Source organism: Leptosomus discolor, chromosome 3 (genome assembly GCF_034619465.1).
Source record: "Leptosomus discolor isolate bLepDis1 chromosome 3, bLepDis1.hap2, whole genome shotgun sequence".
Taxonomy (NCBI): domain Eukaryota; kingdom Metazoa; phylum Chordata; class Aves; order Leptosomiformes; family Leptosomidae; genus Leptosomus; species Leptosomus discolor.
The window spans coordinates 53,106,614-53,178,048 of NC_141393.1; the positions used below are offsets into that span (position 1 = coordinate 53,106,614).

The window sequence follows — 71,435 nt, forward strand, 5'->3', positions numbered from 1 at the left end:
GGCCACGGCCACCAAACTGCTGAGGTGGACTTAACTTGGCTTAACTCAGAGTCTTTGTTGTGCTTGTGACCTATTAATTGACTCCATAAGAAAGAAATAATGGGAAAATTAGCATAAATATTGCACTTAGGATTTAACTGTGCTTGGAGCTGCCTTTGCAGCAAAGGGTGGTGTAAAGTTCATTGTGCAAAAATGGTAGCTCCAAAATCAATCTGGGAATAATAGCAAGTGCCTCACCTGAGCTTCCTGATGGTGGTGTGACCCCATGGGCCAACCCATGGGCATCTTTTAATATGGAAGAGCTCCAGTCAGATCCCATCACGATGTCCAATACCATATAACTTTTAGCCTCCCAATGTCTTGTGGAATGGCGTTCCCCCAGCTAGCAATGCACTCTGTAAACAGGACCTCCTTAGTTTGCTTTACAGATGACGGAGTGACCTTGGGTTTGTTCATTCAGTGCCCGGGTTCTCCCCGGAGCAACAGGAACAACAACGTGGTTTGGGGGGCTTTGCAAACTGCGTGTGAGCTGTGCTGGGAGCTGTGTGGTCACAGTGGAGTGGAAAACGGTGTTGTGCAGACAATATCACCAATGCAGAGCACTTTACATCAGTTTATATTGTTTTATGCTGGCTGTTATAAACCTACCCAGATTTCTCAGTCATGTCCTAGAGTGAACCAGTCATTCTGTGATGAGTTTTTCCACTATGATTCCTATAAAAAAATATAAGGAGGAAATTTGATCTCCAAGGAGATGAAAAATCCTACCAACGACATCTTTTGTTGGACTTTTCACTATGTTCATTGAAATAACCTCACACCCCTGTTTATCAGTTCACCCACGTGTTTTCTTGTGGATACGGTGCAATCCAACACTGATATTTTGCTATACTAGTGCAGAGAGAATGTGTTTGAAAGAAAGCCAAGCTGAAGGAAATCCATACTTTGCTGGTGGACTGGATATGCTTTTTGCCTCTGTGTGTGAATTAACTTTGCTTTAGGTCCCTGCATTCCTTGCTCAGCACTTGTTGGGAAGGTGATTTGCAAAACCCTGGAGAGTGGGTGCTGCTGAAAGCTTGAAGGTCTGCAAGCAGGGCCTCTAGTCTGGTGGCTTCCAGGAAAAGCAAAATTGAGAAATGGACTTGGCTTGTCTGAATGCTGCCATGCTCCTGGGAGGAAAACAACTTGGGGTGCAGGTCTGTGAAAGAGAAACGCTATTAGGACCGCAAGGGTGCAATACAGACACCCTGCTTCTAGTCCTGCAACATGGAGGTGAGTTTAGGACTCACAGCAGGTCTTGACTGAACTGTCTGGATGAGTCCTTGGTGAATTAGGGCTTGGAGAGAACTATTTCACTGACATCTGTTGGTTTCTGTGGAAGTCAGACAGATAAACACCCTCCAGGCTCTGGGTCTAGTCTGGTAAGCCTTGTGTACATGAGATGCAGTCCTACCTCTTCTGCATTGGGACACTATCCTGCCAGTACAGGAATGAAAATATTTTCCTCCATCAGCTGCAAAAGGCAAAGGATTGGCTGCAGTCTGACACCAGGGAGGCTGGACTACATCCCACTGGGCAGCCGTGCTTTCTTGGGGATGCTGGACTGACGGTACCTGGCAGTGGGAGAGACCAGAGGAATGGAGCTGAATAATTTCCCAGGGCTGAGCAAAAATCCAGTCTTCATCCAAAAAGGGGCTACAAATCTTGAAGACACTAAGTCAAATGTAAGCAAAAGCCTCAAGTGATATACGGACAAAAGTTGCAGGTATTTAAGTCACTTAAACATTATCAATATTTGCTTTGTCAAAAGCAAGATAGGCTTCTCTGACATGCGCCTTGAAGCAGCTTAAAATAAAAGACCAGCATGGTCCCTTCTGGACTTGCAGCTCCTGAAAACAGAGCCAGCCCCAGTGTGTAATAGGATCTTCACTGCTGTTCCAGGGCTTGAATAACATTACGGTGACTTTGCATAGATTTTTGCCCTTAATGCAAATAGGGAAATGATTTTCTAATCAGGTAAGATAAGGCTGAAACATGATAGATAGAGTTGGGCTTGTTCATGAAATACAAAGAAGTAGCCTGTAGCTCCATAAACTATTCTTAAACATAATGCAATATTAAAAAAAAAGTAGTTTCTTTGGCTAACAGTGATGTGAGAGAGCCTTGATGCAAATCTTTGTAATGAGTGCATTTCGATGAGCACTTGAAAAATATATATGTGTTTATTTGCATTGATATGTTTATATGGCTTTACATATCAACTTAGTCAGGAAAAATTGAATAAAATGTCTCAGGTCTGGGAAATGAGAAGAGATTATGAAAAGCAGATTTAATATAGCACCATTTTTTGATGTTTGTGGCACATTTCATCATATTGCCAGAGACACCCAATTACACAGCTTGCAGAGTAATCAGCAAATGGGGGATCCGAAGGAAAATATTAACTGTGGTCTTTTTTTCCCCATTCCTCCTCCTCCTTCTTTAGCAAATATTATGTTATGCTTTATGGAAATGGATCAAAATGCCACATGTGCATTTAATATTGAGCTCTGGAGCTCTTTCAAATCTTATTTTTCCCTTCACATTGTATTTTTCTGGAACAAACCTCCTGATAACTTTAGGACATGGTCTTTAAGGCCAAAACATCACCTTAAACTTCCTGCAAGTTTGGGTTCCAGTTTTAGCAGGGGGTTGACTTTACCTCATCGACCTGTGTGAGGGGAAAAATCAGGTCTTATTGTTAATTGCAGGTAACCATGTGCAAGGACGTGATCGTAGCTCATCTGTTCATCTCTCTCTTGGTGGAGGCAGGAATTGACTTAGCTATTTGGTAGCCTTAAAGGTCACAGGCACTCCTTACCCACAGGCTTTTTAATATTCAAACCAAAACTGTAACTGCAGTGAAAAAGGAGATCTAGTGATTAATATTCCCCTTATTGTGGAAAAAACTAGCAATGGTTGCAGTCTAGGACAATTGTGGCTGACTGATAGTTTGGGTGCATGTAATCAAACGGTACTCAAAGACACTGATGGAACACGGTCAAAAAAATTAGAACTAAAAGTGTTGCAGGCAGGGGTGTTCCCAGGCTCTGCTGATATTCCCACTGTTCCTGGCTCTCTGCCTTGCTTTAAGAGAAAGTCACTTTTCTTGAGAATGTCAGAAAAGTTATTAATCGTTATTACAAATGTACTTGATTTTCCTCCCCAATGACTTTTTCTCTACTATGTTTTTTCCTCTGCAATGTTTCTACAGTTGGGAAAAGAAACTAGGAAGTCACGTTGGTGGGGGATGACATTCTGAAATTGAGTAATTTAATTCTTTTTCAAGAGCTTTGTTATCAGATGACTTCAGGAAAATCTCAATAAATTTATAATTTTTTTTTTCCATCAGCTTCACTAGGCATCAAATTAGGCCTGTAGCCAAGATGAAAAGGCCATGACATCACTAGCAATATCTTGCCTAAACAGAAGTTTCACCATCTAAGTGATGTTCAAGCTAACACCAAGGGAGCAGCATGGTAGAGGAACAAGCTTTGTAAGAGCTTCTCTGCCATCTTCTTGAGCACAGCCTATCATGGCTAGACCTAGGAAAGGGGACAGGTCTTTCGTCAAAAGAACAGAAGCATCCCCAAAATTGCATGAAAGTCCCAATCATTTGAGAATGGTCAAATTTATCCTGCACTGCTGCCTTTAAAGACAAGCTTTCTGGTCAAGTCTTTCCCATCATCACCTCATCAGGCATGAATTTGTCTCATGGCTTGTGCTGGAAGATGACGAGAGAGCAGACCCCCTATGCTTGCCTTGCACAAGGTGCTGCAGCAATGGTTTCAGCATCTTGCAGCCAAAGGGGACTTTTCACCTGCCACCCCAGCTGGAGATAGTGACCCCAAAAGCAAGAAGCTGATATTCTACACCTTTTTGTGCAGACCTTTCTGCACGGTCACAGCCTCCCCGGCTGACAGGCAATGGCACTCACCACCATCAGCTGGTGTGTGGTGGTGCCATGGGGCCAGGCAGGGGAGCATGGGTTTCAGTGTGGGCACTCTTACTTGAACCACACTCTGTGCTGAGGTTTTCTGCACTAGAAAATACCTTGCAGCCCATCAGTAACACAACTCAGGTACAAACAGTTCGGCCTGCTTGCATTAACACCCTTGCAAATTGGCTCAGGTAGCTGCTAAGGAAGGATTCGCAAAATAAATTTTCCTTGATTTTTTTTTTTCTTTTTTATTAGCAGAATATGAAAACAGGCAATAATTTTACAGAAAGCAGGACTGGCACAACTGGTACATAGCATCATGCTGCAGCTTTTCGGAAATGAATATAAACTCTTCTTTTTTATTTCTTTTATCTACCAGAATAAATAAATATGATACACATTTGAGTTCCTTGATAGTGAGTTCTAAAGCACAAGGTCTTACACTACAGCTCAATTTGACGGTGATCTGTACAGCATATTAGTTTGATCTCCTTTTTGTTCTCCTTTAAAAGCCTTTGTTCCTTTGCAAGATAGGTTTTGACACACAAACACAGTTACACTTTGGAGTTAACAGTACACCTTGGATCAAAAGCTGGGAAAAAAAAATAAAATTGATTGCCTCCTGGCATGAGAAAATAAACCAAAAAGTCATTTTCCATTGCACAGACACATCTAAAGTTCCGCTGTATGAGATGACCCCGCTCAATTGCTAGAGCAGTTAGAAAAGGCTTTGGCCATTCGTAGGGCTATGTAACTTGCTACGGGTTTAATGTGTGTCTGTTTTAGAGAGCTTTTGCAGAGGTCCAGACTATTAAAAAAAAAAAAAAAAAAAAAAAAGTATGTTTTTGTTAGTATATGACAAATATTTTTTACAATTTAATTTGGGGGCTAAATTTTGTCCTTAGCTGTGGTATTGCTCCACTGAAATTGGTGCAATTATTCCACTACAGCATTACAGCAGTGATGAGGGTCTTACTTTTCTGTCTGGGTCTTACTTTACAAGTCCCAGCAGGTTCTTCTGGAACCAGTGAGATTGCATGAACTGGGACGTGTCCTGAACTTTGCACAAGGTCCTGATACCATGCTCATCAGCGGCATTAATGAGAGCCTTCATTAATAAGAGGCCCCTACATACAGCAGAGGTGACATTATCATCTCAGCTTTTGCATCTCTTCCCCAGGCAGCTGAGGAAGCAGGGGACAACGTGGACACTGCTATCTGTGCAGCTGGGAATGAAACAGAGTGTCTGTAAAGTCCATGGAAAACAGAGGACGTTAATCATTATTGGGCTGTTTTGTAACATGGTGGGAAAGTTGCACACACACATCAGAGCAGGGGACTTTTTTAGTTTGTTTGATCTTGCTTTGCTGGAAATTTGTTTGTTTGTTTGTTTGTTTGTTTATTGCATCAACTTTTTCTTATCCCAAAGCTACGGATTTGGACTGAGAGCAGACCTACTCAGAGAAACAGGTTTTTTTTCACTCAATAGGAAAAACAGGAGTTGTATTATGTTGTTCTAGAACAGATCATAAAAAATCAGCAAGGGGCACATGGAGGGGGTAAGGAGGGAGGAAAAGAAAAATCAACACAGCTTGTAAAAAACAGCAGGAAAGTTCTGTAATTGACTTTTTTCAAGCTTAATTGAGTTATGTTTCATAGCTACTGTAATTAAACTAATAGAATATGGTGAATTTGAATTTGCATTTCCTTCCTACAGAGTTTGTTTAATCCTTTACATATGAACTCTTCAGAAGTGTCTTGAAAATGCTCAAAATTTTCGTGTCGATGGAAGTACTACATGTGGCACACAGGGACAGAAATAGCTTCAGTTCCTTCCTGTGTCCACCCACTTTGCTATTTCAGCAGCAAAGACGAGTATCTCTTTGGCTGGCTGTGGTGGCAGCAGAAACCTAGAGCTGGTTGAAATTCTTCACACAGTGAAATACCTAATGAGAAATACCTAAATGAGAAATGACATGTTGGGGGAATCTTCTTGTTGAAGATTATTTTCATGTTTGGGAGAATTTTTGTGTTTCCTACACAGCAAATTATGATTTTTGGTGGGGAAATACAGGCAAAACCTCTCCCTTTCTTTATTCCCATATTCCCCATCAAGGATATTTCCACTTGTTAGCCAAAAAATAAAAAAGAAGAAAAAATGGAAAAAAGAGGTTCCCTTTCTGCCTCCCAGCATCATTACTGAATCTTTTCTCACTGGTAGTATTTAGTATTTCTCCTGCACTGTTTAAATACCTTCTTTATTTTATTAATACCTATCAGACTTCTCTTGCAAAGTAGAAGAAATTTAACTGCAAACTCTTACCCTGAATATGGTGACCTGTTTTCTCCTGGGCCCTGATCCTGCAAGGACTGTAGCTAAAACCTTTAAAAATTCGGTAAGTAGGGTTTGGAGCCATAGCTGGTTCACCAAGGAGAAGCAATGTAAGCAAAGCCATAGGAAGAGGAAAAGACTGGCAGAGGAAATCTCCAGATACATAACCTATTTCAAAATAGGGATTAGTGAGATTTTTTTTCCAGTCTCTCCATCACTATTTTTAAAGGTCTTGTGTATATTTTTCCCAGCCTCTGTGCCATGCTGTGCATTTTTTGGTATTCCTTTCATGCATTAAAAAACTTGATCATCTGAATTACAAAACACAAAATATTGCTTCTCTTTTTTCATTGATCTCCCTGTGGCTGAAACTGTACCAGTGATGCCCTGCCCTGGCACCAGGTTGGTGCAGGATCCAGAAAAGGCAGATAGCTTTTTTTTTCCCCTGTAATAGTTCATCTATCGGACAAGGTAGGATCTCTGGGTTACACTCCAGGCATTTTATGCTTGTGATGGAAGAAACTGCGTTACATCCAACTGCAGAGTTTGTTAAAACGCATCAGATCTCTGCCTGCACAGTGAAGGGAGGGGAACCTCATTCCATTTTGTTTCAGAGACTCCATCAACAACCTCATTTTCCTGAATAGCTGGAGCTGGTGGAAGGAAAGGGAATGAGCAGACCTCACATCGCAAATCAGGGGAGATTTGCAGGAGGTTTTCCTACCTCAAAAAATGTTCAGGTTTATAAAGTTCAAAGAGGAGTGATGCAGAATTGCTGTCTTTGGTCTTTCCACTACATACACAGGCTTGAATTGGATGGGGAGTTTCTCCCTGTGTTTTTTTTTTTTTTTTTTTTAATTTTTTTGGTCACAAAAAGCCCCAAAACCTAAAGGCATTAAAACAATGTGTAGAAGAGAGTCAGTTTTGACAGATAATTTATAATTAAACTTTTGCAAGCCAGGAGCCTGAATTCTTGCTTTTTTGCGTTTCCAAATCAATTTTGGCTTTACGTGTCAGCTTACTGCCATTGTGGATATTTAATTTTGACCATAAGAAGATAAAACCCAAACTTGGCATAAAATACTTCAGGGGCTTATATATTTAAGACAATTTTTTTTTTTTTTTTTTTTTTTTAATTTTAGATAATTTCATCCTGATTCAGAATGGAGAAATATTCTCCACATCATAAGAAATATTCACATGCCCTGGTCGAGGACCAGCTGCACCTTGGTCAGCTGCTGCACCATGCAGAGGCAGATGAGGGTGGAACAGACATCCCTAGGGACTGATGGGGATCTAGATGTCTCCTCTACCTGCTTTCTGAGCTGTGCTGGCCTCATCCTGATGTCTGTGGCTTTAATGGCATGCCAGATGCTCCATCTGGGAACTTCCCAGTAGCTGCTCCAAGCCTGCTGTGAGGCTGTCAGCAATACTAAGGGGGATGAAGGGGGTCAGGCACCAGGGTTGGCCCAGATGTGTGAAGATGGTAAATGTTAAAATTAATTTTTGCACCGAGGCACAGGGAAGAGTTTCCCTCTGTGGCTCAGTGGGGAAGGTCTTGTCTCCCTACAGAGGATCATGACAAATGTAGTGCTGGATCAAGCGAGCTTATCTCCTGCACTCCCTGTCCCTGCCTTGCAGAAGTAGGGCATAGATCCACATGTTTTGAACTTCCTGTGGAGGATGCTGTGATATCATCATGACCTATGGTATAGCTGTATCTGCCCTAATCTGAGCTGATGTCACGCTTTCCAGCCCTGTGGTGCCCAGGCTGCCCCGGGCAGAGATGCCCGTCTTACCTGAGGTGTTACAAGAATGACTAAGACCCTCTGTTCTCTGCCTGAAATATTCACTGACACGAGTTGCAGTTTCATTGGCACCTTTTATTATCTAAAGAAGAGCTGAAGTTCAGATCTGATCTCCCTGTCAATTACCACCCTTGTTTACTTCATCAGCTCAGTCTAGACCGGCACTAGGGAACAACATCAGAAGAGGCATTAACTAAATTTGCAGTTGCTATGCTCTGGCAAATCAACTCCACAATCTACAAATGTACATAATCTCTAAATGAGATTAGCAACAGACAGAAAAAATAAAGGTGAATATAGCTTTTTGAGGAAGGAAGAGAAGAAAAATTAAAGCTTTGTTCTGGTGTCCCTCATTTGGGTGACAGACTACAAAAAATGAACGTTGGAACCTTCAAATAATCTTTTTGGAGACAGTAAATGTACTTTGGTGGTTTAAATTTAATCAGGCTCCTTTGAAATTGGCAGCCAAAAATCTACTTCCTATGAATACATTCGGTTTTGGCAAAGTGGAGAATTCTGCCGGTCATGGGGACTGATTTGACAAAGTGAGGAAAACTAAAAAAGGAGAGAACCCCCCAAAACTGAAGTATTTGGCACAAGAGAAATATTTAGGGAAGATGCTCCATTTTCCTTGGAAGATGGTGCAGTTGATGAGCTGCCCCATCTGGAGATCTGCTTTTGCTACAACTTTGTGAGGGATAAAACACTATTTCCCATCAAACTTGGCTATTCTTACATCTCTATTTGCAGGTGTTAGATGCTTTTTCAAGAAGCACTAGCAGAGCACTAGAGAAAACACTCCTTCCCCCCATGTTTAAAGAGGAAATCTGACCCCTGGTTTCTGCCCTGGTATGATCCAAGGTGGGAGCAAGGAGGGCCATAGGCTATGGGTCTACACTTCACAGTTAAATCAAGTATGGACCAGCTGATCATCTGCAGTGAATTAGCACAGTTCTACCCAGTGTGTTAGTGGCAGGCCTGACTAACACCCTTGGGATTCAAACCTAGCACCTGCCACAGAGTCAGTCTGGGTTTTTTGGTCCTAGGTGATATTAGAGATTAGATCTGGATATCATCCCTTCCTAATGCTCAGGATAACAGTAGTGGGTTCAAAGGATTTATTTGGTTTGGCAAAAAAAATGTGATTTGAGTTGGCAGAAACATTGCTTCTCAACAAAGAAAACCACCCTAGGTTGAATGGTGGGTCATTCCAATGAAACAAAGCTGAAGCTGTTCACTGAAATAATTTTGAACCTGGTGAATTTTGGTTACTTGCAAACCCTGCATTTTTGGCAAGTTTATGTATTCCCCCTTAGCTCCAGTGAATACAAAGAGAATACAAAGCCCCTGCTTATCACCTTCTTTGCCTCCAGCATTTCAGCATTTTTCACTTCTTAGATTTTCACTTCCTAACCAGTTTCTGAAGCTGCAGGGCTTGAGGGTAGAATTTGGCAATCAGAGCTTTTTTCTAGACACAGCTTGCATTAATCAAGTTTTTGTCAAAGAACCATATAATTCATGGTGTATGAACATACCAGGAGTTCATACAAAGTTTTTATTATTCTCTATTGTCAAAGTTAGACTAAAATGCTCTCCAAAAAGAAAACCTTGTAATTTGTAAATAGAGGAGTTTACACTTCACTGAAGATCAAAGAGGAAACAGTCTACATCAAAAATAATCCTGCGAATTTGGCTTTCCTTTTTCTCCCCAGCCAGTGGCGTTTGGCCAATATTTTGTCCTCTGTCTTGAAACAAGTGCTATTAAAAGTAAATGAAAAATGTTTGCCTTATAGGAAGTGCTTAAACAGGAAATTCACCTTCATATAGTTTCCCAGCTGTTACAAAATTAGCTTTAATAGAGAAGGGAGAAGTGGAGCGGTGAAGTGCACAATTGTTTCTCTTTTCATAAATTCCTGTAGGATGCCAACCCAAAAAGAGCAACTAGCTACGAGCTGAGGTCAGGAGGATGGCTGATTTGTAACTTTGATACTAGCTACTAAAATTGAGAAGGAAGAGGGAATAAAAGCAAAAGAGGTCACAGTTCTGTAACACTGACAGTAACACACAGGTGATGGGTGCTGTCAACATTATAAACTATATACAAGACAAAGCAGGACTCTTTCTTTTCCCAAAGAACGCAACAACAACAAAAAAGGGTGCATGTAACACAGTCGGCACATTATCGCAGGGATAAGGAAAGGGGGCCTCTCCTAAACATTACAGACTTAACTCATGGCAGTCCAGGGTACAGTTCATCTGTCTAAACACACATCCTCTCCCCCTTCCTCCTTAAATATTTAGCGAAGACCAGGCCAGTAGCAACATCTGATGTGATCGCAGTGCTAACAAGATGTTAATAAATGCAAAGATTTCCCTGAAAGGGAGCACCTTACTCCAGGAAGAGATGAGGGCGGGTGGAGGTTCAAGGAGTAACATGTCTAGTGCCAACATCTGGTGCATCTTCTCATGGTCAATGGTATCTCATATGGCAGTCAGTTGGGTAGGGTGTCAAGCCCAAGGGACGCCGCGTGCTGCTTTGCCCGGAGCCTTAGATTCTCAATACTCGTTGTTTTACTGTTCAGACTTGGAAGTGAGCTGGAGGCCTGCAGGATGGGTGAGGACCAGACCTGCTGAGCATGGGAGAGTGACTGGTAATATGACTGACAGTGCAGAGAGCTCAGTGGCGCCATGTTGACGTTCATGCCCAAGTAGGGCATGGCAGACGGTGTCCCCATTTCGAAGGAGGAGTAATGGACCAAGTTGTTAGTGGCTGCCATGTGCTGGCGGAATTGCTCCTGCAGGCGAAAGAGGCTCAGGGGCGAAGAGGAGTAGGAGTGAGTCTGAGCCAGGCCACTGCTGGATGAAGGTGTCACAGTCGCGCTGATAGGGGACTCTGTAGGACACAGAGGGGATGGGGGTTATTTCTACAGGCTAGATGCAGGTAGAACCAGCAGGGTTTGGATTGCAGCATGGGCTTCTATCTTGCATCAGAAGGGCAAACGAGAGGGGTTGTTTTAGCTCAGGAGAGCTGTGTCTGTTCCATACTTAGCATCTTACAGCACAGAAATGAGGCTGACTTCTTTGCTATAGCTTTTCTGCTGCCGGTGGGCACTGTTATCCCAAGCTCTAACCTGAGCAGAAGTTCTTTGCTCTTTCTGTGCTCCTGCTACAACAAACATCATGCCCTCTGTGGGTCCCGTTTAATGGTAGGGACAAGAAGACAAATCTCGGCAGCTTACCTGCAAGCACCCATGCTGTAGGGAATAGGGGACCCTACCCAACCACCAGCATCTGCCTTAGAAATGCCAGGTCGTGACATCAACCCCCACCAAGATGCTGCCCCTCACCTGCTTTTGGGCTCGCTCTCTTGCAGTTCAAAGCCTTGCTATCCACACCAGGGCTCTTGTCCACTTTAGCTTCATCCAAGGTGCTCTTAAACTCCTCCTCTCTGTCGGTCTGGTCCTCAGGTGCTGACTCACTGGCTGACTGCTCTGACAGGGTTAGGTTGAGGTCCGCGCCTACCTCACTTGGGAGGCTCTGGACCTTCTCGGTGTCCGGGGTGGTAGCCTGGGTCTCCAGCATGGGCTGCTCCGTCTTTCCCTCACTGTGGCTCCCTTCACAGTCCTTCTGCTTCTGCAGCTGCTCCTTCTGCAGGCTGCGCTGCTTCTTCCGGAATTTGGCTCTCCGGTTCTTGAACCAAACCTTTAATGCCACAAACAGCAAGAGAAAAAAAATGGTGAGAATCCTGCTTAGTGCCAAATTCAACATCATTCAGCCTGGGAGCTTCAGGGAAACCCCAAGTAATGAAGTACTGCAAGCCCGCTGTGCCCAAATGTCATTCCACTTTGTTGGGTCTTAGAGCTCTACCTGTTTTCAGTGCTTCTACAAATAGCACAACAAATATATTTTTAAAAAATATACAGCCTTTATGTTGAACTTTAAGGCACTCCACTGGTGCTGGTTTTTTGGGGGTTTTTGGTGTTTTGTTTTCTAAATTAGTTGGGCAGTTTCATCCAACCAGAATGTCTTATAGCTGAATCTGGTGACATTACATTGGCTTACAGTACAGTGCTCTGTTAGTTTCTAAAACCATTCAGTTATAAGTTTACCAAAACTATGGTGGGAACACTCAAAATAAGTCATCACAGGCATACGCTGTTATCTGGGAACAGAATGTAGGGAAGGAAGACAGAATCCATATTTTTTTAAACCTGAATCAGTAGACATGGATTAGAAGAAATATATTTGCAAATCTTGTTAGTGCTGTTTGGTTAGTTGGATGAGGAAACAAAAATCTGGACATTGGAATGTCTTGACATTTATGTAACAGAATTATTTTTTCCTATTACTTATCCACTTGACACTGAAGAGCTTGGTATTTAGTCTTTTAAAGCCCAGCAATGCAAGAACCTCCCCATCAGCAGGTTATGAAGCATGTTGCGCTAGTTGAAAGTAAAAAAAACAAAACAAAGCAAAACAAAAACCAACAAAAAACCTCAACCTTGGCCTGAGATGTTACAAATACTGACACTGGTGGAAAAGAGCAGCTGGAATTACTTCAGTTTCTGCTCTTCTAAGAAACTCAGAAAAGCCTTGCAAATAAATAAATAAGTAGACTTCTGTTGATGTTTCTAACATTTCCCCCAAAGAAATGTGAAAGAATAAATGAAAACCAGTGTACACTTCAGACAATCCTAAATTTAAAAAATATGTGTGTGGATTAAGAATTTCTTTAGCAGATGTGTGACTTTGGATGATTTTATTTTGCTCCCCTCCCCACCCCCACCTTTGACAACTTTATTGCCCCAAAATATTTGGTTACATTGGAAGCATCTTGAAAGATCAATATAGCTGTCAACCCTCTGGGAACCCCACTATACTCTTTTAAACATCCCCACTCACAAACTCACGAAATATCAGTACCTGGACTCTGGCTTCAGGTAGGTTTGTGCACATAGCCAGCCGCTCTCTCATCACCACATCTGGGTAATGAGTCTTCTGGAAGGTCTTCTCCAGTGCCTCCAGCTGTTGGGCAGTGAAGGCTGTGCGACTTCGCCTTTGTTTGCGGTGCTGGGATCCATAACGTGCCTCCAAAATGATGTCTTGAAATGTACAGCCGTTGGAAGACAAGAAAAGTGGCCAATTTAACTATGGGAATTTGTCACATAAAGCACTTGCTAACACCAGACAAACCTATAAAACTTTTTTTCATGGCTCTAGATCTAATAAAATACATACACGCATTTTGCTGGTTAATTGAGGTGTCCAAGGAGATAAAACCGCTGACTAGAAAGCCTGTTCTGGAGAGAGCAGCTGCATTAGAAGACGTGCATCTTCCCAGAAACTGGGCTGAGCTCGCTCTTCTTTAGTGTCTCATATGCAGCTCGCTGCAGTCTTCAAGGCATGATACTGGAGAGCTGTTCTGGGCTCTAGTTCAGGAAAGCACTTAAGCTCACGTGCTTATGTGTATTTAGCTTGAAAGCACGTGCTTTACTGAGTATGGACACTCTCCAGCATCTGGGGTGGAAATGCCAGCCAGGACCAAGTCCGGCCCCACTGATTGCAAGGCCAGAGCTCATGTGCTGAACTCTTCTCAGTAAAGGAGCTACTGACAAGGTCTGACTTGCCAAACTGTGCTTGCAAAATTGAGGGCAGAGAAGAAACTCAGACTGGGGAAAATCTGAGGCAAACAGCAAAGGGCTTATTATTTTACCAGAGGCGTTATTATTGCACAACAATTAGTGGGAGTAGAAAGATCTTAAATCAATGAAAAGAATTAATTTTAAAATTTAAAAAAAACCCTTATTATGCAAAGGAACATGCTGTGCTACAGAGTTGGAATGAAATAGTTTGGTGAGAGGTTTGCTCTCAAAGAGGAAATGCAGAAAGAGCAGTGTCTGGTATCATTTTTAATTCAATTAAGAATGCGACTTTCGTAGAAGGGAAGAATGAATACACTGGAAAACAACCCAACAGGGAGAAAAGTGGGCATTATCAGTGTGCAGAGGCAGATGAAGGCTCTTGTTGCTGTTTATTGGTGCTTTTGTCACGAGCACCATGGCATGAATCTAAATAATAAAACAAAACCTGCTGTCAGGCCAGCCCCAGAACCACGCAGCCAGGTTCCAAATACATTGGCTAATGAGCGTAGCAAATCAGCTTTGCACCACTCAAACATTCCTCTTCCAAACTTCCAGCTGTTTCATTCTAGTTCAGCATTTGCAGTGACTTTCTGGGTGATTGCCAAAGCCTTGTGGTTTCAGCAACCTGGAAAAGAAATGATCAGGCTAAAGGTCTTCAGCCAAATACAATATCATGTTGGTTGCATTCAAGGAAGTTTTGTGTTTGAGGTATTGGAGCTCCTCAGGGAGTTAAAATGGTGGTAATAGTTGCCACTTTGAAGGCAGAGACTGTCCTCGATGCGTTCAGACACAGCTACAGTGCAGCCAGACAAGGAGAAGGGATGTACCAGGACAAGAAATTGAAGCTACCACAAAATGTTTTACAAAGCTAACATTTGTGTTTCAAGTATAAGAAATCAGGAGAAAGGACACTGGTTAAACACCCTACCTGCAGGCTGGAATATTCCTAAATTTCTAGAGTAGACGTTAGACCTACTAGCTCCCTGGAGGCAGCAGCTCATGCATTAAGTTTGGCCACTCCAACAAAAGGCAACCAGCAATTATTTTAATGTTTTAACTATGTTTTCAGGCTTTGTGCAAGAAGGAGAATATAAATTGCAGGTGAGGCTTTGCAGTTACAATCAGAAACTGATTTCTGTTTTCTGACTTAAGGTCATTTGCTTTTGTGCTGCTTTATTCTAACTGTCCCTGGAAGGCAAATGAGATCTATAACCTGCACTGAAAGATATTCAGAAGTAACAGAATGTGAAGCAAGTGCAAAGGAATCCGCTTATAGGTATATAATGCCTACCCTGCCAATGATAAGCAGACAAGGGGACTGTGGGATTTAATTTGGAAAGTCTTCCAGGTGGGTTATTAATTTTAAAGATAAGAGGTCAGAAAACCAATTGAATCTCCTGGTCAAGAATGTAAGAATAGCTCTTTTATTTTATTTTTTTTTAATCTCCCTCTGCTTTTACCCTAGTTAGGGTCAAAGACTTTAAGTCCTCCATGCTCTTTTGTAAAAGACACAGGTGATCACAAAAATCTTTCAAGAGATCCTTGCATCTGGGAACTGGCCACCTTGAGACCCAAGGTCTGCAAGGCACATTGCAGAGTTCAGGACTATCTGCTCCCATCTGACCACCTACATGCTGAAAGGGTGAGGGAAAGAGGGGATGGACGACCAGGACAAGGAAAGTGCCCACCTGTCATCACTCTCAGCCCAGCAGTAGGTCTCCTTAATCCCACTTTAGTTCTTATTCAATGAGGACAGTGACTCCCAGCTCTGCCCTACGGCTCCCCAGACATCCCACAGGCCACAGTGAGTGGTCTGAGGAACAATGTTAAGGACGTCACTACTAGTAACTGGCTAAGGGAACATTGCTGGCATGAAGATTTGAGAGTCAACTGTGGTTCATTGATCCAAAGAGTCCGACACCTTTAGCACCATGTCTTCATGGACTACCCACCTGGGAGGACCAGCCTGAAACTTCTGCATCCTTATTTTGGCTTAAGCCCATGTCTCTTAAATTTAGCACACTGAAGTTTTCTGGGTAGATAATTTTTTCCACTTACTCTAGGCTGGAAGGAGTCACGCCACATTATTTTTTCCTTTAATATCAGACAACTATCAGAAAGCTATCTTAGAGCAGATGTGTAATTTTCAGACAGTCAGGGAAGACCGTTCCACTCTGGGAAGGTCTCTAGAATCACATCTATGTAACTTTTTGCTTTAACTTCAGTATACTAGTTGTCAGGTCCGCTCTACGACACTGCATCCAAGCCCTGACCAGAACGGCGATGTTGCAGCTGTTGACCATTTGCATTGTTGTAGTCTTTGATTATCTCAGCCAGATCTGGGTGTTTTGTGGTAGGCTGAAATGTAAAGCAGATACATGTGCCTTACCATACCAAATATTCTCAGGTCTCCATCAATTATTTTTGAACAATTCCCCCTACCAAATCATGAAATACTATCTGTGGATTTTGCACTTCCTTCTAATGACAGTATTGTTGTAGTGCTGTTATACTCACGGCTGAACACAGAAAAACAGATCAGCCGCTCTGGAGCAGCAACTCCTGTCCACTGTCCCACCATCAGCAATGCTGTGTAAATAACATTCTCTGGGTAAAGTCACATGTGACTTCCTTTGAGCCTAAAAAAGCTCTTTTATGGAATGCAAAAGCAACAGAGAGGGAGCCAGCAGGACCTTCAAGAAAGCATCACCCAAGCCAACGTCTAGGATCCCTAGAAAGAAATTGGTCAAAGTGAGACCCAAAGAAGATCCAAATGAAGATTGTTTTCCAGAAAGAAAGTGTTTGGTAGGACAAGAAATGGAAAATTGTTGCAAGAAGGGGCAACATGGAAGAACAAGCTATGGTCTGGGATGGCAGGAGACAGCTGTCAGGGGATACGAGTCCTGGGCCCCTTGGTGGGGGAATCCAGTTCACTGCGTGCTCATATTCATTGTGCTATTATTTCCTAACAAGAAAGTAAAATTTTATGCTATTTTTTGTTCTCTTGTTAGAACATATTTCAGTGTCTTTTTAATTCTCTCTTTTCAATCCCATATAGTGGGGCTGTGCCCCTTCTCACCCCTGGCTCCCCGGCTGTCAAAGGCCAGTTTGCAGCAATGTGCAGTGGTCCACTGGCAGCGAACACTGGAGGGCATTTGTCACCTGCAGAGCTTGGCCACATGGCCAGTAGTCTGGAGCACACCATGCCAGTTGGCTATGTCCCGCGCCAACTCCCGAAGAAGAGTGTCACTTAGTGCAAGCAACAATGTATTTTTTCCAGGGAACAGCAAAAGCCATGAGTTGTTCTTACCAGCCAGTCTCTCTGCCAGGGTGAGGGCATGCACCGAGGGCCTGTAGTCAGGGGCATGTTGGGCTTGCTGAGCTGCCTGCTGATGGAGATTGTACATGGCGCTCAGCGAATTCATGGCGTGGAGGGAGTAACCGTTCACTCCATAGTGCTGCATGGTGACATAAACCTGAAAAACAGCAGCCGGAGGAGAGAGGTGCTTAGGAACGTGCTATTCCAGTGTCCTGGTGTCTCAGCAGAGCTTTAGAAATGCTGAGCTCAAACTTAAACTCCTGCATGCAAGGCTCACTTTCAATCTCCCAACTCCAACAGATTCTGGGACAGGAATCGAAATACCTCCTGTAGACCTAAAGCACCAGTGACACCAGTCTGGCTTCCAAGTTTTGAGACCAGTGTCTGACTATATCCCACTCATGATATTCTGAACAAAAAGATGGGACAGGATATTTTTTCCATACCATAATAAAATTTATCGTATTATTACGACTTCTGATGAACCGACCTAGCTCTATCGCAGGACTAGCTGAGATTTTGTCCCTATCATTGCCTACAGTGGGCTGTTTCGTAATCCCATTGATATAATGTCAAATAATCTTTCTTTTCTGAACCCACTCATGAATAATTTGTTTCCAGTCATTTTTCTTAAGGTTTTTCTTTAAAAACATAAATGATATAGAAAACAAAAAAACAAATCAAACCATATGGTGTAAAAGAAAATAAACCTACAGCATAATAGGACCAAAAATGTTATGGCTAAATAGGGAATTAAGGTTTGCAATAAATATTGGCATTTTATAGCTCAATAGCAAGGAAATTATTTCAAAAAGATAGTGGCTTTTTTTCTACTGTGTGCTCTGCATGAAACTTTAAGCTATTTTTCCTTACAGATCATCTGTAAAACTGAGCTAATATTGATCTCAAAATCTGAGAGATGCTTCATTCATCCCTGTTATAAATGACTGAGGGCCTCCAGGATGCCGTTTCTGTAGTTTGCAAGACATCAGAAAGGAAGTTGTGAAACATTTGCCACAAAAGAAAATTTTTAAAACACTGTTTACATCAGCAAGTTGTTGTCTGGAAAGTCAGTGCAATGAATGAACATTCAGAGAAAGAGGTCCAGCTGGACTAACTTAAAGAAAGCAGACAGGTTATCTAGGCAACCTCTTAGAAAACAGTTTGATCACTGGAGGGTGGTGGTTCAACTCCCATGATTTTAGGAGAAACCTGATGCATTGAACAGCAAAAATTTGGATGAACAACTATCTGTTGTTCTTTCTGTACTGAGGAAAGACCTTCATTTTTGCCTGTGGAGGAGTTATACCATGGAGAACAGACTTACAGTGAAGAGGAAGGAATAGAAATTAGTTGGTCTCACTATCCCTCCTGTTCTGAATTCCCATTCTCTCCCAAACCACCTTGATGTAGGAATCACAAACATGGAGTGACCTTGTCTAACATCCAGGGACGAAGCTATAGTTCTCGGGAAAAGCAGCTGAATTTTGTACTATAGGGTCTGGCAACACCTGGGCAAGCATCTGTCACCCTCACAAGCATCTGTCCATCACGGTACCCAGGAATAGAAGAGGGAAGCCATGCAGCTGGAGATTGGTCAAACAATCTGCCAGCTCAGTAATGGTCTTCATTGCTCTGGGAAGGTTTATTTTGACTGAGGGTTTTTGTGTCGTGAGTGTGAGTGTTGCCTTTAGTATTTTCTTCTCAAAGAGGCCACAGTAATTATAAACCAATAATCGGAGAATCTAGCACTCAGCCTCATTCCTGTTTCCCCCAGTCCCTTCTGCTCTGCCACCATATTATTTCAATGCCAAGAGTACTGGTGGAGGGCGGCAGATCCAGGCATGGTTACACTACAAATGTCTGATACACACCTTGATGCCACCTTCATCTGCTTTGTGTCTCCTTGTTCACCTACTCTGGATTCACGCCTCAATTCTTCAGTTTTGGACTCAAAAAAAGATCAATGGCTGTCCAGTACCTACACAGAATCATAGAATACCTCAACTTGGAAGGGACCCACATGCCACCTTGCTCTGTGCAATGCCAGCCACAACCTTACGGCCCAGAGAATGTTACCGGTCACGTCCTTTCCTACCACATCCTATATAAGCGTATAAGAAAAAAAAACCCTACCTCCTACTTCTAAGCACAGACAGTTGATTTTTATATGAATAGCTTATTTATTGAAAAACACCTTCAAGGGTGATTGAGACATATTTTGTAGCTAGTTCTGGAAAGCAGGGGAAAATCAGATCTGCTTTGTTTTATGGTAACCAGGCAATTACTTTTGAATTCATTTTCAAAATGTTTCATTTCAAAATTTACCCTAGTTTTTAGAAAAGCAAAGTCAACCCCAAAACAAAGTAATAACCTTCAACTATACCCTACTAAGGTTTTGTTCACTCTAACAGGAGAGAAAGCCAATGTTATTCTAAGCTGAACCACTGTGAAAACAGGTTTTTTTGGTTGAGATGCTAACCTAAACACAAGAATGCCATAGCTCTGCTGTAACCAAGCTTAGAGAAGACCTAAGCAACGCCAAAATTGTTTGCTGGTTCTCTGATCAAGGTGAGGGACTTCACATGCCAACACATTATTGGCATTTGTATTTTCCCCATAATGGCTTCACAGTGAAATTACAGCAGAGACGTTGCTTTGCTGGACTGCACAGCTTTGCTGCTTGTGGCACATGCTAAGGGACAGGAGTATGTCCCAGTGACATGTTCCATTGACGCGGCCACAGAGGACATCTCCTGTCACCTGGGGAAGATCTGCAGGTCCCAGATCCAGGCACTACCCTGGATGGTTCTGGTGGCATCTGTGGTGCAGCCTTCCCCCATCCTTGGCATTCTTCATTTCCAAAGCACTTCATCCCACCCCAGTCAGCGGCAGAGCAGCACTTGGTGTGCATCAAGCTGGCTCTATGGGCAGCAGTGCTCAGCTGGTCTGCATTGTCAGCAAGACTGCTGCAGCATCCAGAGAGTCGTTCACTGCTTTGCTTTCACAGTCCAAGAGCAGGACTGACTTTTCTGGCCAACACAAGCAGTGAAACAGAGGTTTGCAACTTCATTTTGCCTCCTTCCTTCCCACCCCCTAACTTGTGAGCTGGTTGGTGTCCTGGTTTCAGCTGGGATAGAGCTGGCCAGTACCACCAGCTTTGGCCAGCAGGGTGGAGGTCTCAAAGCTTATTAAGTTCCCGCGTGTTTCATGAAAACCATTTGAGGACACAGAACCTATTAACTGCCCTCGGCTGCTGCCGGACCTCCATCCTTAATAGACGCTGGGGAATCCACACAGGGGCTCAACCTTGCCAGGAGATATGTGGGAGGCCAAGTATCTTTGACTCCCAACTCAGAGAATTGCCTGTTTCTTTTCTAATCCCCCTTGCATGACGTTGGTTGTGTACCAAGCTGGCACATTAAGGGAAAAATGAAGAGGGACAGAAGAGGAGTTTTCCCGTACTATACAGTCTTCTCATGATGCTGTCAAGGATGTTGTGTCTGGAGCCCAGTGTTACTGCTGAAACACTTGTTCCAGGAAGATTTCAGTTTATTTGATTGTTTAAAGATGCTTTTGTGTCTACACACGTGTCTCAACAAACTCTTCTGGGTGGCCTAGAAGAAAGTGCATCAAATAAAGAAAATAAAAAGCAGGGCACTTAATAATGATGGGCTCAGAATGGGAGTCGATACCCATCACAGCTTTTGTGATAACTGCCTGGTGCGCTGCGGTGCAGAAGATAGGCAGAACTTCCTACTCACTTGTGCAGCAAATGTATCGTCCCAGATTCAGTATAAAAAAATGAGGGAATTTACTGAGCGAGACTGTTTAGCCTAGTAAGCAAAGTTAACTGAGACTGCAAACAGCTGCTGTTCAACTGTCAGCTCTGAGCACACTCCAACCCCAATAAATTAAATATTTAAAAGACATCATGCAGCATTTTTTTTTTAATGGAGAAAGCCATTCATCAAGGCACCACTGTGTTTCACAAGCTGTCGAATAGTGCTTACACTGGTTAAAATAATCTTTATATTTCATTAAGCAACCAAATAAGCTGATCCCTTCCCACTGGCTGTATAGATGGTTTTAATTTTAAAAATCTGCAAATGCATCTTTTATGTCTCTGGGTGGCTGGAGGGCCTCAAGAACAGTGGCAGCTGGGAGAAGGATGAGAGCAAAGTTTGAGCTCCTGCTTTGTGGAAGGGTACAGGCTTGAGCAGTTGTCGATACAGCTGGGAGGGTAACGTAGGGTCCATCCTGAAAGAAAGAGGGTGCCTCACCCTGATTTTGTGCATGGAAGATTGTTGAAGAGTTGGGAGCGATGAAGAAAGGATATGGCAACTGAGGAAAGGTGCAGGAAAACAACAGGCAAAAGGAAAACCTCTCTATAGGGTGAGGCTAGTGTGGATTTGCACCTGTGGAGAGCCTGCGGGCTGATCCTCCAGCATTTGCTCAGCACGGGGTGATGGATGCTTCTGCACAGTACCTGGGGCTGGTAACTCCTGGGGTGAATGGTTTCCTTCTGCACAGCCCCTCAGGGGGCCACATCAGTGCCTCTGCCATCCCCTGCATCTAAAGACTTGCTCTCACCCAGCTACCCACATTTCACAGCACCAGGCTGTGAGGCCTCCATGCCATACCCTGCGCCAGACCCTGCTGGGGTTCTTGCTCCTTCTGCCTTTGCAACCCTGGCATTACTACCTCAGTCCCAAAAACTCTTCTATGGCTTTTATCTCTCACTGAAGTTTTCACCATGGAATTCTCATTGATGCTATGCCCATTTTTCTTCCCAAGCCTGCAGAACCCTCAGGCTGCAGGGGCTGTCTCCTGCCAGGATCCAGCCTCGGAAAGAGGACTAGGAGTTCCCCTTAGGTTTAACTGCTGCTGACTATGAGAAACCCAGATTTCTACATCCTCTGCATTGCTCAGAGGCCGGATGATGTAGGTCTCTGCCCATCCCAGACTACTCCAGAGAGCAGACCACTCTATGGAGCTGCTGCTGTTCCATCTGATACAAAATGATTTGCACGTTTACCAGCTGGGAATGGGAACCCCATTATCCCTGAGCAGAGCTGCATTGCTCCAGCTGCAATGTGGCTCCCATCCACCACTTCCCAGCACTGACCTTGAAAACCTCAGGTTCCTGTAAAGTCATATAGCACAAGAGTGGTGCAATTTATTGTACACCACGCAACAGTGTGGCATATCGTGGAAATTAAGCCCTGGCCTTTAATATTGTCAGCTTTGGCTTCTCACCTTTTGTAAAAGGCTTGGAGTTTCCCCATATAACTGGTAACTAATTTTGTATTCAGACATGTAATTCTGTCCTGAGGCAAGATGCAAAGGGGAGAGAACCATGAATTTCCTCGCTAGGTGAAAACTGCTGTTCCTAGTGGCTTGTGTTTGTGTGGAATCTGAACAGACCTGGGAATGATAAAACATCTTGTAAAAATGAGATATTGAAGTTTTCTGAAATGTACCTTGTAACAAAACAAAATATCCCTATTTTCTCTTCTATCAACAAAAATTAACCAAACAACAAAACCACAAAACCCAACCTGGAACCGTATTAACTGCACCAAAGAATTTGGGATCAAGGACATTTTCTGCTTGCTCCTCTCCTCATTTCAGTCCCTTACTACCCCCATCAAAATATCACCAGTCTGTACCTGGCTTCACCTGCCAGCCACATAGAAGACCTTTAACAAAAATACTGACAAAACTCATTAAGGGAGAAACATATTAATACATGCAAACTCAAATGTCACTTGTGCCGGCCACAGAGCTCATATCAATGCTGGAGAGTTTGTCCCAGTACTGAGCTGTCCTGAATACAGACATCCACAGCAGCTTCCTGTGCCAACTCTGCTCCAGAGGAAAGGAATTTTAATGAAGTTGTTTCGCTTAAGCGCATTATTCTAGAGTAAACATACCTTCCCCTCCCACCCTCGAATCTCAGCTGTGTCGAGACAGAGGAATTTTCTTCAATAGCTTATTCTGGCCAGTTTTCCCAGGTAGAAGTAAAAAAAATGCCTAGGACAAGACATTTGCCCTTCTCAAGCAACTGCCGTTGGGTGAGATAAGTTTGAGGCTGGATGTAGGAGTGGAAGCCTGGCAGGGGCTTTGGGCCATTTTCTCTTTTCCCTTCAGCTGGTGCCTCCCAATACAGAGTCATCCCAAACTCGAAGTACAGAGCCAAAATTCATTGATCTACACAAGACGCTCAGGTGCCATCATGAAGAATGGGGTAATAAAATCCATGAGTTAAAAAGACTAAATTTTTCCTAGAGAAGTCAAGAAGGGGATACCAGAGCCGTTTTTTGTCTGGTGGGCGTTGTGGGGTGTTATGTTATCATTTCATCAAATCAGTCCAGAAATTGGGATTGTTGGTGATGGTGGGGGGTGCACTAGACCTTCCTTATGTGGGAAATCAGCTGTACATCTGGACTCATTGACAAAAGTGAATTTCAGTACCACAGTTCATTACTGATGAAGAGAGATTCACCAGACATGCATTTGAAGTTTGGAAGAGCTCGGCACCACCTCTGGTCTGCGCCCTGGTGCAAGGCACAGCTTGAACATGGGAAAAGCATCAGGTAAAACAAACTAACAAACAAAAATTGCAAAAGAAAATTCTGGTGCTCTTGTCTGGTGTTCAGAGTCCTGCAGGTGATGGAAAAAAAAATACGAGCAGCCCTGTCAGGTAAAAAGGAAAGTTGCATTCCTCAGCTCAGGTGCCTGTTCAGGCGGTACTCATGTCTATATGCAAAGCACAGGAACCCGTTGTTCACTACTAACAGGGAATAACAGCAAATGGTTTTTGCTAACAACATCCCCCTTATTACTATTGGCAATAAACATCGTTGAAAATAAAATCACAGCAAAATATTCCCCCCCATCCTGGAGCTGTTCTGCTTTATGATTTTGTGCTTTGAGTCCTTATTCAGAAACACTTTAAATCAGCAAGATAAATAATGAATCTGTCTCCACTTATCTGACAGTCTAGGAAAATAAGCTCACTCTATATACAGACATCCGTTTTATATGTATTTGGTACTAAATGAATCACATACCTGGGGGGTTCTGAATAAATGATCCTTGCAAGAGATTTTCTTCAATCTTTTTTTTTTTTTATATCCCTAAATCTTTAAGATATACAAAGGTCCAAAATCACATAAGATAATAACCAGCATGTTATAAATCAGTTTTGTTCCTCACGTGAGATCGCTGAATGTCTAAGGAAACAATCTCACCTTTGTAGTGGACGAAATATAAATAATTTGAAATAATGCTACACATCATATTTTCTCATTCAAACGTCAAAGTCCGAGAGAAACATGCACCATAAAAACAGGCTTCCAAAGGACTTTTCTTATAATTGAAATAAAGGAATTGAGAACAGCTCTCAAAAAAATCAAGACTCTCCATTTCTAATCTTCGTGCAATATTTTTAGACCTATATAAATCCCTGGATTTAAATGCAGTTAATTTCTTAGTGCAGAGCAAGATCTTAATTAGACCTGGTCTACTTGAACAAGTCTCAACCCACCAAAAGCAAATCCTGACTGATCATGGCAATTCTTGCAGCTCATGTTCAGCTATTGCTACTGACCTTGATATAAATGAATAAGATCTTTTTTCTTAAAACCAGGAGGTTTGCCAGCAGCTGAAATTTGGAAATACTTTCAGTTAGAGATAGCGTCACAGTTTTTGGGGTAGACCTTGTCAAATAATTGCTTCTGTCAGGGCTGTGTTGCTGAAGAGCACAGCAACTGTATTGGTAATGCTCAATTATTTATAGCAGTAGCATAATAGGATGTGAGAGGGTTTGTGAGTTCTATAAAACAAACCTCAGCACATCCTGTTGAGATGGGGAAGTTTTATTGTAGGGCTCTACAAACTCAGACACCAAGTTTCAAGCAGCTGACACAACAGGCCCTGGCTGACAGAGGTAACTCATCAGCTGCTGCAATTTTTATTTAAGGCTTCTGTGAAATCATCAATTCCCCCTCCACGCCCCTCAAAGCCCCAGATAACAGAAACGAGTGATTGATTAGACAGTTCCCAGCAAAAGACTTTACAGCGCCTCTGTCTGCAAACGCATGCTTCAAAGGGCAGGCTCGCAAAGTCTGAAATAAAATAAAATAGACACCCTCATAGTCTTTCCTTTTGAGCCAGTTTTAAGGCTTGGAGCCAAGTGATTTGCAGTGTAGAGCTGGAATTGGGATCACTAAACATCACTGTGGTGCTAAATCTCTTGCTTGCCATCATTTACGCATGACGATCAGTGCTTACAGATCAAATCAGGATAAACGCACTTCTGTTCTCCCCTTCAGAGCAGCGCGCAACCCTCAGTAAAAGCTCTTGTAATCTATATTAAAGCAGAAACATTTTCCTAAGTAAATAAGAGAAGCTCTTAATATGAACATCACTTTGGCTCTAGTTTCAGGATCTCATTCTACTTCCAGCTCTGTCAACAGCAAAAAAACCCCCATCTATTTTAGACTTCTTATGATTAATATTGCAACGGAAACTGAACCCTGCAGCCCAGACTGACCCTCATGAGTCCGAGTACCTACAGCCTGGCTCTGCCAGCATTGCTGCCTCACGCTCCATGTTCGTGGATGTGAAACTCAGCAACATCCCGCTGCAGACAGGCTGTTGTGGACCTGCACTGCCTTGTCTGTTCTCATGTCTCGACTTCAGGACTTGGAGTAATCTTAAAGCACTGTGCAAACCACTGAATTCATGAGCAGTTTAAAGTGTTTGACTTGGGTGTTCGCATGAAAAAAAAAAAAAAAAAAGTACTTTTCCCCCTCAACCCCTCCAAAACAAGCATGTTTCTGGCTTAGTTGTATTTGCACGTAGTTTGCCTGGCTCAGCCCTTCCTGTCACTTTCACAAAAACGGCTTTGCTTGAGAAGCATCATTTCATTTGCCTTAATGCTGGCAAAGGGAATTTTCCAAACTGGACAATGGGAGAGGTCCAGATTTCCCAAACTCTGCTTTTCTTCAGGGCTGCTGACAGCACGAAGGGCAGCTCACTGCTTGCTCTCTGCCAGAACCGTTTTGCCTGCACTATATTTGACTGCAGATCACTTGCATGAGCAAACTGACCGGCTTGAAGGCAGCTCCTTGGGGTTGCTAGTGGGGGTTCAGGCATCTCCACTGTCCCTGGAAGATGGAGCAATACCCTGGAGGATTTCACTCACTACATGGTCTCATTAACAAGACTAGGACCTACAGTTCTGTGTCAAAATATGTCTTTAACCCTGTGACATTTAGTGATCAGGACCTCTGTCTGTCCTGAGCGCCAAAACGACGCTGATCTTACAATCTAGCCCTGAGCCCTAACAAGAGACATCAGTCACTGCAAGAAGCTCTGGCAGAAGATGGCCCTGACAGGTAAGCTTTGTAAAGATTTGCTGAGGGAGTTAAGACATTCCCTGCTGGTCTCAGGTGCTGCCAGCCTGGTAGCTGGGCTGGCAGGAGGAAACGCATCCTTGCTCCAGGTGCTCCCAGTGCAACGTCTCAGCCGAGGTGCTGGGCTCTAAGAGCAGCCACTAGGATGAGACATGGAGGGAGGGCAATTTCTCTACCCACCATCACTATTGATCAAATACATATAAGTTGGAGCTGTAAGTTCTGGGTGTTAAGCTGCGAGCCGATATGCACACGAGGAGGAGAGCTCAACACATCTTTGTGAAATGCAGTGGTTTGTGCCACATCATTGGAGTTTGACCCACTTGGCACAAAATGACTTTCCTAAGTGCTCTTTCAGCTGGTTGGCTGAAAAGCTGCAAGGCTGTAACACCAAGTGCAATTTTGCTTAAAGTTGATCTCAGAGAGATCTAGTGAACAAGCAAGGTTTGAAGGAAACAGAAGCTGAGAGCCTGAACCCAGGATGTTTCAGCAGGTACAGCTGGACCCTGGATCCACCCCTGCAGATAGTGCTTAGAGCACTCAAAACTACAGTCAACAAAACACATGGCAACAATTGCTTCTGCTCGGACTAAGATCAGACAAAACGACAAACAAGTCCTACCTTAGTCAAAAAGAAAAAAGAATTAAAAACCCTGAAAGGCAGCTCTAATAAGCCATGCAATTGTGGGGCATTTTTAGTACCTTAAAAATATAAGACAGAGGTTTGAATTTTCCTTCTGTACAAGTGATAACACTAATTTTCTACCTACCACTTCAGAAGCTGAGTTCAATGGCTTTTACAGTGTGGGGGGGGGAAGAAGACTTGTGTCTCCTTAAAACAGGGCCACAAACTGGAGTCAGCAGCAGAAGCATCAGAGGCTGGGGAGCACTGCGGGCGCATGTAGCGCTTGTTTCCTGTAAGCATTTGGGTCCATACACTGAATTAAGTGCAATTGCCAAGGTAAGCAATAGAATTCAGCCACCATCAGGTGATCTGTGCTTTGAAGAGCTGCACACTGCAAAGAAGGCAGAGCAGCTAAATGTCCACTGGGTTTTGGAGGGAGATGTACAGCCCTTCAGCAGAAGCACGTTTACATCCACCTTGGGCTAATACACACCAAGAACATGCAGAGCTGCTGCCTGCTCGCTGCCCCCTCAGCACTCAGTACAGTTGGTGTCAAATGGCCGAAGACATGAGGTTTCCTCAGCTCCCTTTGTAAAAGCATTTTCTACCCCCTGAGATCCATCAGCTTACCTCCCCCAGCTTAACTGTTTCTCTTTTTTTTGGATGATACTAGCAGAGTTCCCAAGCATCAGCTCACTCACACCCACCCCCATACTTTAAGTTTTAACAGCCAGCCAGTTTAAAGCATTTCTCATGTATGTTTGCTCTAGCCACGCAAAGGCTGCAATTGGTCCTAAAAGAGTTGTGCCAGCAGCTACCAGGAAGAAATCACATTTGTATTGTGGCCCGCTCGCAACTCCTGGCTATAAACATCCGTTTGTCACCGTTTGGAGAACTGCTGGTCCATCCTGGTCCCAGCGCTGCTCCCAACACTTCCTTATAGCCTCTCTCCTTCCCAGGATCTATACCTGCCCCAGATATGCTTTAGAAAACATAAGAAGTCTGACGCAAACCCTGATGAAGTCAAAAGGGAAAAAAAATTTAAATAATTCAATTTCAGTAGCTTTTGGACTGGAACAGACTGGCAGAAAAAGACCCAGTGCACCATTAATTGAATTCCTGGATATTTAGCTACATTTCAGAATTCTCCACCCTCTTTGCAACAAGCATATTTTGATGGATGTTGCCCCAAAGTAGGTTAGTTTATCAGTAGCTGCATAGGATTGGAAAATTTGGGCTTGATTGAATCCATCTTCTTAGCGATTTCCCTACTTCGATGTTTTTGCCAAATGAAGCAAGGTAGCTAAAAACATTTCTATTCAAACAGGAATGGTGGAAATCAGCACTGAACCTTTTGAAAGGGTTCAGACCCAACTGACATTCATCAGTGCCTCAGCAGAGGCATTTCCAACTTGACGGGCTGAATTTTGGGATGCCCCTAAAAAAAAAAAAAAACAACCAACCACAGAAAGAGTAACTGGTTTCTTGGAAAACATGGGCAGCTTCTAGCTAAAGGGTTTACCCATAGCTTCACCAGCAAAACCAGTAGGGTGCCACATCAGAAGAGATTTGCCCTAGACCTTCTCTGCAGCATCTTTGTTTTGGCAGGGCTGGTTGTGATGATGACAGAGGGGAAAGAAATTCTGTTCGCTCCAGCTTCTTTTCATCTAATTCCCCTCTTCCTCAGTGAAGTGTTCTTTTAAAGGCTAAAGATACTGGGAACAAAACCCCCTACAGTCACTTCCTCTATGACTATACTGTGCAAAACCTGCCTGGCCAACCTGCCCTTCCCTTTGACCTGTGGGGAGCTCCTCTGGCTCTGTTTCTTTGATGCAGGTAACGACCCTGACACTAAGGAGAAGCAAGATCTGCCCCGGCTCTGTGAAACATAGCTGTGTCTTCTGAGATAGCAATATCATCACTGCAGGAGCCCACTGATCTGTGCGAGTACGAAAAGACCACCCCATGTAGACATCAAGATCTCTTTAAGTTAGCAGGGAAAGCTGGAAAGCCAATCTAAAATGGCTTTCTGTGTACTGATAGTATGATTTTGGAAGTATTTTTGCATTGAGTACATTGGTGTAATTTAATACAACCTCTCATTGGTCATAGGGTAACTCAGAGTGGAAGTCACTCAGTCTTTCAGGAATTTTCTGCCCTTACGGCTCTTAGAATGAAAAAACTTAACTTAGAAACACAATCTGAAAGCCAAAGTGTTGTAGGTCCAAGTCTTTCCAGCTGGGACAAACAAGGAACCGGGATTATTTTGCATCGACTTACTCATGGGTGAAAAGTGAGCATGGCAAGGAAAAGATAAACAGTCAGAAAGTGCCAGTTCTTAGGTGTGGTTAAGAAACCCAGAGCAGTGAGAAACTGCAGATTCATTCTGTGCCCCCCACTGCACACGGAGTGTAGACCAGGGAGGGTGTAAAACCTCTCTTCCTCGGGGTGAGACCCATCTTGCTCCCCCTAGGACAGGCCGGGCAGAGGGACAGCCTCCTCCGCACTGGGGCAGCCCTTGGGGCTCAGCCTTTGCCCCGATCGAGGGCAAGACTCACACCCTGGGGGTGGGTGAGGAACCCAGCACCCACTGGGGATGCGGGACAACCCGGCTTTTTCGGTTCAGCGTCCACGGCTTGGAAACTCAGAGAGGGGAAAACAAAAAAAGCAGCAGGGATTGCTTGAGGAGCTGGGGAATGGGGTGCTGGGGACTACCCCCGCAGCGCACCTCGCTGAATCCCGGACAGGCCAGGAAGTGGCCGGCCGCCCCCTCCGTCCCCAGGACCTGCGGGCCCCCGCCCCGGGCGGTCCTCACCGAGACGGCTAAGAGCAACCTTCGCTCCTCGTTCGCGTTGTGTTCCGTGCAGAGGTGAGAGAGAGGAAGAGAGAAGAAAAACCCCTCCAGCCCCGACTTCGGGGAAGGGAGAGGCTACTTCAGACAAAACTGTTATCCATTAACATCCAATTATCACTTGGTCCAAGCCATTAATTATAAATCAGCCTCCTAATTGGGATAATTAGCTCTCTGCTACTTAATGTAGTATGACTGATGCGTTTGGAAAGAAGGTAATCAGTCCATTTGTTTAGCGTTAGGCGAACAAATCCAACTCTCATGGTTTAATTTCAGCCTTAGCCATCCCTCACCCCGGCCCCCGTCAGCATTAAAAGCTCTTTACAGCCCCGTTAATTGTTTGGGAATCACGGCGGGGACAGGCACACGCAGCTCCGCGGGGCTTTCGGGAGGGCAGCCCCCGGGCCGGGGATGCGACCGGGACGGCCGCTTGTCCGTGCCACCTCCCCCAGTCCCCGGAGAGGGACCGCGGAAGTTTTGGGGAGGGGATTAATTAGAGGGGACTGGTTTGAACCCGAGCGCAACCCACAGGTGCGATCTCTCGGGAGGAAGCGGGGGGGCTCGGCGCCCCGCATCCTCCCGCCACCGCGGCCGGGCCTCGCTTTTACAAACCATTTCGGGGCGAAAGGAAAAAACTTTCCTTCTTCCTTTTTCTTTTTTTTTCTTCCCCTCTCCCGTTTCCCCCACTTCCCCTGGATGTCTCATTAATGCCGGCTGCTCGGCGAGCCGCCGATAGCTGCGGGACATGATTAGATATTTATTACTGTCATTTACATGGAAAACTTGAGCTAACCAAGTGGAACTGGAGGGGGCAGCCGGAGGGGACGGGATGGGGCGGAGGGGGGAGATTTTTTTTCCCCCGACGCTGAAAGCCGAGCCAGAGCGCGGAACTCAGCCGCAGCCGGGCCGGCTGGAGCAGCGGGTGCGGTCGGCATCCCGCAGAGCCCTTCCCCCGCCCCCGGGGACGTGGGTTTTGGGCCGAGCCCTCCCCGAGTCCCAGGCTTTGGTGCCGCTTCTCTCCGCCCGCCTTTCGTTTATGAAATGGATCGGGCAGTGCTCGGTGCGCTCATCCCCCCGGCAAACGGGGTATGCTGCCCCCTCCCTCCTTTCTGCTGTCGGGCTCGCTGAGGGGACCCTCGGGAACACCAAGGACTCGGCCGGGGATGCGCTGACCCCTGCCCTCCCTCTCCAGCCGCCCGAAGTCCCTGCCTGGAAATAAATGAAAATAGCAGCCGGTGAAAGCCGCCGGCGGCGGGGACCGGAGGAGTTCATGAAGGGGGTTTCTTGCCCCTTCTCCCCCCCAAAAACGGGCAGCCGCGGCAAGTCGCGCAGTCAAATCTCGTCTCCCTCGGAGGAGAAACTTCCCCCAGGGCTCCGCTTTGAGCTAGAGGAGCTCGTGTCCCCCCGCCAAGGCGGGACCCCCTCCCGGGGAGGTCACCCTCGCCCTCTCCCTTGCCCCCTGCAAGGGGCACGTGTCCCCGGTGCCTCGGGCAGCCGGCACCGAGCGGGGACATGGACTTTTTTCCGCTCAAGGGCTGGCTGCGGCGGAGCGTGTCGTCCCGCCCCCCCCCTCCCTTTCCCTATCTGTTATCCCGTGGCCCGAGGGGCGACTCTGGCGAAGATGTATGAGATCTCTTGCGGTAAAAATATGCATGCTGATCCCCATTTGGTTAGCCCTATAATGGAGGTGTAAATAGGTTTCGACTGCGAAGCCCTTAATTTATCAAGCTAGCCCGACAGCACAGGTCCGGGATTTATAATACCTCTTAAGGAGTGAGACCAGGGAGGAGGTGGGGGGCGGCACAGACCGGCCCCCCAGCTCCTTGCGGGTGGGTCCCCGTCCGTTTTGCTGTCTGACCTCGCAAAAGGGTGGTGTGGGGGTGTGATTTTTCCTAGAAAGATTTCCTAGCGCTAGTCTTGCCCTCCCTTGCACTCAACTCCCAGCCGCACCAGGAAAAAACAAAACAAAACAACAACAACAACAAAAACCCAACAAAACAAACAAACCAAAACCCATCAGCCCCAAAGCCTCCCCCCAAGCGGGGCCATCACCTTCCCTCCTGGCCCTACTAGGGGTGGTTTCTGCCCCCGGCGAGCCCTCACCAGGCTGCGCGACTTATTAAAACATCATTATGTAAATGGAGGCGGGGGGGGGGGGGGGGGAAAGTTGCGCTCTTCCCTCCTCAGAGCCCGGCAGACGAAGGGATGCGCGTCTCCTACCTTCCTCTGAGCCGAGCTGCACCCCTCTGTTCCCCGCCAGCTGCCTAAACCCCCACCGGAGCGGGCCCACGGTCCCAGCACACGCCTCGTCTCCTGTGAGCGAGACTCTGGGCCAGTAGTTGGAGTTCTGTCTTTTTTTTTCCGAGAAAGCGTAGTACACTCCAACTAAAGCAAAAGAGAGGGACAGAAGTGAATGGGACTTGCGGTGGAGCCCGGACTGGGCTTACCCTCCTCCGCGGTGCGCCCATCCCCGCCAGCGGCTCCTCCGCCGGGCGCGGCGTCCCCCGCGGAGATTCTCCCTCCTCGCACACATGCCCCAAACTCGCCTTATTTCCCCTCTCCCCCGCATCCCTAGCCCATCTAGAGCCGCGCTGCCCGGGTGTGTGTGGAGTTCTTACCTGGGGCGGCGGCGGCGCAGCCTCTCCGCCCGCCGTAGGAGCGGTGACACGCGTGGAAGCGCGGCCCGGGCGGGGAGCGGGCGCGGAGCTGCGCCCCGGCCCGCCCTACTCCATCCACCCGCGCTGCCTGCGCGCTGCCTCCGCGCCTGGCGGAGCTGCCATCTACCGGGAGGCAGCATTGAAGAAGGATTTTTAAAAGGAGCTTCATAGCGACCCGGGAGCTACCCAGCAAGATTTTCAATGGTCCTCTACCCTGTCAATCAAAACGGGGCTGCTGATACACCCCCCCCACCCCCCCCCTCGCCACCCACCCACCGCCAGCACTTCTTACCAGTCATTTACTCCAAGCCGAGGTGTAAACGCCTAATTAAATCCCTGGGAGCGGATGGGATGCCGGTGGAGGGAGGAGGGCTAGACCCAGGGTTGGGTGCGGGGGATGATGGGGTCCGTCAGGCATAGGGGAGGGAAGCCGTGCCTCCCCCCACCGCCCCTTGCTTAGCACCACGCTGGAGCAGACCCTGAAGTTTCCCTCGCCCCCGACAGCCCCTGTGCGGAGATGCTGGTGGGGGATAATCTCCCAGCGCTAATTACAGAGCCACCGCGGCCCCCCACCCTCCTCCTGGCCCCCTCGCTCACCTAGCTTAGCCTGCTGCACCCCTCGGCTGCTCTTTAAAACAGGGTAGGGGACACAACACAGAGAGAAAATTAGGAGTAATGGAAGGAGCCCAGAGGGGCTGAAGGCGGCGGGACCGCGGCCCGCCCTGTCGGGAAAGCTCCGCTCTGGGAGCATACGGGTGGCTTTGGCGGGGGGGAGGGGGGGGGCACAGGAAAGGCAGAGGGAGGGAAACCGGGCAAGGAGGGGAGGCCACGGGGCTTCGGCGGAGGAGGAACGACCAGTTAATGCACATCCCCCCGCTTTTTTTTTTTTTTTTTTTTTTTAATACTCTCCCCTGAAATATTTTTTTCTCGGAATATCAAAAGAGGAAAACCAGCTTTTCGTTTCCTTTTCTCTTCTTTCTTTCTTTCCTTCTTTCTTTCTCTGCGGGATTTTCGCAGGTACCTTCCCGTCCAGCGATCGGGCCGGTTATCTGGCAGAGCTCACTAACTGGAGCGGTGGTTGTGTTTGCTTTTCAGCTTTGCCATGCCTTCGCAGCAGAAAGAGCAGTTTAAAGCCTTTAGAGAGATTGCTAATAGATGCCAGCTCCTTGCCTTTAGAATCTCTTCCAGCCCAGGAGGATTTAGGATGGGATTGGGAGACGAGACGCCATTTCAGGCTCCAAAACACCCTGTTTTAAAATGACTGCGGATAAGAGGATTAAAACAATAATACCCTTCTCTTCTTGAAGGTTTTTTTTTCCCTCTCTCCCTCCTATAGAAAAGATTTCTTCTCCCAGAGCAAAACCGTTTAGACAGGAATTAAGGGAACAAGAAAGAATAAGAGGGGGGGAGAGGACCTTTTAATTTGAGCTTGATATTTTGTACAAATTCTGTCCAGAAAAAAGAGAGGGGATTGGTCTGTCTCAGGACTCCAGAAGGCTCGAAGTGCCACTTTCTTGTATTCGTTTTTATTGTGTCTATACGTATATATATAAACCAGAGGTTATGGGGTACCAAGTGATTGTCTCGGGAAAGAGCGGGAAGGGATGAAACTATTGAAATCTATTCCAGCCCTCGCTCTCCCAAAGTCCTGCTTGCTCCCCGCGAAGGAGGGGAGCCCCTCGCACTGCCTCTCCCCCGCATCCTCTAATTAATAACCTCTCGCTTTCGGCCGGGAAACCGATTGGGCAAAACTCGTCGCTTTGATTGCCGTTATCGTTTTTTTGGGTCTTTTTTCGGGCCGCCGTGCCCGGGCTGGCCTGGGCACCACCCCGCAAAGCCCACGGGGAATCGTTCTCCTTGCTTTTTTGGGGTGACTCTGCAAAAGGCACCCCCTCCGCCTCCCGAATTTGCAACCGGTACCTTCCCTGCTCCGCTAATCACAACGAGTTGTAACGGGGAACGGCGGGGAGCAGGCAGAGGATGCTTCTCAAAATTCAGCGACCCCCCTGGAAGCCCCCCTTCGCCCCCTAAAACCTGGCTGGGAGCAGCCCCTCGGACCTGTAGCTCGCCGGACTTGAGGCACAAACCGCAACCCTGGGGTGCAAAAATCTGCTCAAGTAACAGGCAAACTTTGCCGGGCTCCTCCGTTTAATGCAGCAGGGAAGGGTCTCGTCGTGTGTCGGCGGGGGGAGGGGGACAGAGCGTCTCCTCGGTTGTTTCTGAATTGTCGCTTGCAGCCCAGGCACAAAATCCCAGCCCCTCCGACCGCGATTTCACCATTGTCTCGCCTTTCTGCTCGCTGAGCTATTAAGCACGGGAGATTTTGCAATTGCTTCCATGAAGAATCCTTAGTTTTAATTCCCCCCTTTCCCCCTGAAGAATTAATAAGAGTTTTTCCTTGTCTTCAGAAAATCTTTCCGAGCTCTCCAGAGACGGGATTTCTGCTGTTTAACCAGCCCCTTGTAAATAAATAATTGTTTTTAATTCAGCACTTCTTCGCAGAAACGAGTAAAGAGTGTATTTACCGCAGCTCGGAAAAGTAACCCCAGTTTGTCCGCGGAACTGATTTATCACATAACCCCCCCGCCCCAAGGTATCGATGTGGGCAAAGCATCGGGAAACCGCTACCAGTTGTGTCGAGATTACAGGGGTTTCTTCTCCAAAACGCGGGTTACCGAGGGAGGGGTGTGGGCTGAGCAGGAGGGCAGGCAGCCTCGGCAAGAGGCGGTTTGTAGCGAGAGGACCCCCCCCCGGCCCCCCCCCGGCCCCTCTCCCTGCCGAACCGCCCCGTCCACCCCGGCGCTCCGCAAACTTGCGGCCGGCACCGGGTCCCACACCAAACCTCGGCTTGGATGGGCGAGAAATGGCTATTTCCAACCCCCGCCAACAAAATAATTATAATAATAACAACAATAACTTAAAACCAACCAAACAACCAAACAAAAAACCAAAGAGGGAGAAGGGGCCAGAAATCGGGCAATATTTTGTGTGTAAATTTTGCATTGCAGAACAAAATGAAACGTGAAAATACATGAATCTGCCACCCCGGCTTGATCCTGCACTACAAGACGGGGTGAGGGCAATTTGTTAATTCGCCGAGTAGAAAGGATATTTCAAATTTCCGTGATATTAATGGTAATATGTTGGCTAACCGACTGGGTTTATACATGTACCGAAAATTCCCCTTCAAAGATCATTTTTTGTGTCTTTCTTAAGCGAACCAGCGATTTCAGGTTTCCATGTAGGCTCGAAGCACCATCACCTGCATGACGGGAAGGAGCTGATACTTTTAATTTGAAAACTGTTTTTTGGGAAAAAGACAAAAAAAATAAAAAATCAGTGGGACGATCAGGGCATAATGTTGGAAGAAAATTGTGCTTTCCGCATTTTACTTAGAAACAAATGTAATTTCCCTGTCTCGGGTATTTTACGTCTCCCATCCCCATACACGCAGAATTGTGTGTTCTCATTTGCACAGAAATCGTGGTTATTTCCTTCAGAACAACTAAAATCAAAGCCAAGCTGGTTATGTTTTAAACAGCTAATGCATTAACTCCCTCCTTCTCTCCCTCTTTGTTTTTTGTGAATTTTATCACACCTCTTGCCGGGACAGTAAACTGTGCTAGAGATGCGAACATTTAATTTTAGATTGAATAAAGAGAAATAAAGCTCCATCCTTGGAAGATGGACAAGGAAGAAAACTGCAAACCCCGACAAACCTCTTTACCCTTGGATCTATGGCAGATACAGTGCAAGACGATTTCTACTTGCCTCAAATTATAATGGCAACAAGGTCTTAAAATAGCTACTTAACTAAATCAAGGCCACTTTACTTGGTTTTGTTTTGGGCTTTTTTTTTTTTTTTTTTTTTTTTTTTTTTTTGGTATGGGGCATCTTTTGGGGGGTTGAAATGTTCCAGACATTGTCCAGTACTTTGTCCCCGACGCCAACTGCATTCGTGTGAGACCGAAAGGGGATTAACTTGTGAACTTTTAAAAATCAGAACTTAAATGAGAGGCAAATCTAGGCCACAGCTCATTGTGGGAACCGTTTCTTAAGCAATTAAAGCGAGAAGAAATTCCTCGCAGCCTTTTTCCTTAAAGCAGCTTTCTGAAGGATTTAAGGAGGACTAGTGTCCGGTCCATCAAGAAAGATTTAAACTGCACAGTGATATAGAAAATCTCCACTTGCTCTTATTTAAAGGGGCACTATCGCCATTTCCATAAGACCCTTGACATTGTTTCTTTAATCTTGTTTATAAACTTAAACAGATTTTAAAAGTTTTTTTTTCTCTTCCCTGCCTCCTTTTTTTCCCCCCATGAATTCATTGAAAATATATTTGATGCAGTATTTGAAAAGAGACCAAAACAGGCTCACTTTTAAGGATTTTCTGTTACTAAAAAGTCTCAAGCCACAGCTTGCTACATTTCTCCTTTTGCTCTTGGAGGTTTGGAGGAAAGTGAGATTAGTGGGAAGAGGAATTTATATTTTTTTCCTCCGGGGCCAACTATGCAGTAAAAGTTCCTTTCTCCCCAAATTAGGAGGAGTACCTTTTCCCACCAAAACCAACTCAAACCTTCATGTGACATTTGCAGTTTAGCACATTTTCCCTTGGCTGAGAGCAAAATTATCAGCAGCCTAAGCAGCCTCCTGCAATGTCAGGTTTCTTTCTTTTATTCCCTCCCTTCTTTTTATTTGCCCCACTATACTTGTGCTCTCTCTTTAAGTCCTGGCTGTTGTGGCTAGTTCCTGCCCATATTTAGATGTCGGCCAGTATTTCTTGCAGTTTTTCCAATTTGAGTTACTTGGCAAGGTTTTCTGCACAGCATTAAAAAACATACCTGCTAACCTTATTCCAGCAAAACCAGTTGTTCCCCCTTAAGTCTTAAAAAGAAGAAGAGGAAAAAAAGAAAGTGAACACCTTGGAGTCAACAAAGCTTTTGGTGCTTATAGCTAATTAATAGCCCTAATGATATTTTTCCAAGTCCATGAATATATTATGTTTGCAATCCAAAAATGCGTTAGCCCCATTCAAGGGTACTTCAACATCTGCTCATTTAAGGGCAATTAATCATTTTGATATATGGTTTAAAATTGACTGCTTCCAAGGGACTTTTTTTTTTTTTTTGACAAGAATAACAAAGCAATTTGCCAGGAGCCATCTTCTGGACATGTTATTAGCAGAGCCTTCATCTTAAAGAGGGTTTAAAAAAAATCCTCAGATTTAGGTACCTGCTTTAAAGGGAACCCAACACCTTCTTTCTCCCACTTGCTTTCTTAGACTTCCTCCATTTTTTTTATCTAGCCTTTCATTCCTCTGACAAGAGTCAGAGATCTCTTCAATCTTAGACCTAAAGTTTATACCTTGATTGCAGAGGCACGTGGGTTTGCAATTTTGCCTCTCAAAGAGAAGGTGAGCTGAATATCACAAAATACAGAGCAAGCTCAGCTTCTCCTCCCATTCCCGCTCACCCTTAATTGTGATAATAACTAGTTTTATGTGTTTGAGTAAAATTGCTTCATATTCTCTCATTGGCCTCATTCTTCTCTCAAAAGCAGCTGAGGACATTTTTTTTTTTCTATTAACTGCCGTTTGTAACTATCATAAGCCATTCCTTAGTTTAGCCTATTTTTTAAAAAACTACCTGTAAGGAATCAAATCTACCAAGAGTATTAGATGAAAACAGCCAAAGAGATCAATTTTTTCAGCCTCTGGTTCCTGGTAAAAGTGTTAGCTGAGCGAATGTAAAAGGGGAAGTCTCTCCCGTGCAGGGAATTTAAAGTATAGTTATGACAGGCAGATCTACTTATTTATTTATTCAGTGAATCCCAGCTGTGTTCAGAGACTCCTGCCAAATAGGGGGCCTTTTCTAGCCCAGGAGCTGCAGATGAAGTGAGAAAAAGGAGGGCATCCAGGACAAAGAAGATAAGCAGGAAAGGTGATGAGAAAAGGCAAATAAATAGAGGAGTGATATGCCCAGCACCACCTCCAGAACCAGGGGCAGAGCAGGGAAGAGAGGCCTCCCTCAGACGTGTCCCTGCCCCCCTGGGAGCAATGGTCCAGCTTCCCACGGGGACACTCCACGCCTGGACTGCTCTATTGCAAAGGCACAGGTGTTTTTCTTCCTTTCTTTTCACAGACTGCCTAGAAAGAATCATCAAAACAGAAATTTTGCAGTAATATCTCAGAAATGTTCCTATTCGATTTAAAATGTTATTAATTTTCTTTTCTGACTTGATGTACCAAAAATTAACACCTGGGTTGGATTCAAAGCCCTTTATCTGTGGTTTTCCTCTAGTGTGGGACCATCCAGTGCCCAGGCTTCTCCTTGTCCTCACTCAGTTTTTCTCTCTTGGTCTAAAGTCAGGGGGAAATGTCATTGTTTGCTTAAAAAAGATTATCTAAATGAGTGGAGTTGGTTTAAAAAGTGTCCCCTTTATAACAGATTTGGATTTTGATCAGGAATTTGAAGCCACCCCCGAAGTAACGAAATAGCCTGGGGAAAAAAAAAAGCCAACCAGGAAAGAAATGTGGGCAGTTCTGATTCAACTCTTTTGCTGTGGCATGTTGCAGCTGTAGTTTGGGTACAAGACATTTCCTTTCTTTTCTGAGGATGGACTGCTGTGAGCTGATGACATCTCCTGGGTCATGTGAGGGAGACAGCGTGAATGGGAGCCTGGACCATCAACTGCCACATGGCCAAGAAGACCTGGTAGCTCCTTGGTTTTGAGATCTTCTGAGAAAATTGTTCTTCTTCCTCAATGAGGCTTGAGTAATGACAATTTAATGTCGTTTCAGACCCTCCACCTCTGTATTTTGCTTAAAAAGTTTTTTTACACTTTTCTGTATTTTACAGAAAAAATGCAACGAAACATCTGAAAACACCCCACTGTTCAGTCAGGCCCCACAGTTCAGGAGGGCCTGAGCTCAGGCTGAAGGTTCAGCCCATCTTCTGCTGCAGAGTAGGAACCAGGGAAGCCTGATCTATCCGTTCCCTTTGTGAAGGGTGGGCAACGTAGGGTTTTTTTTTGTGGCTGTCTCTCCCATGGATTAATGTAGGGGGAAATAATCTTTTGGGGCTTTATGATGGTCAGACCAAAACCCGGCATGGGCAAATCCACCCACCTGCCTTTACAGACATCCTTTATGGTCCAGGTCCGCCTGCGATTTTAATATTCCCCATGCTCTCTGGACACAAGGTGGGACGCTGCCTCTCCTATGACAGGCATTTCATCGCCAGAAAAGTGTTTCCTCGCTTCTTTGAGAGGCAGGGAGCTCTCCACGTGGCTGCTGTGCTCCAGTTTGTTATTTAAACCCTGATGTGACTTGTGGAAAGAAATGTGGATGTGACGGGAGGCTGTGATGGGGATGTTACAGCTCCTGGAGCTGGTTCTCCACCTCTCGGATTGCCAGAAATGTTATCCAAGTGGAACAGAAACTCCAGAAAGTTGCTTAAATTCAGATCCTGCCTATGGGCTTGGCATGGAGAGGCTCTGCTTTTTCTAGCTAGAGCTCCATCCCACACGAGTAGCAAAGGGAACTCAGTCTCCGTTTTGCTTATGTTTGCAGCGGCCTGTGATTCAGGCAGCTGCCATTAGCTGTGGGGATTTTTGTTTGTTCTAAAAACAAGCTAAGTCCATAAGAGGAATTGCTTTCTCTGAGAATGGCACGATGAACCCACCTGTGGTGGGCACAGGTCATGTAAGAAGTTTGAGGCAATGAAGAAGTTTTAGAAACCCTGATTTTCCTGAACCAGCGCTCCATTTCCTTAGCTGACATCTAACTCTGCACTGTGGGATGCTCCAAATCCATCATAATTGTCTGCTGTGGTTTATCCTCCAGAGCACTGATTCTGCTTGTCTTTGTAAGAGACACTGCTCTTGCAGCTTGGTTGCATAGAAATGTGGACCCAGGCCCAACGTATATTGAGAGCTGGGTTATCCCAGACTCCCATCACTGAAATCAAAGGAGGGCTTTGCCATTGGGACTAAAGATCTGGCTCTCACCTAGTTCATCTGACCCAGAGTTGGATCTCCCTAACCATTTTTTCAGAAAGGAGCCCAAATATTGGTCTCATGGACATCAGTGCAAGCTCTGCCTGTCCTGGCAGCAAGGTTGGATGCAGTTCAGCTCTTTTGCTGGTGTAAATCCAAAGTAATTTATTCAAAAGTGATCATATTTATCTAGATTTACATCATTTAGCCCTAAGTTCAGTCCTTCGGTAACAGAGGCTCAAACACATGACTGCGTTTATTTTGTACCTACCTCTGAGCAAAATGTCAGACATGTTTCCTGGGGGTTAAGATCCATCTCCCAGGCACAAAGCTGGGATAGCCATGTTTTCCGCAGGAGAAATTTCAAGGACACGAGAGGGCTGGGGACAACACACTCTCTCTCCAGATCAGGAGCATGGTCCAGTGGCCACCTTCACCAGCACTTTTGCAATAGTGGCTCCAGCCCTTGCATTGTGTTTCGAGCATCCAGAGGAAACATTTCAATCCAATTTCCCTGCACTGGTCCCCGTTGTGGGGATGCGTTGGCTGCAGGCACCAGCCAATCTGACCCACCGCCATGCCTTCTCCTGTGCCAACCCACCGCTGCAGTGGGTTTCTCTGAGGGGAGGACAGAGGAGGGGAAAGGAAAGTGAACCCAGCTTAGTTTTGGGTAACACATGACATGAAATATGTTAGGTAAACACATTATTAGAAATGATTTGTCATCCCTCTGCCTCTCTCAGCTGCATGTAACTCTATCTCCAGACTATTATAGTATCAAATATATTTTACAAGAGTTTTACCTACAGGTGACTTGCTCTTTATTACTGGATGTAGGCAAAATCAATACTTTAGTAACTAGGAGATCATTTATTTTGCTTTTTGAAACATTTTTCAACAGTGGGAGAGCAGCTAAACCTGGCAAAGCTATGATTAAGAACCACAAACTCTACCTTCCTTTCCTTCTCCCCCTCCTAACCCATTTACTAACTTAAATAGGTAATTTCCAAACCCAGAACATCATCCTAAACAGCCACTGCTGGTGCACAGTTTTCTTTCTTTTTCTTTTTCTTTTTTTTTTTTTTTTTTTTCCCCTCCCTTGCAGACAGATAATTCTTTAAACTTGGGTAATTTCAAGGGGGAATCAACTTAATATAAATGTACTTGTCACTGGTTGAAATAGAAGCAGATTCTGGCCTTTCAATAAGGCCACTTCTGCAGTCCCACACTGGGGAAAAATCAAAAATTGCTGGGAACTGATAATGCATTCCTCCAGCTCCACAGCCCTGATGGAGTTCAGTGAGGCCAAATACCCTGGCTGCTTTTATGTGTTTATTTTACCTTCTGATTTGTTTTGAAGGTCATATAATGCAAAGATGTTGGAGAGAAAATACTTGTTGTTTAAGGAGGTTTGTCCCTAAGTCACAGTGCTCTGCTGCCAGCAAGTGCCCTGCAAGGGAAGGAAAATGCTACAAGGCTGGTGCAGAGGAGAGAAAGGCTTTTGCCTCTTCTCCCCAGCCACAAAGGTTTTGTTACCCTGCAGGTCTATGGTTCCTCTTGCAGTATCTGGAGCTGATAGATCATTTAGTCAACAGTGGAATAATCTCAGGGAGCTGAAAAGTCCATGTGTTATATAATGCTTGGGAGGATGGACTTGGAGGGAGTGAACAAGTGACATTGCTCTAGCCGTGGAGGCAGGGTCTGCTTGGATAAAAGCTCAGCCTTCAGATGCGCAAGAAACAGATGACATCTACACTCCACGTCAGCCTGGGGTTTTATTCACCCTCCTGGTCAGCTGCTGTGAGCTGAGGAGAAGGGTGTTCCCCCGCGCGGCACTATGGAGGAGCAGCCAGGTGCCAGTGAGCGTGAGGAGGAAAAACCTTCTTCCAGAGGACCAGCTCTCCAAGCATCTTTCACCCACCCTGGGATGCCCTTCCCACCCACCCCACCGCCTCTAGCCACTCTGCAAATTGCTGGTCTAATGACACCCCGTAACATGGTCGATTGGGGTCAGTCAGCCTACGCAGTGCCCTGTCCCCATCTCATGCTCCCTTCCAGCAGCGGGAATGTGATGCCAGCTTTAAGAAGCTTTCTATGTCTGTAGGGTATAGGCTGTGCCTCCCTGCTTGTGATCTGCTCTGAGGCTGTGTATATCTGTTTCACCCAACACAAGGAAGGAAAAGCCTTGGGCATCTCACCAGCTTGCACAAGGAAGCAAAAGAGAGCAGGAGAGCTTGCTATGTATGAGAACTGACAGATGATTTTTATGTCTGCACCCCAAATACACCACCCTTCCAGAGTGTAAATGTGGACTAAAATACTGTCACTGAAAAAAACCAGAGAGAGAAGTGGGTCCAGTTTTTGGGTTGGTCAACTCTGGATTTGAATATTTGGGATTTTTTTAATAGTTGCAAAACATGTCAAGAAAAAGAAAATTAAACTATGTTTCCCAATGGAGCATTGCTGTCGGAGAGCTGTATTTCTGCTGTGTGGGCCCACACCAGTGTGATATTTATGAGAGGCTATACTTCCCTGTAGGCATGTGCTTATACCTACTTGACTTTTTTGGTGCATCAAGGGAACTTGCCTGACCTACAGTCCAGCACTGGGAATGCAGCCTGGCTAGAAAGCAGGAGCTGCAGGAGAAGGTGTAAACCAGGATGCAAAGCCCTAAATGCATCAGAGAGACATGGAAATTCATGTTTAATTTTCTTATGACAAAGCAAAGGGAAAACCAAAGCAGAACAGATTTTCTGAGCACTGCAATGTTATTTTTTCCCCCTGAAAAAATAAATGCTTTGACTATTCCAAGTGTACTTCTGTCCTCCACAATTGCAATTCTGCAGAAAATATGAAATCTCCAGTTTCTTTAACTCTGTCTTGGACTGAAAAATTGTCAAATTAGCTGGATTTCCCTTGGGATGTTGTGTTAGGACTCTCACTTGGCTCAAGCTGCTGTCATTATTTCAAGTCTGAGAGATGAAATGGTGAGGGGGACATCCAAGGAGTTAGGAAGATGAAAACATGGCTGGGTAAGGGGGCAGGCTCACGACAGGGCTGAGCATGGCTTGAGCAGACTGGTGGGTGACAGACCTAGGCTCAGTATCAGTGACTAGTCAGACGGAGCCTGACTGGCAAAAGCCCATGGTGCATCTCCCCTGGCTCGGGGAAATCTTGTTTTATTCCTATTACACTACTCTCATATTGTTCTTTGTTTTTTTTTTTTTTCTCAAATGTTGACTGTATACGTTAGTCGTAACGGCTTAAAACAAGATAATTTGCCTAATGTGCTGTCGTGGGTATTTTTCCTGCATGGGCTGAGCATCCCTGTGGTTTTAACAAAGCTTCTCAAACAGCCATTGGGTATCAAGTCAAATGAGCAAAAGTGTTTGCTTAAGAACATACATATGCAAATATTTGTATACCCATGTTCAAATACATGCACAAGTGCATGTGTACAACCTACACTCTCTAGACCATATTGTTTATCATCTGGAATGTATTTTGATAAAGTCACAGACCTTCAGAATCACTTGATTTTCCAGAAAAATATATAATAGCTTCCTAGTGACAAGAGGGATTTTTAGGGTTTCTTTTTAATGGGTATTATCTCTTTTAACTAAATCTAATTTTCCTGTTTTGAAGAGAAGAGCCTGATTCCCTCACACTATATAAGCAAGGATGATGCTTTTGCTTTTCAGCAGAGCTACGCAGGGTCACACACATCAGGGTTCGCAGGGCAAGGCGCCCCTCAACCCTGAAGCCCAGTGTGCTGCTGCATGTGTGTTCTTAGCTTTGCTACAAGGGCTGTAGGTATCAAGGCACAAACTTGTGTTCCCCAAAATAAATAAACAGCAGGGGGACGTACGTACGTTGCTGCAGGATGGAAATAAGTTGCCTATCAGGAGTTTTGTTGGATTTGAGTTGGGGTTTGTTTTTTTCCTGCCTCTCGTCCCTGCTTTTGAAACAATCTTGTCACACAGGAAAGGTTGGCAAGTGCAAAGCCCCTTAGTGTTTTGATTTGGGTAAGGGTAAATCTGCCTTATGTATAAAACCTCAGGTTTTTGGAGGTTCTCTGCCTCTTGCCAGAAAACCTCGGGCTATCTCCTAATGCTTGGAAGGCCTGCAGGCAGGGAAAATGATGTGTCATCACTACTTGGTGCTTGGTCTTGACTTCTTTCAATTTTATTTAAAGCTTTTTTTGCAAGGATATCGTTAGGTGGGGCTTTTCCACTTTTTCTGTTTCCTCTCAGACTCATGGCAGTGCTGGTCCAGGACCTGGCTTTGGCTGGTGGGGACATCTCATCAGCACACACTAAGATTTAAGTGTCTCCCAAAGATGGGAAGGTTGAGGACTGCCAGCCTCTTACACATCTGGATAAACTAGATGCGCTTTACTTCTGATGCTGGATGTCAGCATGTCTGGAGCAGCATTATGACTTCTTTTCATCAGGGCTTGCTGGTGGTGGTCCAGCTTTCACCTGGGAGAAATGCTGCCCAAGCCCCGCTGAGGTTTTCCCTTCCCCTCACCTTTCTCTTGCCAACCCCAGCCAAATTTCTCTCATTTTGGACGAAAGTCACTGGCAGGAGGCTGGGAGGTGGCAGTTCAGGCAGTCTCACCCCCTCCACTCCACCATCCACCGTTCCCACTAGAGGTCTAGCCATCTCGCATTCACAAAGTGTCTGGCAAAGTTTGTGTCAGGAGGTTTAAACTTTAGATTTGTGTGACCAAGGAATTCCCAATTCTGTTGCATGTGTTCCCCTGTCTCTCCCTCTCCCCCCGTCTTTCTCTTGGCTGTGAAACAGCACAAGGAGACTCTTTGTATGCTCCTAATCCTGAAGCAACACAGCTTTAGCAACATCCAGGGATAAAAGCACCATCAAACCACAACTTTATGGGGGCAAATCTCCTCTAATCCCTCGCTTTAGCTAAACAAAGCTTCTTGCCCTAATCCGCTATCGCTTTAAAAAAAAAAAAAAGCTCAGATTTTGTTTTTAGTAAGAAGATGATCCAAAGGACTAATTTTAAGAGAGACTAACCAACTCTGACAGCTTTTAAAATAGACGACAAGAAAATAGATGCAAACTTCCCTCTCAATTCAAGGGTTTTCAGGCTATGCAATAAGAAAAATATCCAGGGTTTAACTGCTTTCCTTTAAGCTCACTCTTATTGTATTAAATGCTCTGGCCAACTCAGATTCAAATCACCAAGCCTAAATGCCATTTGATCTTTAAAAAGAGAGTTAAAAAGTGTGCATATTATTCCCAGGAAGGCAGTCCAAGGAAAATCAATTATCATAAACAAGGATTATATTACACACATGGTCAATATGGAAAAACAAACACGATGCTCATAATGGCCTGTTGAAGTGGCTCACATTTGGAGCCACTTCGACTGTGTTAAAGACACTTTTTATTAATTTAAGGATGGATGTGTGTAAGTGTGGTAGTTAGGAGTAATTGAGTTCTTAAACAGTCAAGCCAAGCTTTCACTCCAAACCTGAACTGTATCTTGACTTTTTCTTCCTTTTTAAAGTTTTCTTTCTCGCAGGAGGTAGGAGAAGTGTCACAGTTTGGCTTGGGAGTCTCAGTGTGTGAGTGCAGTTTAGCACTGCTTGGCTTCAGATGTGGGAAAATGCTGGCCTTGGAGGAATCATGGGGAACCGCTGCAGTCCCCTGGGGAACCCACTGGTTTGGGTCTCAGCAGTGAACAGGTGTCCGTCTCACTCCCATCTCATTCCCTGGGTGTTGCGGGAAACCAGTTAAACCCATTGGTTTCTTCCTCTGGTTTACACCTCTGCACTTGGCAGGGTGGGGATTTTCATCAGTATCTAGTCTGGCATCCAGCAATCTGCCTGGAGGATGAGGAGGATGAAGGGTGTGGTTGTTACGGTGTCATGTTTGCTCCTTACCTATGCTTTGCTCCAGAGGAGCAGAAGAAATCTGCACCCACATTTTCCATCATGTCTGATACAGCCTGAACACCTTGTTGATGTGAGGAGGAGGACATCATCATGGCTTTGCCCCCTTGGTGCACCTGGGCAGGCAGGGAGGGATGAACAGGGTTGCCCGCCCATTCGCTCCCATGCTGTGACCCTGCCCCAGAGCAGGGATAGGACAATTTTGTGTCATAGATCCTTCCTTTAAGCTGTCTGGGGAGCAGCAAAAACCCAAAAAAGTACTTCTGTCCCCAGGGGAATTCCAGCACTTTGAAATGTGATTTGGTGCAAATCTCATTGGGAAGTAAAATTATCTGCGGATAATTTTGGCATTGTGATGTCAAAGTACAGGAGTAAATGCCAAATATGGCACGAATGTGGTATTAAATAAAACTGAAGCTGTGGGAATATCTTGACATAACATAAAAGTAGAAGTTAAATAAAGTGAGGAAACTCCCCCCCATGTGGAAACTTGCTGAAATGAAGCACTTTTGATGCTCGACGCTCTGAGAGTCTGGGCAGATTCTTTGGATAGTTTCCCATTATGAAAGGTTGTTGAGCGCAACATGTTTTCGCCACGTGTTGGCTGATCGCAGTCAGATGGGGAGTGGCTCTGCCTGAGGCTTTCGGAGCATCCGCCATGGACCCAGCTCACAGGGGAGCCCCAAACCTCACCTTGTTGCTGCTCCTCTCAGCCTGCACCAACAGCTGTGGACCCCGTTTCACCTTTGAGGAAAGCCATTGATGACTTCCAAGGTGCTCTACCTGGCAGTACCCTGTGCTGGCATTGCAGCCCACCAGGCACACTTGACCCACTGTGCATCTGTGAGAAGGCGCGTGTTTCCCTGCGGCCCCTGGCTGCCCGGGTGTGGGAGCTTTGTCTTCGACCAGAGACGTGTATAATCTTTGGCTAATCTCCCACAAGACGCTCAGCTTCCCTCTGCTCAGCCACACTGAAAGGGCCCTTTTGAAGTCTGCCCAGCATTGCGGGGTATGTTTGCCCGTGGAGGGTGTACAAACCCAGTAAACAAAATTTCTCGACAAAAATCTCCAAAGTCCATGTCTTTTCAGCTGGAAGTTTCCCTTTCTCATTGACCTGTGTCCAGAAGTGACTCTTGATTTGAATAGTAAATAGTATCTGTCTTTCCCTCCACAGCTAAGCCATTTTCTTTTCTTCCTCCCAAAGCAAGGTGGTATCTTGTCATGACACTTTAGAGTGTCTGTGCCACTGTGGAGGGGAAGGGGAGACAGCAGAAATGCCAGGTGCTGGGTGGAGACCCCCTCCTGGCTCGTACAAGGAGCCTTTGATGGACTTTTTTCCTCCACAGACTGAGGCAGCGGTGGTTTTACACCAGGTAACGATGACTCTGCAGAAGTGTAGTGGCACAGGGCTGGGATTTTTTGGAAGCAGCCTTTGGTTTGGCCAGCAAGGCATCAGACCACTCAGCAATCGTTTGATTTTAAAACATCTCCATGTCACCTGCTGATTTTGTTGTGTATTCAGCGCCAGACATGGAATAGGGAAAGGACAGCGGAGGAGAAGGATGATCAGTAGGAAACGTTAACACTTTGAACCCCAGAGCATCCCCAGAGCAAACATATACCCCTTGTTCCTGCCCCACACTGCAGGACAGGGATGAGCCAGTGCGTCAGAGCTAGCAGCCCATAATCATGTCCAGGAGATCAAGTGTCAAGTGAGTGGGACAAAATTTTGAAAGGCAGTAACTAGATTTTTTTTTTTTTTTTCCACTATGCTTCTCCTCCCTGTTGGCCTTTGGGAAAGCTGTGATTGCCACACACCATGGGGGACGCAGCCCTGAGGCTGGGGGCTCTGCTTTTCCCAAAACAGCCACAGGAAGTTAGCAGGTAAAAGGGCTTGAAAGAACTCAGCTGTGAGTTGTGGAGGTAATGAGACATTTTCTCTTCATCTGATGGAGCAGCCTGGGAGAGTTTCCACAGGTCACTGATACTTTGCCTTTTCAGTGCTCTTCCACTGGAGCGGGACAATGGGGAAAGCGCCTTCATTTGCTTTTGTGCTAATGAAGTCAAATAAGCACCAGGGAATTTGCACTGGGGCTCTGTCTTAGGGGTTTTCTCTGCATTTAAAAAAAAAAAAAAAAAAAAGACAACGGTTCTTTGGGTAAAGCTTATCCCAAAAAGCATCTGGTGGACTGAGGACATTTCCTTTGTTTTCAAAATTTTGGTAGTGACTGTGAGCAAGGGATTTTTGTCCTTGGATTTAGATTTGAATCTGTATTTTTCCCCCGTTCAGGGAGAAATGCTGGGGTGTGGGAATACTTGCTTTGAGCTTATTGCTGGTAATAATCTGTTCAATGAAAAATAAGTTGCAAAAGCCTACAGCCTGGATGGCAATCCCATTTGTCCTCCATCCTTAAATCTCCAGTTCCATCCAGGAGTCACGTGATGGTGCTAGACTCTCCACTTGGCTTTTACTCAAGCTGCAGAAAAGGACTTATGTATCATTTCAAAAGTCTGAAAACAAGAAAGGAAATGTGTGACATTTTGCTTTATTTTTCTTTCTTACCTTTTGATTTTAAAGTCCAAGCTATGAATAAAGGCAGTGAACAACAAGGTGGGAACATTTTGAAGCTTAATGCAATTATTCAGCATGCAGAGATATTCTGTAAGATTGTAAAATCCACCCCTTTGTTGTTTATATGAACCTGGCTGAAATCTGTGGAGTTCGCTGTATCACTACTACTGTGATATCACTTCTATTTTTTACCCTGATGAAGGGAATGGGAGCAGAGTTTCAGCCCCATGTTTTAAGAGTGGAGTCCAGAGCATACAGCTCTCTTCTTCATCCTTTTCTGCTCTCTATTGTTTTTCTTATCATCTGATGTGAATAGCTCATAAAAAGTCCTGCAAACAACAAGCAAGCAGCAAACCCAAACATGTCCCCATTGCAGCAAATGCTGGAAGAAATAAATTTAGCTGAAAAATCCCTCTCTTGGTTTTTTGCTATATTTCTTTCTCTTGGATAAGGCAAAAGGAGGGGGAAAAATTAAAATCCCTTGGTTGCAAAAATGCCTTCAGTCAAGTTCTCTCTCTTGCTGACAGCTCAGTTCCAGCTACAGGAGCCTTAATGATATTTTGGCCATAATGCCAAGAGAAGCAAGAAAGCCCCTTCAGACACCGGGAGCTTTCACCTGACTGGAACAGTAAGTAGACAGCTGAAATGTATCTTTGAATTCAGGTAGGGACAAATAGTTTGTTGTGGTGTCTCTCCTCCTCCCCGCATCTATCTCACTGCACCGGCACAGTGGCTGTTGGTGGCACCTGTGCCTGGTGGCTTAGGGCTCTCTCCTGCAGGGTGGTTAGGAAAGGAGGGTGCAGGCTTGGTGCTAGCTGATGCTCCTCTCACCGGGGTATCTCCTTCATCTGGCCTGGACATGTACTGGTAGGACACAATGGGGGATGCCTTTGGCCTTTTTAGTTGTATGGGTTGTGCAAGTGTCCCATGGCTGCAAACCTCACTCTGATCATCAGCAACATGCATTTCCAAAGGTTCCCGTGGAAGGAAAATGGCTGGACTTCCCTGGCCAGCAACTGGTGTCACCGCTGCCTGTCCCAGCAGGCTGTGACACCTTACAGGCTTAAACATTGGAGGTTTGTGTTAAATTGAGGTTGAGCTAAGGGAGAGGGTGCTGCTTTCCTCTTAAGTGTGGGTCTTCCAGGGCCTCCAGCTCCCTGCAGGTCCAGGTGGACTTGCCTCCTGCCCTACAGCTTGGATCAACTTTTAAGCCCTCAGTGGTTGTGTCTGGCAAATACAACTGATCTCATACCCCTGATTTTGGAGTCAGGAAATTGTAGTGCTTTTTTCTGCCACTGATGTTGAACCTTCAGGCTGTTTCTGATGGTGATCCTGTCCTTGGAGCAACCTTAAGGCAATACAGGATTGTCCTCATGGATGTCCAGCCTTGTGGGGACAAAGGCAAAGGGCATTTCTGTGGAGATTGTGTGGTCCCCCACTGCATATCTGTCCTAAGAGGATCTCGGAGGCATCCCCTCCTCTGCCCACACCTTCCTTGTATCCTCCTCAGGGTTGAAGGCAACCTCAAGCAGTCTGCGAAAGATGCTTGGAAGTGGCATCCTGGTGCTTCCTGACACCAGCCCTGCAGCTGCTGGATGCTGTCTCACTTGTGCTGGGTTTGGCAGTCAACCGGGATGCTCAGTTAATAGCCCATCCGTAGAGGTGAAGTCCCAGTCTGTAGTGTGTCGTACTCCCAAGGCTTTGGGTGCTCAGTGAAAGTAATTTTCAAAAATGATCTTTTACCCCTTAATCAAAGTCTTTATCCATATGTTTTAGTTGCCTTTAAACCCCAGCTGGAACCGTTTGCAGACCTCTCTCAGCTATTGGCTGATCCTAAGTAATAAGCACTAATGTTTGAGCTTCAAAATCGCTTGCAAAGTTGCAGTCTGGTAAAGCCATCTGGCCGAAATCTGTCAGTATTTATTATCCACTGGAAGTTTCTCTCTGGACAGCTCTGATGCTGTCTTTCGTTATCATGGAGAGATGATCATATTAAACTAATTACAGGGAATAGCTGATGACAACTTCCTCTTTAATCTGCGATCTTTTTTTGAATCAGAATTAAGGTCATTCTTCAAGGCCTTGATTTTGAAAACTCCCTGACAGCAGTTGTTAGCTAGGTAAAATGTTTACAAATCTGTATGTCTTCTGTTGCTCCCGTTAGGAATGAATAAGCAGGGATTTGTTAGCTGGGCTCAAATTCACCATTGTTTTAGAGGTACTAAGTGTTGTTCCCATGTACTGCTTACACCACATGGGGTGGATAAGAGGGGCTTTGACACATTCAAGCTTGCCAAGTAGATTTTTCTTAGTCAATGTTGTGTTGCCTTTAAATCAAGATAATTTTTTCCCCATACCTAGACTTGGACATAATGAGAGAATGCCAGTCTGATCTGTAGGAGCAATAAGACAAGGCTTTCCAGGCTACTAATGCTTCTTCAATGCCAGGCTGTGAACTGAAGATGACCTCTGTGGAGACTGGACCCTGCCCGTGTCCTTAAAGGCACTCACAGGCAGATGTGTCAGCTTGCGGGGCCAAGGTCGGGCAGCTCAAGGGAACCTTCCCATCAGGAGGTTTGTGCCCCTGTGGTGAATGGCAAATGGACAGGAGGGAGTCACTGAGACCTGGTGGTGGCTGGCTTCAGCTCTGCCTCCCTGGTCTGCTTGCTGGTGGATTGCAGGTGAAATGATGAAACAGCTGTCTGCCTTATTTTCTCTGGAGCTAAAGACTATCCCTTATGGGAAGGTAGGGGGGAAATCTTGGGGTTGTCCGTTCAGGGCTGGAATCCATTTGCATTTAAAAATCTACTTTTTTTTTAGTTGTTACCTGGCTACATCCAATTGCCTTTGACAGGCTAATGTTATGTCTTCCACTCATGTTCTGTTGAGAGACCTGGATAGCAACTTCTCTATCACGACAGGTTGACTTCTTACCTGCATTTTCCCTCCCATGTGATTTGCAAGACATGAAAAGTTCACATCTTCATGTTTATAAAGCCTGGCAAGAACACTGCTTTCTGATTATCTCTGTACTTTAACAATTATTTTCTTGTAATATGATGTAATTTATAGCTTGAGCTTACTGCCAGGTCCCTAGGATGTAACTTAGTATGACTGCTTCCATCCATGCAAACAGGAGCAACTGGAGTCCTTCCCTTAGGGCTTACTCAAATACACTATATTTAATAAGAGTTAATCCCTTTAACACAGTTGTTGGCCTTGCCTTTTAAAATTGGATTAAGACTGATGCACTATAGAGAGTTTTTAATGCCAATGAACTCAACCTGTTCTAGAAAATGGAAGTTGTAAACACCATACGGATGCTAAGATCAGTCTAGCTCTAGGAATTGGCCTTGGGAAGAGCTGCACAATGGCCTTTTTCACACCTTTAACTGAGCAGGACCCGAAGGCAAATCTGCAGACAGATAAGCAAGGCTATGAAGAGTTCAGCTGATTCTCTGCCACTCTCTCAGAGGCATAGTTAAATGGCAGCTAGGCAGAGAAAACACTTCTAGAGCAAGCATTTTAAGGAGAAAAAGCACCAGCCCTAAGAGACTGGAGACGCCAAGCCCTAGAAATGACCTTAAGACTGAGCAAAACTGATGTAGATCTGAATTATTATTGGAAAAACGAAGCAAATTAGTGTGTGTGTGTGGTGATTGACAAAAGGTTGTTAGACCTGTGGATTAGAAAGAGCTGTAGAAGAAATAGTTCTCATTCTCCTAGAAATGGCTTTGAGAAAAAAAATCCTAATCTCCAACTTTTTGGGTTGATTTTCTGAAAAGTTTAGATATACTTTTATCCCCTATTTGGAGACACAGTGTTTTACTTATAAATTTTAGATGTAATTGGGTATTCAGATTTGAACTTAAAAGGATAATAAGGTTTAGCCCTTATTTTTCACTCAGGCTGGTTTCCTGAAGTCTACTCACCTCCACAGCACTGAAGTTTTTCATCTGATCTCTTTTTCAGAGCAATGTAGAAAAAGAAAATGAACTAAATGATTGTATATATGCCTGGATCTCAGATTCAAATGCAAATGGGGCAGGCTGAAGGTTGTCCCGTGTACAACACCCAAACTCCGCATAAATATAAGGAAAATCTTTTTCACTGTGAGGGTGCCAGAGCACTGGAACAGGCTGCCCAGGGAGGTTGTGGAGTCTCCTTCGCTGGAGACATTCAAAACACGCCTGGACACGTTCCTGTGTGACCTACTCTAGGTGGTCCTGCTCTGGCAGCCGGGTTGGACTAGATGGTCTTCTGAGGTCCCTTCCAACACCTAACATTCTGTGATTCCACGACACAGTCGGGACCTGTGCATGCAGCTGGGCTCCTGGTACTGAGCAAGGCTGTACCGATGGGCAACTGGCATTTGGCTTGATTTTTTTCCTCCATACCTCTCATGCTATTTCTAATGTCTTTTACTTTCCAAAGCAGTAAGAGGAGAGAGGTGTTTGCTTAGCCTCCTCTTTTTGCCCCATCATTTGTAATATGAAGCCATAAAATTAAACCCAAGATGTCTCTAGCCTATTGATAGGCATTGGCAATCTCAGATCCCTTCCCCTAAATGGAAGGGGTGGTTCATTGACACAAGGAATTGCTGGACTGCAGTGGCATTTGGACAGGAGGGAAAAACCAGGAGTAAACAGACCTGTGGAACTCTAGCTTGACATAAAAAACGACATGATGGATAATGTGCAGTGACCATTGGCTCCAGTGGCTGGAGGACAAGAGAAAAAAAAAAAAAGGCAAGAAAAAAACCCAGGACAAGCAATCTGCAACCAGCCTAGGAAGATTACTGCCATAAAAGCAATGCTGGAAGGGGCTAGTTATCAAGTGGAAAACAAGAAAGTACAACTAGCTCCCCAGTCACCAGATTTAGGGGACTCTGGTTGGAAGGCTCATACTCTGGTGGGCCATTACAGCAGAAACAGAAATGGATGCAGTAATCCAGAACATATTGAGTCTCTAGGTTACAATGAAATATAATGCAGGGAGAAATGAATTATTTTCCAAGGGAAGCTGTAGAAAGCACATGTATAGACTTTTTTTTTATTGGAACTGTGTTATCAACAGTCTCTCTTAATAGTTGAAAACAGCTTCTTATGTTTTTTATAGAGTTTTAAAGATCCCTCTGGACATGTCTGGAGGGGTTGGATGGGGGGAGCTGCAGGCAGAGGAGGGAGTGGCTGAAGAAGAGAAGGGAGGTAAGTGCCGTGAGAGTGAGTACAGTGCTGATTTCCTTGGGCTGTCTCAGCATTTGGGTATGGTGCTGCATTATTTTAATTTTGCATCATTCCTTGCACAGAAATAACGATACACATCATCTTGGTTACATGTGGACGTAGTTGGCCTGGGTGTTTTCGTTTGCAAGGGGGTGAACCAGCACTCCTCCAAAAAATAGACGGCGGTAAAAAAATGTGACTAAATGCTGTTTCTATTTGCCCTAGAGCACCCACAGGGAATGGCAGAAAGGCAGCTGGAGGAGCCCAAGAACTAAATTGCTCCTGATTTTGGAGGTTGGGGATCAACTTCTTGTTCTCTTAAGTCCACATTTAAAGAAAGAAAGAACAAAGCTCGTGAAATCCCTGTCATGACATTGATGGGACATTAAATGTTTGGGAGTGAAAATATTAAGGCAGATCTAGGAGGTTTTGACAGGTTTTTCCTTGCACAAAGAGACATTTTATACTTGAACATCTGTATCCGCTTCTAATATTAACACCTCGCGAAAGAGCTGATGATGATGACATGAAGTTGTCATAAAACAAATCTTGAGATTATAAAAATAATATGTAGTAAGGTCTCTTTTGCCTTCTCATCTGACTTCTAAGGCTCTGTCCTGTGTGCATGTCATATTTTCAAGGCTTTTTGACAATCATAGGTAAAACAAAGAGGAAAGGGAAAGGAAGGAGACAAAGAAGGAACAGGGAAGGTGTAGACCCCAAGCAAGCTGAATTGCCTGTCTTGCAGGAGCTGAGGTTTGAAGAGATCAGAGACAGGGATTCAAATCATGAGAGTTCATAGCAGAGATTTTTAGTCACAGCAGAGTCCTTCCAAGAAAAAAAATGCTGAGTTCCCACGATGGAGAGAGCACACAAAAGCATGAAAATCACTTTGTTTTGCAGTAGCCTGCCTGTGTCTGGAATTGGGCAGCTGCCTCTAGAAAGAGCCTCTGAAATGCAGACTCCTACATGCAGGAACCAATCCACCAGCCCAAAGTGCAGGGATATTGTCTTCAAACCACAAAGTTGGACTACTTGGAGTGAGAGAAAAAAAAAAGAAGAACCGGTCTAAAATGCAGAAATTCCTTGAAAAAATTCATTATCTTGGTCAGAAAACGTGCTTGATATTCTCTGTCTGCCCACCTAACATCACTGTGTTGTCTTCTCCCTGTTACTCCACATAGTTGTACAGCAGAAGAGCTCATAGCTGCAGTTTTTACTCTGCTTAAGTATTAAAAAAAGTACCTATCTTAATAGATTTCTTAAAGTCCAGCTGATGCTATGCCAAATATACAGGATAGAATATGCCAGGACTGTAAACAGTCTCACTTCAGCCCTGTATGGAGAGATGTTGATGTCAGAATGGACTAATACATACAAAGTGGATTTTACGCTAAATACAGAACAAAATCATTTCAGAGACCCAGGTATCAATCTGGCACACTGTGCAGTCTACATTACCTTCTTTTTAATAGCCAAATAGAGAGGTGCCTATGTCAGCTTAGCATTCACCTCTTCAGTTGTCCCCCTGCCGACATGTGGCCCTCTACATCAGCTCCTGCCTTGAGAACCAGCCCGCAGCCCTATGGACAGATGGAGGCCCTGGCAAAAGCACATTAGGAAGTTGTGGGGTGTGAGTGCCACAGCGTGGTGGGCTGAACAGGAGGGTGGGTGGCTGTGCTGTCTTCCTCGAGGGGAGGGGGTTCCTCCAGCTGCCGGGTATCCCAAGGAACAGAGATCCTGGCATGGCACGTGCTGGAATTTCTTTCTTGCTGTGCCAGTTTCCAGGTCTTGTGGGAGCATTTGGGGTGGCGGTGGGGGCAGATTTGCACAGATTTATATGCCAGGCTTGTCTCTAGCTCTGATTCTGTTCTGCCTGGGCTTCCTTCATTTAGAGTCCTTTGTTACAAAATGTAATGGATATCGCCCTAGGAGCCGTTTTCAATTGCTCGTGACGACGTAAGAAACAATTAGGCAAAGCATATTTTTGTTTATACCCTCACTGCCTCCTTTCCTCGGAGAGATTTAGAGATCCCTGGCTGGTTGGGTTATTAAAATGTTGCTCTTGGAGGCAGAATCTGAATGAATCTCGCAGGGTGGATTTGGGTTGTGGCTGCCCTCAGTTGGGTAGGGGTTGGAGGAGGAAGGTAAGTGGAGAAACCGGAATTGAAAATAAAAAAAGAAATGGAAATCCAAATAATTTAATTTTTTATTTGCTTCAAAAAGTTTTTCAAAGCCACCTTAAGGGCAGTTTTTAGTCTGGTATTGTTCTACTGGCAAAACATGCATTGGGTACGTTCAACTGTGCCAGGCTTTGACCTGGGACTGAAATCTATATTTCAGTGCTTGTGGCTGGTCAGCCAGAGTTGTTTGGCAGATGATCCAGGCAGGGGTGGAAAAATGCGTGGTGTGGGAAGAAGGGGTGGCAATGCCAGTCCCTGAGCTGCAGGCTGGTGATGCTCAGGGAAGCTCATGGCTTGGATTATCCTTCCCAAACTGGGCTGAAGGCTGGATGCAGTGGGATGTGCCCGAACACAGGATCCTGAGCAGGTCCTATGTGTGTTGTGGAGATACAGAAATGGATTGAGAGGGAGGATTCATCCTTTTTGCCTCTCTCACTACTTCAAGAGATGGTGATGGTGGATGTGGGCTGCCTTGGGTGCTGTGTTGCTTGGTCTGGGATGAAAAAGGGTGCTCTCAGCTTGGGTACCCAGCAGGAAATGTTGTCAGCCAAGTCCTGAACCCAGTGGGAGCAAGGCCAAGGGAAAGCCCAAAAAAGAGACTTGAATGGAATGAAGAAAGGGGAGAAAGCCCCACCAGCTACTTTGGGAGAGAGGTGACAAAAAGTGACAAATGCCTGGGACAGCATCGAGAGCAGTGGGATGCAAGCCTGTGTTTGAGTGCAAGAACAGGCTTGATGCTGGGGTACCTGAGCACTCAATCCCGTAAGCTGCTCTGTGCTGGGGCTTTCCAGAGAGAAGCCAAGAAGCGGAGATTTCTGCCATGTGGGCTGTAGGGACACCAATCTTGAACCGACGGGGCTGATCACTCCATCCTTCTGACACCAGACTTATCTCTACTGCATGTTACTCTATGTCCTGCCTCCTTCAAAATGGCACAAATAATGGAGGTTGATGCAGTTGTCCTTTGGGAAGAGGGCTCTCCATCTATTAGACACATTGCTGTGTTTGCCTGGAAATGGACACTGCTTATAAACACAAAAACAGCTGAGAGCAGCCAATGCCAGCAGTGAAATGCTCTTGCTATCTGCAGGCAGACACAGTGCAGCCCCATGCCCCCATTAGGAAGGGCAGGCCCCTTCGTCAGCTTAACGAGCCCAGCAATCTGCATGCAAACAAGGCTGGGTTGGGGGGAGCATTCATTACTGCAGAAAAGGGCTCGGAGACGCTCACAACACATGGCTTGTCCTTGGGAAATTGTAGCCTGAGGATAACATAGTATTTGGACCTTCATCTGGCACAGGGAATAAACTGGAAGCTGCTTTCCTCAGTCATTTCAAATAAATCTCAGTTACTGATACAAAAGGCTCTCAGGGGGTCATTGATAAACCTCAGTGTGAAACCCAAACAGCACAGCTACCTCCTGGTGAGGAAGGAGCAGGTTTAGAATGGGTTAATTAGAAAGATAATGAGCTAACAAGGCTTCATTTCTGTTCAGTGGCTCAATGAGGAATTCATTAGAAAGGCTTAATCTAACTGAACAATCCCAGGGCTTAGAGAGATTGCCCATTGATTGCCAGCCCAAACTGTTTATTTACAGGTTTTTGCTGGCTGAAAGGTCTCATTCCTTTATTTCTAAGGCCATTCGGATGTCTCCAGCAAAAAGCAGTAGCCAGAAAAATCTGGCAGTAGAGCCAGATGGGAAGGAAAAAGGGACCGATGTTCCCAGTAACACCAATCACCAAATTTCACTGTATTCCCCCAGATGAGGATGGGGACAGGGGGTTTGGGTGCTAGTGGAAAGAGAGGAGAAATGAAATGTTAGGAGAGAAAAAAAATGGAGCACAAATGCCATGCAAGTGGGGAGAGGGGCTGAAGCTGATCCCTCTAGACTTTTCTCTGTTTCTCACTTCATAGCATAAAATGGGTGTCATTGTGAAAGTCTTTTTCCAGGGCCTTTCAAACACCTTGGGCAAGTCTTTTCATCTTGGGAGTATAAGGTACCTCCACAGGGTCAGGGAGAAGCCAGGAATGTGCCACTGGAGGAAATCTCAGAATTAAATCTCTGCAGACAAATGCCCTTTCCTCTTGGCCCTCTAGCAGCTCTGCTTCTCTCCCTTCATGAGCATTTAAGGCTCATGGTGGGTAATTTAAGGCATTAAGGTGGGACTTTGCACTGGACCGGCTGAGGGATGGACACCTTTCCCACCACAAGACATGAGTCTCCAGCATATCAGGCACTCGTGAGATTCACTGCAATCCTTTGTGTTTCCCTGTGGACTGGTTTTCATGTGCTAACAAACTGAACCGATGCTGGGCTGGATTGAACAGAAGTCCCAGGAGGATTCCCTTGTGGAGATCAGCCTCTCCTAGCACCTCTCTCCTGAGAACTGACAGTATGGTAAATTTCAAGCCAAAATCTCTGTTAATGTACTCTTTTGATGATCTGGCCCTGGTTTAGAGGGATATCCTTAATTTTTATGCTGGGTTGCTGGTTTGCTTTGTTGTTTTTTGTTTTGTTTTTTTGTTTTTTTTTTTTAATAGGGAAGCAAAGCTATGTGATCTGCTCCTCCAGACTAAATCAATGTGGTTTGTGTCCAGGAATCTTGCACCAGAACTTCCACCAAAATGCATTTGTGAGGTCTTGAGTTTGTTCATGACCTTACCCACTCACCTAAAGTGGTTTTTAGCAACATGTGACTGGACTATATTTAGTAGGAAAATTACTGTCCTGGACAAGGGAGCAGGCTTTCTAAGGAGAGACACCACCTTTGATAAGGTCATCTGCTACTCACAGAAAAAATGGTCAGGATAATGACCATAGACACAAGCGAGGCTGTGGGCTAGAGACTTTCAAAGATCCCTTGGGCATCTTCCAGTGGTGTAAAAGTGAAAAAATCTAGAGTGCCTTTAAATAAACAGGAGACCAACAGCTGATCTGCCTCAAGTCTTTGTAACGTCTCTGCAGTCGGTGAACACAACCTGTCGATTAGAACCATTATGTTTGTACCAGTGAACGAGGCTGGTGGTAATTTCTAGATTGAATATGTTTGAGTCACATTATATTTGCTGAGCTCTTTAAAATCTTGCTAGATTAATAGCTTTTTTAAAAAAAGTCTGTCTTAGTGCCACATTAACCACAGGCCACAGTGTATTAACTGACAAAACCCAAATTGTTCCTTAATATTCTTAAAGCTGGTGTTAAGCACAATAAGAACAATTTTGACTTTCAATAAGAATCTGACCCTGGATTTGCCCTCTGCCCTGACCTGGGTCTTTCTCTACAACCATGAGGGACCATGCAGAGTCATTCTGTGCTTGCTTGAAATGATGATAATTAAAAAGCATTTGCTTTCAGATTTTTCTTCCATCTGATTATCCCTTCCCCTTTGGTCTCTCTCCCTGCCTGGATGTGCAACTGGACTTCCCATATTTTTTTCTGCATCATCACTGAATTCCTCTGTTCTTCTCGTAAATCATAGCACACAGCAGTCCAGCTTTTATTTACTGTTATGCTGGACTTCCTGGGGTTTATTTATGGGAGAGAGAAGCAACACAGCCCTGTTAAGTGTGTTATTCTGCTGATGTACGTGCTGGCTGTGTGCAAGTTAGTGTCTGTCTTTCATCTGAGTTTTCCCATACTGTAAGGTCTGAATAGCAATACCTGTCTGGAAAGCATTGGGTGAAATTTTAACTGAGTAATGTTAATTGTAATTACAATGAAAGATATGTCAAAAGTTGGAAAAAAATAAGAATAAGTAGCAGAGTTTTTTCCCACCATGCAATGTGTTATTAAAAGGAAGAGCTTCATATGTCTCTGCTGCTGATACCTGGACATTTACGTGGTTAGCTTCTAAGTGGTTTGAGAGGATATGAAACCTCATGCTTCAGAGTTTAAACTGATCTTCAGGTGTTAGTTACTTCTGTGTAGTCATTGACCATTTGCCATCAAGTGGTGTTATTGCACCTTCTGCTAAAGTTGCTGGTGCTGGCTCCTGGCTGGGATCAGAGATGCAAGTCAGTATATGGTAATTCCTGGCTACCCAAAATTGCAACCAAAAGGGGAATATTTGGAGGCGATAATCAACAACATATAATGGAGGAGACGTTCAGAAACCCAAGCACCATTAGTTACACATCATTGTTTAACTAAACCTCTTCTCCAGCACCACGTTGACTTGGGAAAAAAATCATCTTCCTCCCTGCTTACTCTTCTGTCTCTGCCTGCCCTGTCAAGTACTGGGGCACTGCAGTTATCTCTGTGATCAAAACAGTGAAGCTAAAAATACCCTCCTCCTTTGTTTCTTTGTTGTTGTTTCTTTTTGTTTGTTGTCTTGTTGTTTTTTTGAAGACAGATTTCAACCCGGATCAATTGGCTGATCAGTGTAGGGGGATGGAGGGGCAGAAATTTCTTAAGCCAGTCCAAGGAGTGGCTGGGCCTCCCAGATTTAGAGCAACTGAGGAAATCAGGGCATCTTCTGGCAAGGAAATTTTTCTTTCCTATTTGGAATTAAAGCAGCTGTTAATGCATCTTGGATACCCATCCCTTCGACATGCCAAGTGGAAGAAAAATTACCTGTAGCACCTGATTTTTTTCCGAACTGACTGGCAAATTTTCACGCTTCAAAAATCAGTACAGAATGCAGAGATTTGCAAATAGGCCAAAAATAAAAAGAGGAAAATAACTTCATTTGCTGATTTATTCAGAGCAAAGCATACAAACAGCTCTATGGTTCATTTGGAGAGCTTCTGTAAGGGAAAGAAAACACTTAGATTTCAGCATTTCTGACAGTTTGCTTCTATAAAATCCTTTAAAATCCTGCACCCAGAGCTCCCCTAAGAGTAACATTATGTAATTCACTACCTGCACTGACTGTTACCGAAGTATGTTTCATGGTTTTGGCTGCTGCAATATAAAATCAGTGCATGGGTAGATTTTATTTTCCTTGATCAGAGGACTTGATAATGCTGCACTGATGCAGTACTGCAAAATATTTATTAGCTCAGAGAAGAGAAGAATTGTTGAAAGCAGAATCGATGTTCCTAACTTGCAGTTTTCTTTGCTCTTGATTTTAGGTATCTGTTCTTGCAGAGAAATAGAGGGGGTGGAAAGAGAAAAGAGTATTGTTTCTGCATTTCCCATGCATTGTTCCCTATGAAAGCATCTCCCTGCAATCTTTACCTTCTGTTCAGACAGCCCCAGCCTGCGAAGAGCGAATGGCAGATTTGTGCTTTCTAAGCTCCAGATGGGGCTCCTTTCTTTTTCCTCTGTAAGTTAATGGTGTCTTGCTGAGACCAACTGGGCATGTAAAGATTTGGGCAAAACTCACAGCAGTGGTCTCATAACCTCAAGGCTTCACAGTCTCATCCCAATGTGATGGGCCGGTCCCCAGTGGAGCTTGTCTGTGGCTCTGTTGTGGTGCCAAAGGAGACCGGGAAGGTTATGTTGATTACATCTGCTTACCAATGGTTAAATAAACTAAAAGTCCATTTCAGACCACCAGCAGTCCAGGGTCCTGCAATCCCTGCTTTCTGCACAAGGTCCTATTTGCACTCTGGTATTGCTCTCTGTGTGTTAATATTGCCAGGGTGACTCTGGTTTGGTCAGAAAGAACCTTCACAAATAAAAAAAAGATGAGATATGAGCTTCCTCCTTCCAGCAACACCAACTGCCTCAGCCAGATCCTCTCATCAGACCAGGGTCATACAGTGGAGTCAGTGGGCTGTGCTGATTTGCACCAGAGGGCAGCTGGATCAGCTCTCTCCTTGCTCACATCCTATGCTAAAGGCAAAGATGTGAAGAAAATTTGCAAGACACCCTCTAAGGCCTTGGTAAGCCTTGGAAGAGTCTGCAGGAAGATTTTGTACTTCATTGTCACTGTTGGCAGAACATGGGAAGGTTCTGCCTCCAATGGTCCCTGTTTCCTCGACAATGTGTAAAGTCATTGTAAGGGACAGTCATTGTCCTGAAGAAAATGTAGTCTTAGTAAGAGGGAGGAGAAATAAGGCAGCAAGAGAAGTGCCCATAGTGATGGGAGGCTGGGGAAGAGCTGAGAAGACGCCATGGTTTCCACTTGAGGGTCTGATCTGACACTGTCCTTCTAGTGCAGCGGGACCCTGTGGGAAGGAGGCCTGGAGAGTAAGGAAGGCTAAGTGGCCAGCTAAGGCTTCTCTTCCTCTAATTTATTTGATTCTCTGAGCTAAGCCATCAGATCCCTATTTGAGGATTTTTTTATAATTCATTCCTAAGCAGCCAGATTACCAGCCATATGGACAAAGGATACTAGAGAAAGATTATTAAGATTATTAAAACAGATTATTTTTGCTGTTGGAGCAGAACTTGCGATCAGTGGGTAAGGCTTGAGCTTTTCCCCACTCCTATCACATGCTGAGACGGTTCCCAGTACTTCTTCATTTCACCTATGAGGGCTCACAAGGTCTTGGTGCCTTTCAGCAGTTACCCTGGGTGCCTCTAGAAACACTCCTGGCTCTCCTGGTTCCTGGGGGTGTGCTGATGTCCCATAAGACCTTGTTGACCAAGGCAGTAGAGTAGCGTGAAAAATTCATCCCAAGAAAGTGCCATTCTGTGTCAAGAAAGTGCTTGCCTGGTATTTCAGGGAAGGCATATACCAATGAAGCAAATGTCTGCAGAAAGAAGAGCTCAAACAAATGGCAGAAATTGGAGCCAAGGTGCTTCTCAGGGACTCTGGTCATCTTGTCTTCTATCCATTTCTGTATGGCTGTACGGTTGTTGGGAAAGGAGGCAGAGACATAGCGAATAGCCTGGTTTGTCTGTCAGTGTGCAGTCTCTACAAGGGAAGGAATCAAACCCTTTTTTCTGTTGACCTGCTCCAGCTGGACAAGTTTCCCTCTTGTTTGTGCTGCTGACTGGTTTTATTTGCAGTGGGAAGGATATAGGCCCATGAGCTCATCAATGCAACAGCATACCAGAGGTGCATTTCTCTGGACTACATGAGGGCTGGTTTTTATACATGAATTAAGAACCACACAGTCATCCTGCCAGAACACTTGCATATCCCTTTTGTAAGAAGGTTTTGATCTAGCTGAACTTGCTGGAGTCATCTTGTGGCCACCAGTGCGTGCCCTGGGCTTTCTGGAGCTCACACTGAATACCCACAGGACTTGCAAAATTAATAAAACAGCAGACACTTTCAGGGTAGAGAGCTGGTGGCCACCAGGCAACAAAGACAAGGGCTTCCATACTTTTTCTTGCCCAATCTGACTTCAGAGCTGCTGGTGCTTTCTGGAGCAGAGATGTGTAATCTATTCTAGAGACTGGAAAATCTCAATGCGGCTGATATCAGGTGCTCCTGGTTACCAATGATGGTGAAAGGGATGTACCCAAGACTTAAGATTTACCTGCGCATCACTATGCATATATGTGAAAATCACATGTGTGAGTCCCGTTAGCTCTAATAAACACTTGCGTTGGAGGCAAGGCTTCTGCGACAATTATCCCAAAAGGGAATCTCATCTCTGCCTGCTCATCATTTTGGAGAGATGATCTCTCTTCTTTCACATCATCCATCACTATATTTGTGATGCCGTGAGCGTATCCAGCCCTGTAGCAACAGAATAACAGAGCACAGCATTGAACTGACAGAGGAGCTACTGGGGTAGAGAAGCCCCTGGGAAGGCTCAGCTACAAGTCACTGCAGAGAAACTTGCAGAGGTACTAGGAACAGACGTTATTTTTGGTATAAATGTTCTTGTTTCAAATTTTTTCAGGTGTGAAGTTTCTCTGTTTGACAGCCCATCAATCACATAGGGGGACACCATTAATAAATCTGTCCATGCTTCTCCCTTGAGCTTGAAGAAAGAAAAACTCCAACTGTTAACAATTATTATAGAAAATTAACTCTGTGGCTTTAAACAAAGTCTCATTGCAGGCTATTTTTACATCATAAGGAGGGGGGAAAAAATCACCTTAAGAACTACAGTGATAGAAATTTAAATTTCTTTGTAAAACACAGACATCGGACAGAAGTTTAGTCCTGGAAGTAGAGGCAAGTTCAATGGCTTCTCAAACTCTTTTGTTGAATCTGACTCTTTGCTAGCTCCATTTGTTGGCTGGACACTGCAGAATGGCACGATGGGACTCAGCAGCATCACTTCTGAAGAGCCAACAAGGCCTGCTGCAATTTTCTAGGGTCACCCCATGGAAAAATTTTCCCCCTCCTTCCTGAACCTCTCCCAGCATTCGTTGGCCAAGCTCGGCTGTGTCCTTAGAAAGCCTCCACTCCTGAATTCTTGGCTGTCTGTTATGAAGCATGTGAGTGATGGAGAACTCCTTCCATCTCTTAGTAACTCATTTCAATGGCTGATTACCCTGACTGCTAGTGATTTGCATTCTCTTACTGGTTTGAACTTTGCTGATTTCAGCTGTCAGCCCTGGATGTTGTTATGTCTTTGTCTTCTGGGTTAAAAAGTGCTTTATACCAGATGAAGGAATCACAGACTGTGATCCTCTCTATGGTACATGGGCAACAGGAAGGGTATATCCATGGGTGAAGGTCCTATTATCCCAGAGTTCCCCTTGGAGAACAGCAGGATCATGCAGGAAATTTGCTTGGGTTTTTCAGATGTTTATGCTTGCTCAAGAACTGCACTGTCTTGGCTGGTCTGATCAATTTGCAGATATCAGGGAGTCAAGATCAGACACCAAGGAGATGTCACATAAGTGGTGCAGTTCCCTTCTGCCCAACACAAGTTCTGAGTGGACACATCTCAATAGATGCCTACTTTTCCTCCATAACCTTGTGGTCACCTCTGCATGATCACTTAGCAGAGGTGTCCTCTTCAAACCATGTGCTTCCTAGGAGCACAGTACAACCTTCCTGTGTGCCTCTTCCTATCAAAGCTCCCTGTGGAGTATCTTTTCCTTCCCTCTCTCTCTGTCAGAAGCTTTCTCTGAGTTGATGAATCCATGCACAGTAGTAGGTTATATTCATTTGTCTTGTTCTCCAGTTCATTTATCACAAGTGTTCTGTTGTGGAGAATCCTGATAGAAAGTCTGCTTATTCTCCTGGTTGGCTGAAATGTGGCATTTCAATCAGCTGATTGCTTATTATTGCGACCTTGCTGGAAATTCTAGGCAGCACCCAGAAGGGTGGGGAAACAGGTATTCCTTTGTCACTCTTCTCGTGTGGAAGAGTGATAACAGCATTTTCATTTCTTTCCTACTGCCTGCTCTGAAGAGTTTTGCCTTGCCTTTTATTTTCCAGTCACTACATCTGGGATGCAAAGCTTTCATTTTACCACTCACCCTCAAACAATTCATTATCTGGGAGGATTGGGGGGCTTGCAGCTGTAGGCTGGTGGAGGAGTGTATGCATATTGTAGACACCATGGGATCTGCAGAAGGTCCTCAAGCACCTTATTGGTGTTCAGGGGAATGGATTAGGTGAGGATTTCATAGGTGTGACCAGTGAGGCATCATGAAGAAGATTTTGAGGTGTGACACAATCCTCTTCCCATCTGTCCCTGTCCCCAGATCCCACAGGATTGCTCAGAGGATCCCCAGCTGTTTGCAGTAGGGCATCTGGCACCACATTGTAGCTGGCCACACCAGGCCTTGTAGTGAGAAGAGGACTATTATTGCCATCCTGGGGTGATGCTGGGGCACCTCTGGGGTCTCCAGCCCCATCTCTTATCCAGAGCAGGGCTGTTGCCAGCACCTAGTCAGGCTGTCCGCGGCTGTGTCTAGCCAGGGCTTGAATATCTCCAAAGATGGGCAACCCCCATCTCTGGTGTTCTATTCCAGTGTGGCACTATCTGCATGGTATATAATATTTTCCTGCTGTCCAGCATGAACCTTCCAATCCACAATTTCTGGATATTGCTCCATGTTACATTGTCTGGCACTGCTGAGAAACATTTTGGCTCTATTGTCTTTCTAACCACCTCCAGTTAGCTGTAAGCATCATTAGATCCCACCTTAGTCCTCTTTGACAGACTAAAGAAGATCAGCTCCACTCATCTCCTTGTAGGACGTGCCCCAGACTCCTTTTCCCTCTTGACCTGCAGATCCTAGACTGGATGTTTCTGGCAATGGCCTCACCAACACTGAGTAGAGGGGATGATAACTTCCCTTCATCCCCTTGCTGCAGTCCTCCTAATTCATCAGTATCTAGACTAGAAGATGGGCAAAATCCATCTATCAGCACTGCATCACTGGCTAAAACAGGAGAAACAGGCGAACAAGTGACCTCTTAAAGTGCCTTCCACCCTAACTTCTGTGAGTATATAACCCACAACGTCAAACCATTCCAGCTGCCTACAAAAACATGTATAGGGGCATCTACAGAGCTGCTCCTGGGCACGGTGTAACAGGGTGTGATTTGCCGTGGCTTTTTTCCAGCACAAGTGATGCCTGCTGGTGGTTTGGTTTGTGCATGTGGCACATTTCCCCTGTCACAGCCACACCAAGAATTGCGTCAGTCCCTACAAAGTACATGCTACTGGTGAGTTCAAGCTTGCAGATGTGTGCATGGATTTAACCTTAAGTATGACAATACAGAGGATTGCATACTTTTAAAAAAAGAACTATTCAATAACACATCTCACCATGCTATAAATGTGGATGTTTTAATACTTTCCCCTGCATCCATTCTTTCAGCAGCAAAAGACTTAGCAGAGGAACGTGATGCAGCCTGAGTTCTTCCCCATCACCAGTCAGGACAAATAGATTCCAGTAGCAAAGCACACCGTGGCTTTATCACTCTTTTGACAGGTAATTTTCTCCCCAGTGAATATACCGAGGCTTTCACAAACCACTTCTCAGTGGCTGGAATGAAGTTGTTTTACTCCTAGCAGAGAGGAACAAGCCCGGCAGTGGTGTTGGCTTGTTGCTCTGTGTCTCTCAGAGCCCAACGGTCCTGAAAGCCTGGTAAGATTCTTTATTATCCCCCGATTATGTCATATGTCCTGTTATGACCATCAGGCATGATATTTATTACAGTCTTTTTCTTCCAACCTGTTGTGGTCCCTTCTCTGCGACATTTCACACACTGTTAGGAGATAATATTCTCTCCCAAGAGTTCACAGTAGAAAGGCTTATTCAGCTGCAAATGTAGTGAAGCATTGCCCCTCACTTGCTAACAAAACCAAAATTCAGATGCAAGAAGGGCTGTGGTGTGCTGTTGAATGCAAAAAAGCAGATACAATCTCCACTGCATGGAGAATCAACATCACAGATTGAAAGAAGCTGGTAGAGGTATGTCGTGAGGAGGAAATTCAGCCACGGAAATAGGGTAATGGGTGTAGAGAGAAACTGGGGAAAGAAGTGAAGACTCCAGCAGAAAAGTTTAGTCTCTATGGTCAAAATGAGGATGAGAAGCTTTCCAGCTCTCACATGAATATGAATGCAAACAAGCTACCATCAATGTGGGAGGTTTCAAATCCTCCAGAAGGATCTTAAAATCCCAGCATCCCAGGTCAAGCTAGAGAAGTGGTGCTGCTGGGGCACCTGCAAGAGTCATTTGGCTTCAGTGTCGGGCTCATGGTGCCTTATCAAAGCAAGGGCTTGAGCATTATCCCTGGGTTTGGCTGCTCAGGGGGAACCCAAACAACAAACAAGGCAGTTAAACACAGTGATATTTCCAAGTGAAAGTGTGTTTTGCTTTTGAAAAACTCTTCATTTTCTATCTCTCCACCTCCCCTCCCGCCCCCCTTTTCCACCCCCTGCTAGTTTAGTTTTCAGCCAGACCCGCTCATTGAACTGACACAACTTGTCACATGTCAGGAGCACGAGGAAGAGGACAGGAATGCACAGAAATGTAGGGTGGGATGGGAACAGGGCACAACAGACCTGATATAAGTAGGCTTCAGCTGGGGCAGAACCTGCTCCTGAACTGGTGAATGGTTATAGAAAAGATCAACGTTGTTTGTTGGACACTATTCTTTTAAACTTTTTCCATTGGAATTTCAGTAAATCCCCTTGGACTTGGGGTCTGGCATATTGCAAAATCATATTTCCAGTGAAGCTGAAAGCTGAGGCTGTGCAGAGCTGGGCATGCGCTGGTGGAGCCTGATCCTGCCACTTCTAACACAAGGCCCCAGGAAACCTGTCCCTTTGGCTGTCACCTTGTTCACCTCTGCATCTCTCTTCAATCGGTCCAGCTGGGTCTGACAGCAGCTGAAAGCTTTTCTCCCTCCAAGCCTTTGTGGGTCAGTGCCTGAGTCTCAAACCCACTAGTAATGAGCCTGATAAAGAAATAATGAGCAGGAAAGAGAAGAAGATAGGGAGGACATTTGGGGTTTGTTTTTTTGGGGGATTTTTTTTTTTTTTTTTGGCAATAGCTGTGATCCAGGCTCGCAAATGTTTTTTTTTCCAGGAGAGATGCTTTTCCACTTTACAGACTACTCTACTCGTTCCCTCACTGCAGTTTGGAAGATTAAATATTTCTATTAAAACATGGGAGTCCTGAGCAATTCAAGAGTCTGAATTTCACCATCTGAGCAAAGCCACTGAACTGGGCCATTCAATACCTGGGATTCAGGGAACAACTAGTTGTTCCCTGAGCAAGTCAAAAAATGGCGAACATATTTGGCATCAAGCTTCAGGTCCTGGCAAGACAGAGTGAGTAAATGATGCTGGGGAGACCTTGTCAAGTCATTGCTCTTCAGGGCTACAGGTAGCATGAAGTGCTGGAAGCAACCTGTGGTTGGCTGTAGGTCCCTCCTGCTTTGCAACAGCATTATATGGGTGCTGGTAGTCACTGTACAGGGCTGGAGGAATATTTCTTCCAGCCGGGAATATTTATTTAGAGATATAATTTTGAACCAGGTCCAAGAGAAAAATTAAAATCAAAATCTTCCTGAACAGAGAAAGTGATTAGTTGCCTTGGTTCACGTGTAATGAAAAAATCTGCTTTACATCTTATCATTTTAAATTGAATTATTGGGAGGCAAGAGTTTCCCTCAATTTGCTCAAATGCTAACATTAAAAGTTGTAAAGCAAGAAATAGAGAATTGAGAACACTTTGAATCAGGAGGGGTGGAGGAGCCCATGACGTAAGTCATTTTTCCTTTCTTTCTCTTCTTTTTTTAACTTGAAAAAGACGTCATTTCAGCTGAGCTGTTCCCCCAAATAGACAAATGATGAATTAATTAGGGAGAAGGGCTTTGGGACAGACTGGCAGAAAGCCTTCCCCATGGATTTCCTCCTGTCTTGCGGAGTATCTGGACCGTGACTTGGTCCATTCTTGCAGCATGTACAGGTTCATGGCACGGTTTTTCCTTCCCCACCACTTACCGGTGAAGATCTGGGTGTTGTGAGGACAAGAACAAACCAGTCAGGCAAAACTTTACTGTTTCTGTATCTTATAGGTTCCCAGGGAAGCAGAAATTTCAGAGTTACAGTAATCAGGAATTAGAAAGGTTACTTGTAGACCTTAGCTCAGCTAAGATCATAATGCACAGTGTTATGCAGAAAGGTTGTTTTAATTTGGGGTGCTCCCCAAATTGCTGGGGTGAGTTTGCCAGCCCTGTCATAGGTTTCATGGGTAGACTATTTTCTACTAAGTCCCTTAGTGGCACCTCTGATCCTTTTTGCTCCACAGCCCAGCAGACTAGTCTTCTGCAATGCAGAGATAAGATCCCTCCTTGCCTCTCTGCTTATAGACCAGAAACTGCATCAGCCTCTTTTGGCGCTGGATTGGCAGAGCGGCTCAAAAATCTGTGCCTGTGTCCCTGCTGGATCACTCGTCCAGCCCAAGTTCTTGCCTTATAGCCATTTAGTCAAATGGTAAACCCATTCTAGTATGTTGTTGTTGTAGAGGGATCTGAAACGGCCAGTTTCTTGCTTTTCCGCACGTAAGGACTGTGCCTGCCTCCTTTGCTGAGGCAGATTGCAAAGGAAGGAAGGTTGGGCTGTGTTTCCGTGACCAACACCAGGGCAGCTACCAGGTTTTGCACTTTGAGCTAACTTAGCAATGCCAAATGGGGAGAATGATACCCAAGGGACTGGCTGAGCAGGAGGCAGCATGTCCCTCTCCATCTCCCAGCTGAGCTGGGCAAGCTGTGCTAGTGGGTTGGCAGTCTGGAGGTTCCCGGGCAGGGAGCAGGCTGGGCTCCCTGCACTCCTCTCCCATGCCTCCCCGAGCCCCCGCTCTCCAGGACAAAGCCCCAGCCATGCAGCTTGGCCCGCTCTGCTCAATTTGAGCAAATCTATTTAAAATTCATCCGGGAGATGGGCTCTGGCTTGTTACAATACCGTTGCTGGAAATGGAGTCATCATCGGAGACTATTCCTTTCTACAACTTTAGGTATATAGATTTCCTCTCAATTCAATTTATTTTTATATAGTGTCTTTAATATACTGTCTCTCCAAATGCTTTAGCAGATAGAATTGAAATAATGAGATAACGCTTTGCAGAAGTGTGTGCAGCTGCTCTCAGGCAGGCACTGGGTAAAGCAATAGATGGAGATGGAGCAGAGAGTACAAGGTGGAGGCAGCATAACTTGGAAGCAGCAGTAATATAAGCAAACATTCATGCAGACTATTACAGTGAGCACAAGGACTGATGGATATGAGGAAAAGCTTGTAGTCAGGTGCGCTTGAAAAGGAGGAATTAAGGAGCAATTTGAATTGAGGAAAGATGGCTCTAAAGGGGAATGCATTTAAGGGAGGGATGTTTTCAGACAAATGGATCAAGGGTGGTGAAAGCAAACCTCGATTCTCTTTGTTCATCGGGAATGGAATTCTTGTTTGCTCCTCCATCACTGCAATATGAAACAGAGCTGGGGACAGCATAGGTGCCGCAGCTCCACTCCAGAGAAGTGCTTAAAATGCTGTGTTGCCCTATTGACTTCCCTGGAAATGGCCAAGTGTGCAAAGATGCAAATGCACCCAGCTGGAAATTCTCTCTGAGTCTCTTTTCA

At 45.1% G+C, this 71,435-nt stretch overlaps 1 protein-coding gene across 2 annotated transcripts; it reads right to left on the minus strand.

The window, feature by feature from the left end:
• Positions 1-10,611: 10,611 nt before the first annotated feature.
• DMBX1 (diencephalon/mesencephalon homeobox 1) lies at positions 10,612-17,449 on the minus strand. 2 transcript variants are annotated; one of them, XM_009951633.2, is made up of 5 exons: positions 17,405-17,449; positions 17,072-17,237; positions 13,043-13,221; positions 11,467-11,821; positions 10,612-11,012 (listed from the first exon to the last, which is right to left on the minus strand). In XM_009951633.2, exons 2-5 carry the CDS (start codon positions 17,223-17,225, stop codon positions 10,612-10,614), a joined length of 1,089 nt encoding a protein of 362 aa, XP_009949935.1. In that variant the 5' UTR covers positions 17,226-17,237; positions 17,405-17,449. The 2 variants fall into 2 exon arrangements, with proteins under 2 accessions (XP_009949935.1, XP_009949934.1); XM_009951632.1 differs by lacking the exon at positions 17,405-17,449 and having other exon boundaries at positions 13,043-13,238; positions 17,074-17,225.
• Positions 17,450-71,435: the final 53,986 nt, after the last annotated feature.

Excerpts from the sequence above, each read along its gene's own strand:
- DMBX1 (XM_009951632.1), bottom strand. The coding sequence starts at position 17,225 with ATGCAGCACTATGGAGTGAACGGTTACTCCCTCCACGCCATGAATTCG. Across the intron at positions 13,239-17,073 it reads ACCCTGGCAGAGAGACTGGC|CGGCTGTACATTTCAAGACA; the intron begins TGGTAAGAACAA and ends CTTGTCTTCCAA. Across the intron at positions 11,822-13,042 it reads TACCTGAAGCCAGAGTCCAG|GTTTGGTTCAAGAACCGGAG; the intron begins GTACTGATATTT and ends GTGGCATTAAAG.